Below are 72,089 nucleotides of genomic sequence, written 5' to 3'. Positions count from 1 at the left end.
CCGCCAATATGTTATTGTTGCTGTCTCCTTTTCTATTCAATTTGTGAATTTGTGAGTTTATGATTTCTTTTAAAAATAAATTTTCAATAATTTTGTGGCTAGTAGGAGGAAGTAAAAGCTACTGTGAACCTTCAATCCACCAGTTTTTAATCAAAAGCCAAGGGATCATCTTGTTCTGTTTTGTTTTTCCTTAGAAATGTAAGTAATGAAGAAAAGCTAAAGCTTACATAAATGGATTAGAGAAGGAGGCTATGAAATGAATAAATTGCTTATTTGAATTGAGGTTTTTAAAAAGCTTCTTATCACTATAATCTTATAATGAGGTAGAATGTAACTAACACTGTTTTTTGCTTGTAATACAGCAGGAACCATTCCAAGTAATTTATAATGTTAACTTACTTTTCACAAAAGTTTTCATGGTATGGGCTGCTATAATATCTCTCTCTATACAAACGAAGGAACGTAAGCCCTTGTTCTTGATTATTGTTTCTTATGGTTTATATTTAACAGGTCTATAATAAAAAATCTTTTAAATGAGGCGTTGTAACTAAGACAACAATAGCAACAAACAGAAAAAATATATATAACAGTTTAAACACAATAAATGTTTATATCTTGCTCATATCAAGACTGTAACAAATGCTGCTAAATTGAAGGCAGCTCTTCCAAGTAGTGATTCAAGGCTCAGTGTCCTTTCATTTTATGTCTCGATATGTTCAAACTGTCCTTTCAAGGTTTCTGCACTTACTACATCAAGTTGGGGGAATGGGTTAAAGACAGCGGAGAAGGGGTCCCTGAGTGGTTCAGTCATTAAGTGCCTGCCTTGGGCTCAGGTCATGATCCCAGGGCCCTGGGATGGAGCCCCCTGTCAGGCTTCCTGTTCTACAGGAAGCCTGCTTCTCCCTTTGCCCTTCCCCCTGTTTGTGTTTTCTCTCTGGCAGTCTCTGTGGGAAATAAATAAAATCTTTAAAAAAAAAAAAAAAGGGCAGTGGAAAAAGCACAACTTTTTCTTAAGTATCTGAGCCACTGATGTGACACACTTCTCTTCCGTTTATATTCTATTAGAGATGTTTTTACATGCCCACACCCAATTTTGAAGAATGCTGGAAAATGTGGTCTTGTTCTGTGTGGGAAAGAAGAGATATATTAGTTGAATTGCTAAACAAACTCTGCCACAATTTGCCTTCCAATATTCATCCATCTCTTCTTCCACATATAATTATTTTGTATATTTGTCTGCAAAGGGTTTCACTGTCACTGAGAGGCAACACTGAAGGCTCTGGAGTTAGAATTTATGGGTTTGCATCCCGGCTCCACTGTTTACATCTGTGCTGCCGATGCAGAGAGCCATAACCTCCTGTGCTCCTGGAGGCTAGTAGGGACAGTACCTATCAGGTGGTGTTGTGAGGGAAATTGAATTAACAAATGCACAATGCCTGTAAATGTTAACTCTTACTACTCACTTTTAGTAATTCTTAGTAATTCACATAGTATATTAATAGCAAGGAGCTCTTTGTCATAAGCAAAAGTAAAATTAATGGAATTGGTACTAATTCATCCTTAATACTTAGTAGGCAAGATTTGCATGGCTTAGAAAAACTCTGACAGCTTTCCAGTGAGTAGTGGTCCTTATATTTGGAAATACAAGAAAAAACAAGCACCCAAAATTATTAACAGTGAAGTTCTCAGGTACCAGGACTTTTGCTGATACTTGCATCCCATGCATTTTATAAAAATTTCAGACCAATATCCCTGATAAATATGGATGCTAAGATTCTCAACAAAATCCTAGCTAATAGGACCCAACAGCACATTAAAAAGACATTCCACCATGACCAGGTGTGATTTATTCCTGGGTTACAAGGATGGTTCAACATTCGCAAATCAATCAACGTGATAGAACAAATCAGTAAGAAAAGATAAAAGAACTACACAGTCCTCTCAATTAATGGAAAAAGTGGTTTAAAAATCCAGCTTAGACAGTCTGAAAGTCAAAATTAACTTATATGTCATAATGTGAATATTAAATTTTTGAAAAAAACGAAACTTATTATTAGAATAGTAAATCTCAAGAACATATCTTAAAGTTCTATAACAACTAAAAGTGTAATATTTATACATAATAGACCATGTTATATTTCTTCCTACACATTAAAGAAAAACTAATTCTAAAAAATAAGCATGTATTATTTTTATATTTATATTTATATTTACTAAATAGAAAACTTATTTAATATCATTCTATTGCCCTTTAATGAGGCCACAACAGGTTTTGAAGCAACAGTTTTAATTTTATTATAAGATCTTACGGATTTCAGATTTATTGATGAGCCAGTAGAAGAGACTATACTGCCAATAATCTGTACATAAGTGAGTGAGAGAGCATGTGTGTGTCTATATGGAAAACTTGAACAGATGGAGGTAGAATGTGCAAGAGTTTTGACACGATGTCTTCTTCCTTTTATTATTTATGTTCTTAAGTAAAATGCAGTGTTGATCTGGTTTAGGGAGACAATGTTGAGAATGAAAGCCTAATGATGGAATGTTTGATATAGGTTCTTTCTATATATGTATTTTTACCTTTATGTCTTCTTAATCTTTTGTACCCTAGGAAGGGAAAAAACAAAAACAAAAACAAAAACAAAACAAAACAAAACAAAAAACAGCTTGCAAATTCCTACTTAATCTTTTTACCCCTGAACTCTTCTGATGGATAACTAGAAAATCTGGGACCCGCTGGTCCATTGACTATGGGTCTCTGGATAATAAGCCCTGTCCCTGGAGAAATTTTTGATGAAGGCAGCAAGGTTGAATTCTTCCTATTTAGTTTGATTTCTAAAGTTCAGAGTTGATGAGAGATTGGCTATTCAAAGGACTAACTGAAGTATTGAATAAGAACATCCCTTCAGGACCTGAATTTTATCACAGGTGGTTTCTTGATTCACATGAATAGAAATAAGAAGTGTATACTAATTAAGCTAAACTCAATCTCTCTAGGGAAATTTTTATTTGGTTATAGAAAAGCAAAACTCAAATTTATATACATACTATTTAACAATAATTTAGAATTTTCTATTTAAAAAATTGGTCCTGTCTTTGAAAGGTTTTAATCAAGTAGTATAGCAACTGTCCAATTTTTGTGTGCCTTTCCCTCAATCCCTCCTCTTACTATTCATAGGTGTTTTCTGGATATTTCCCTCAGAATTGTTTTGCTTATATTCACCTTCCTTTTCATTCTTGTTGTCACTACATTTTTTAAAAATTTTTTTAAGTTTATTTTCAGCGTAACAGTATTCATTGTTTTTGCACCACACCCAGTGTGCAATACGTGCCCTCTTCAATACCCACCACCTGGTTCCCCCAACCTCCCACTCCCCGCCCCTTCAAAACCCTCAGATTGTTTTTCAGAGTTCATAGTCTCTCATGGTTCACCTCCCCTTCCAATTTCCCTCAACTTCCTTCTCCTCTCTAATTCCCCTTGTCCTCCATGCTATTTGTTATGCTCCACAAATAAGTGAAACCATATGATAATTGACTCTCTCTGCTTGACTTATTTCACTCAGCATAATCTCTTCCAGTCCCGTCCATGTTGCTACAAAAGTTGGGTATTCGTCCTTTCTGATGGAGGCATAATACTCCACAGTGCATATGGACCACATCTTCCTTATCCATTCATCTGTTGAAGGGCATCTTGGTTCTTTCCACAGTTTGGCGACTGTGGCCATTGCTGCTATAGACATTGGGGTACAGATGGCCCTTCTTTTCATTACATCTGTATCTTTGGGGTAAATACCCAGTAGTGCAATGGCAGGGTCATAGGGAAGTTCTATTTTTAATTTCTTGAGGAATCTCCATACTGTTCTCCAAAGTGGCTGCACCAACTTGCATTCCTACCAATAGTGGAAGAGGGTTCCCCTTTCTCCACATCCCTTCCAACACATGTTGTTTCCTGTCTTGCTAATTGTGGCCATTATAACTGCTATAAGTTGGTATCTCAATGTGGTTTTAATTTGAATCTCCCTGATGGCTAGTGATGATGAACATTTTTTCATGTGTCTGATAGCCATTTGTATGTCTTCATTGGAGAAGTGCCTGTTCATATCTTCTGCCCATTTTTTGATATAATTGTCTGTTTTGTGTGTGTTGAATTTGAGGATTTCTTTATAGATCCTGGATATCAACCTTTTGTCTGTACTGTCATTTGCAAATATCTTCTCCCATTCCGTGGGTTGCCTCTTTGTTTTGTTGACTGTTTCCTTTGCTGTGCAGAAGCTTTTGATCTTGATGAAGTCCCAAAAGTTCATAGCCATCCAAGCCTCCCTCAAAAAAATTGAAAAATCCAGAACACACCAGCTGTCCTACATCTTAAGGAACTGAAGAATCAACAACAAATCAAACCAACTCCACACATAAGAAGGGAAATAATCAAGATTAGAGATGAGATCAATGAAGTAGAAACCAGAGATACAGTAGAATGTATCAATGAAACTAGAAGCTGGTTTTGTTTTTTTCCAATTTATTTATTTTCAGAAAAACAGTATTCATTATTTTTTCACCACACCCAGTGCTCCATGCAAGCCGTGCCCTCTATAATACCCACCACCTGGTACCCCAACCTCCCACCCCCCCGCCACTTCTTTTGAAAGAATCAATAAGATCGATAAACCATTGGCCACACTAATCCAAAAGAAAAGAGAGAAAGCCCAAATTAATAAAATTATGAATGAAAAGGGAGAGATCACAATGAACACCAAGGAAGTAGAAACAATCATCAGAAGTTATTATCAACAGTTATATGCCAATAAGCTAAGCAAACTAGATGAAATGGATGCATTCCTGGAAAACTACAAACTCCCAAAATTGAACCAGGAAGAAATCGACAACCTGAATAGACCAATATCTAGTAATGAGATTGAAGCGGTGATCAAAAACCTCCCCAAAAAAAAAGAGCCCAAGACCTGACGGAATCCCTGGGGAATACTACCAAACTTTCAAAGAAGAAATAGCACCTATTCTCCTGAAGCTGTTTCAAAAAATTGAAGCAGAAGGAAAATTTCCAGACTCTTTCTATGAAGCCAGCATTACCTTGATCCCCATACCAGGCAAAGACCCTACTAAAAAGGAGAATCAGACCAATAACACTGATGAATATGGATGCTAAGATTCTCAACAAGATCCCAGGAAACAGGATCCAATAGCACATTAAAAAGATTATCCACCATGACCAGATGGGATTCATTCCTGGGCTACAAATGGTTCAACATTCGCAAATCAATCAATGTTGTCACTACTTTTGACAGTCTGATGTAGTGTTTAAGAAAGCGGACTTTGGGTTAGAGATGAATTCAAATCCAGGCTCAGTCAAATGCTGACAGTGTGTCACTAGGAAATTATCTGGTATTTCGGAAATTTAGTTCTCTTTTCTATAAAATGGGGATAGTATTAAACTTGTAGTGTTTTTGAAACTAAATGGAATGATGTGTGCAAAATAATTATGTTCAATTTTTAAACCCTTGTTATGTTAATCTTCAAAAAGTACCTTCTGATCAAGGCACTCTCCTGAATGAAAACTACATTGACTGTGGAATAAAGTCAGAATGTATTTGCCCAGAAGTAAAATGAATTTCTTCTTTGGATAGAAATTACATTTTATCCTTATTTCCAAAATTTTCTTCATTCTTAGTAAAATCAAGTATTATTTTCTTGCCTTTGCTTTGCTGTTCCTTTCTAAATGCTTTACTCCTATCTCTACTTGAAGGTACACTACAAATCCTCAAGAGCTAGCTTTGATTCTATTTTCCTCAAGTATATATTTTCTGCCAGCCCAATGTGCACTCTCCTCTGTATCTTGTAAAATTGCATATTGCTTGTGTATGTGCCTTCTTTTTACTACGAAATTAATTTTAGTCTTTCAATGCCTGGTATTATACACTTCATACAGTAGAGATAATTTAACATTTGTTAATTTCCTAGATAATTTAACTTTATGATTTATTAGATGAACAAATGAACAATTACATTAGGAAAACAAATATACCATGATAAATGTCTTTATTGGCCTATACGTTAGCTTCATAAACTTAATTACTCAAGAAAGAAAAAAATAAGACCTTGATTCATCTAAAATATTCACAGGCTTGAAGCTGTTGATTTAACCCCAGAATATCTAGAATCAGTTTTCTATCACATAGACGGACAGAACTACAGAGTCTCAGAGTATGCACATCATTCCCTTTTGGAGAATCATCAACAAGAAATCACTCCGCTTCGACTTAATCGTTTTTACTTTGGAGGAAATCCCCAGTGGATGCCGGCTGTTTTACTTATAAGTCAATATAATTATCTGAGAATTTGGTTTTTTTTTGTTTCTTTGTGTTGTGGTTTTTGTTTTGTTTTGTTTTTTTGTTGAAACATTTTTTTATTACTTTTCCTCACCGATCTTCATTTATTTAATGTCCGTCTTATGCTAGATATTGTAATACTACTCCAGGTGATCAACTTAGAAGATCAATCTATCTGAAACCTCGCTTTCCTATTTGCACTGTTGGCATGCCATTTGTAAGCCTGTCAAGGATTTTACTGACAAAGAAGAATGGGAGCATAATGAAATTTGAGTATATAACATGGGTAAAATAGAACTTCCCTATCCCTTGATGATTGTTGTTCTTATTTTAAATATAAGTAAAATGGTTTCTAATGTTTTCTTTCCATGCCATATTTTATTCTCAGCTATGCTTCTTTATGTCATCATCTTTGCTTCGGTTCCCTTTTTTTCCATCTGCTACTTATGACCCTTTATTTCTGAATTTTTCCTGGTAAGAGCATGTTATTTCCATGCTTTTCTTCTTCATCTAAATGACTCGCTGTTCTTGGCAGAATTTCTGCTTGGGAAGTTTTCAAATGATCTGCCTGAATTGAGTTTGGTCTGTGGAATCTTACCTAACTTGACTATAAACTTCTTTTTGGCAACAAATGCTAAGTACTTTATTTACATTATGGATTATTTTATTAAAATCAATTATTTTATTTTATTAAATATTATTTTATTAATTATGTTATTATCATTTTATTAAAAGTGATAAATGCAAAATTACAATCTACAAAAAATATATGAAGTAAAATTACAAGTCCCTGTCCTATCCTGGTCTCTCCTCACTTTCATTCCTTAGAAGCAAACATGTTTCTTTCATATTCTTCTTAGAATTTTTAAAATTAATGAACCATCATACATGGGTATGCCCTTCAAATAATAACAAATGGTTGCATTTCATACTTTTTCTACTGTTCTTTGCTTGTATTTCAATTTTTTAAATTTTGAATGAGTTTTTTGAGGTAAAATTAGTATAGGTGTACAACATTCTAACACATCTTTATGTACTACACAGTGATTACCAACAAAAGTATAAATACCATCCATCATTATAAAATTGACCCCTTCACATATTTTGCCCACCCCCCAACCTCCTACTCCTCAGTAACCATTAATCTGTTCTGTGTCTATAAGTTTGTTTTTGTATTGTGCTATTTGTTCATTTGCTTTTAGTTTTTCAGATTCCGCATAGAAGTATAAGTGAAATTATGCAATATTTGTATTTCTCTGTCTGACTTATTTTACTTAGCATAATACCCTCAGGATCCATTCATGTTTTCACCAATGGTAAGATTTCATGCTTCTTTACGGCTGAGTAGTATCCCATTATACATTTTTACCACATCTTCTTTATCTGTTCATTCATTAATGGAAACTTAGGTTGTTTTTAAATCTTGGTTATTGTAAATAAGGCTGTGATGAGCATAAGGATGAATATATATATTTTCAAATTCATGATTTTTGGATGATTTAGAGAAATACCCAAAAGTAGAACAGCTGGATCATATGGTAGATGGTCTCTTAATTTTTTGAGGAATCTCCATACTGTTTTCTATAGTGGCTGTACCAATTTGCATTCTGACTAACAATATACAAGGGTTCCCTTTTCTTCATATCCTCCACAACACTTGTTATTTCTTGTCTTTTGGAAAATAGCTATTTCAACAGATGTGACATGATTTCTCATTGTGGTTTGGTTTGTGTTTCCCCAATAACTAGTGAGACTGAGCATATTTTCATGTGTGTTTTGGCCATCTGTATGTTTTCTTTAGAAAAATCTATTCAGATCCTCTTCCCATTTTAAAATCAAGTTGTTTTTTACTGTTAAGTTGTGTGAGTTCTTTATTTACTTTGGATATTAACCTCTTATCAGATATATTATTTGCAAATATCTTCTCCCACTCACTAGCTTGCCTTTTTGTTCTGATTATCGTTTCCTGTTCTTCCATTTTTTAGATGTTGTCATGTAAGTTTTCCATGTCCAAGAAGGTGGGTTCAGGGTTTTCTTACGCTGCCATCTTGAAATCCAGGCTCTGCTATAAATTTTTAGAATCTATCCTTATAATAGTTTTAAATACATGTCATTACTAAGATCATTTGTTATATATAATACAGGTGGAAGAAAATAGTCCAATTTTGTCTCAAAAAATTTCTCCTGTTTATTATTATTATTATTATTATTTATTTTTTATTTCTTTTTCCAATTTATTTATTTTCAGAAAAACATTATTCATTATTTTTTCACCACACCCAGTGCTCCATGCAAGCCGTGCCCTCTATAATACCCACCACCTGGTACCCCAACCTCCCACCCCCCCGCCACTTCAAACCCCTCAGATTGTTTTTCAGAGTCCATAGTCTCTCATGGTTCACCTCCCCTTCCAATTTATCCAAATTCCCTTCTCCTCTCTAACGCCCCTTGTCCTCCATGCTATTTGTTATGCTCCACAAATAAGTGAAACCATATTATAATTGACACTCTCTGCTTGACTTATTTCACTCAGCATAATCTCTTCCAGTCCCGTCCATGTTGCTACAAAAGTTGGGTATTCATCCTTTCTGATGGAGGCATAATACTCCATAGTGTATATGGACCACATCTTCCTTATCCATTCGTCCGTTGAAGGGCATCTTGGTTCTTTCCATAGTTTGGTGACCGTGGCCATTGCTGCTATAAACATTGCGGTACAGATGGCCCTTCTTTTCACGACATCTGTGTCTTTGGGGTAAATAGCCAGTAGTGCAATGGTAGGGTCATAGGGAAGTTCTATTTTTAATTTCTTGAGGAATCTCCACACTGTTTTCCAAAGAGGCTGCACCAACCTGCATTTCCACCAACAGTGTAAGAGGGTTCCCCTTTCTCAACATCCTCTCCAACACATGTTGTTTCCTGTTCTGTTAATTTTGGCCATTCTAACTGGTGTAAGGTGATATCTCAATGTGGTTTTAATTTGAATCTCCCTGAGGACTAATGATGATGAACATTTTTTCATGTGTCTGATAGCCATTTGTATGTCTTCACTGGAGAAGTGTCTGTTCATATCTTCTGCCCATTTTTTGATGTGTTTGCCTGTTTTGTGTGTGTTGAGTTTGAGGAGTTCATTATAGATCCTGGATATCAACCTTTTGTCTGTACTGTCATTTGCAAATATCTTCTCCCATTCCGTGGGTTGCCTCTTTGTTTTGTTGACTGTTTCCTTTGCTGTGCAGAAGCTTTTGATTTTGATGAAGTCCCAGAAGTATATTTTCGCCTTTGTTTCCTTTGCCTTTGGAGACGTATCTTGAAAGAAGTTGCTGTGGCTGATATCGAAGAGATTACTGCTTACGTTCTCCTCTAGGATTAGGATCCTGTTTATTATTTAATTGTTTATAAGAGCCCCTGAACTGGCTGGAAGAGCAACGGAGTGCTCATAGCAATTCTTGTCTTCAGACAAGAATTAGACTTGTACTTTAGACAAGTACAATAGGCAAATTCTTCTTTTCTTACCGACCAATGCAAGTAAGCTAGTTTGAACTTTTGATTTACATAATTAACCTTTACTAACTAGTTAGGCACAGAAACGTTTGTTGTTTCTAAAGACTCTTTACGTGAACTGCCTATTTGAGAAAAAGGGTAAATAACTTTTTGTGTACACAAAACTTGTAAGAATCATATCACTAATGTACTTTGATAATTTAATTCCTTTCATATGGAAGACATAACAAATATGAAAGATGGCACCATTTTGTACTGAAGGGATGGCAGGATCATAAAGGGCAAAAGAGACATAAAAAAATCACCTATGCAATGACTGTCTGTATTATTGAACATAAAAAGGAGTTAAAGTTCATGTGTTTTCCAAATAATGAATATGAGGTATACTGTGTTGATATTAAGTTGTATATCTCCTCAAGTGCTGGGTTGATAACTAGCAGAAACTTCAAAAAAAAAAAAAAGAGATAGTTTTAGGACAAATTTCCCATATATGAGTATATGTTTGTAGTATGTATACACATATATATGTATATGTATACATATATAATGACTTCCTTCTTAGTTACATTATTTAGGTTTTCTATATAATTATATAAATTTTGTTCACTTCATATTTCAAGGACTGGGAAATTTGAACTAATTCTCCTATATCTAGGGTATGTTTTCTTATTTGTTAATTACAGTTTCATAAACTGCTGCTGTTAAATCCTCATTAGGAATTGTTTCTGTCAATATTGTTAGTTGACCTTCTGGTTTGTGTATCATTTTTAAACAAATACACATCATCTCATAGTATAATTATGACTTCTGCTTATTTTTTACTGGTATGTACCTATGTTATGGTTATCATTTAAAAAACCTTGTATAGATAACTTAGCTTCAGGTGTATGTCACAACAGTATGTGAAATTTTTGTGTGATTTAATAATAATATTTTAGTAGATGAATTTTTAGTAGGTGAATTAAATTCATTTACATTTATACTAATGGCAGAAATTTTGGTCTTAGTTCTGCAATATTATGTTGTTATGTTATCTATGATTATAGTTCTTTATTTCTCTATTCATATCACAGGTTCTTCTCCAGGTACTTTTTATCTCATAATTTAAACATGTATCTTTCTTCCTCTATGTTCAAGTTCTAGTTCACTGCTCATTTGCTTTCTGCTTTCTCTTGATTGCAGTGACACCTAATGTCAGAATCAGAGAGTATCTTTAGCTCAGTCCCTCACATGCTTCCCAAATGACTGAGCTCTTCATGTTATAACTTCACTCTCTCAGCAGACAGAACACTTTAGAATAACTTTTGGGCCATGAAAAACATGACAAAACTGAGATAAATTTGTTTAAAATATAAATGGATTAATACTTGAAGCTCCTTGAGTCATAATTTTCAAAAATGGTTTCTTAGGAGAATTCTCCCCTTTACAAAATTGTATATTTTTAGAAAATATCTGATACATTATATCTTCTGCCTCATTTATCCTAGCAGTGAGAGCCTCCATTTTTGATTGAACTTCATTAATAGCTTTTTTGATTTCAACTTGGTTAGATTTTAGTTCTTTTATTTCTCTAGAAAGGGCTTTTATATCTCTGGAGAGGGTTTCTCTAATATCTTCCATGCCTTTTTCAAGCCCGGCTAGAACCTTGAGAATTGTCATTTTGAACTCTAGATCTGACATATTACCAATGTCTGTATTGATTAGGTCCCTAGCCTTCGGTACTGCCTCTTGTTCTTTTTTTTGTTGTGAATTTTTCCGCCTTGTCATTTTGTCCAGCTAAGAGTATATGAAGGAGCAAGTAAAATACTAAAAGGGTGGCAACAATCCCAGGAAAATATGCTTTAACCAAATCAGAAGAGATCCCAAATCATGAAGGGGGATTTCTCCCCCCTCACGATTGGGTGAGGGATCTCCTCTGATTGGGATCTCCTTTGATTGGGATCTCCCAATCTCTTCTGATTGGGATCTCTTCTGATTTGGGGATAAAAAGAGGTTCAAAAAGAAAGAAAGAAAAAAAAGAAAAAAAGAATTAAAAAAAAGAGATTGAATTAAAAATTCAATCAAGAATTTAAAAAAGAATTAAGAAAAAAAAATTGAAGAGATTAGGATCTCTTCTGATTTGGGGATAAAAAGAGGTTCAAAAAGAAAGAAAGAAAAAAAAAGAATTAAAAAAAAAGAAAATGAATAAAGAAAAGTATAAAAAAGAAAAAAATATATATATTAGATAATCTAGTTAAAAAATGTTAAAAAAGAAAAGGGTAAAAGTTATAAAAAATTTTAGCAGAAGAAGAGAAAAAAAATGAAAAAGAAAAAAATTAAATTAACTGCAAGACTAAAAAATCACAGGCAGAAAGCCATGAGTTCCGTGGTTTGTTTTCTCCTCCTCTGGAATTCTGCTGCTCTCTCCTTGGTATTGAAACTGCACTCCTTGGTGGGTGAACTTGGTCTTGCCTGGATTTCTTGTTGATCTTCTGGGGGAGGGGCCTGGTGTAGTGATTCTCAAGTGTCTTTGTCCCAGGCGGAATTACACTGCCCTTACCAGGGGCCGGGCTGAGTGATCTGCTCGGCTTTGCTTTCAGGAGCTTTTGTTCCCTGATCGCTTTCCGTAGAGTTCTGGAGGACGGGAATACAAATGGCGGCCTCCTGGTCTCCGGCCCGGAGGAGTCGAGAGCCCAGGGCCCCGCTCCCCTGTGCGCCCTCAGCGAACAGCTCCCAGCAACTCGCGTCTGCCCAACCTCCGGCCCCGCTCCGAGTTCACCGAGCTTGCAACCGGTTCAAGGCAACTCCGAGCTGCGAGCTTACTGTCGGCTCTGTCTCTGCAGCCGGCTTTCCCATTCCAATAACCGCAAGCTCTGCGACACTCAGACACCCCCGATCCTTCTGTGACCCCGCGGGACCTGAGGTCACGCCGACCCCGTGTGGGCTTCGCCCCGGTTTAGCCTCCGGAGCGATGTCCCTCAGCGGAACAGACTTTTAAAAGTCCTGATTTTGTGCTCCGTTGCTCCGCCGCTTGCCGGGAGCCGGCCCCTCCCCCCGGGGTCTATCTTCCCGTCGCTTTGGATTCACTTCTCCACCAGTCCTACCTTCCAGAAAGTGGTTGTTTTTCTGTTTCCAGAATTGCTGTTCTTCTCTTCGATCTGCCGATGGATTTGCAGGTGTTTGCAATCTTTAGATAAGCTCTCTAGCTGATCTCCTGCTAGCTGAAGTAGTCTCAGCCTGCTACTTCTCCGCCATCTTGACTCCTCCTGATACATTATATCAATCCATCTCATTGTTATATAATTTTCTTGGTTTCTGGGCTTTGTGGGATCACATGAATAAAAGGTAAAGTAAATAAATAAGGGAACTAATATTTACTGGGTATTCATCAAACATCTTTTTTTATATATTCATTTTTATGTCTTCCAAAAAAGAGGGCAACTTGACCTTGTACTCTCTATCTTATCTCCAGTAAGTTCAGGAGAGCCTGGTCCAGAGTAGGACCACATGTACAGGAAGGAACTGTTCACTTTCTGTTATTTTCAGGCTGTCTCTCATTTAATCTTACAGAACATCTCTGTAAGATGAACATTATCATTTCTTTAATTTATATTAGTAAACAGTCTGCTATAGTTCTTTTTAAAGTCTTAACTAAAGTCCCACTTCTTTGTGTTTTTGTTTGTTTTGAGTATGTGGATCTAATATTTACAACTGGATTATAAATTGCATATTTTCCTGGTGTGTGTATTTATTCTTTTATTTACATAAAATATCTTTGGATTGTTACCTATTTTCTTTAGATAACATCTACCCATAATATGAACAGTGAAGAAGACCTTGCCCTGAGGATTCAGATGACATAGTGGATAGTTTCAGTGCGTGGAACAGATGAGTGGATCAGTTCAAGCCACTGACTCTGGAAAAAACTGAAAGTGGACAGGCAGTGGGGAAGGGTATTGTTCAGCAGGGAAGACCTCCATGAAAGCATCCCCTACGCTTGAGGCAGAGTCAATATTTGAACATAAGATGTGCTCGTGGCCTCGGTACCAGCCTTCAACAACTTTACCAGTCAAGGAAGAACTTTTCTCTCCTCTATTATCTCCACATGCCTTCCTATCCATATTCCTCCCCCAGCTTTATCCCAAAAGAAGTCAGTGGAAACATGGATATGGGAATGGAATAGGACAGTGGGTTGGAAAATCATTAAAGAATAAAACCAATCCAAGAGTCTTTTCCTCTTTGCAAGTTTCAGAGACTCAATCAGGTCAGAACTCGGGAGAGAGAGAGAGCTTTAAATTGAATTAGAGATTGAAGGATTGACATTAGCTTTGATGGAACTTTTTAATATCCTACATTGAGCTCAGTTTTAAATATCAAAAATTTCCTGAAAAGATTATGGAATCTTCCAAGATTTCCCTTAGGGCTAGAGAAGAATGATTGAAACAATAAATGTAAACACAACCGTGGGGAAGAATAAAGAAACTTTGCGCTTATACCCAAATGTCCTCATTCAAAAACTGATTACATATATACATTTTAAGATATATAATACAATATATTCTTTATCTAAAATACACATGCAGTAAAAAGTATGAATACATATGTTTGAAAAATAAATACCGAAGTCATATTGTGGTTACCGTCATGCTCACAGTGGAGAATACTATTGAGGAGGAGTGACTAAGAGGTGCCAAACATATTTGTAATATTTCATTTCCTAACCTGAGTGATAGACATGAGTGTTCATCATATTATTCTCCTTTTGTTTGCTGAAATATTTCACAACAAAATGAAGCAAAATAAAAGGAAAGTGGTTAGTTCTTTTCCTGCCCTTCCAACGCATGTGATGGAAGAGAAGAAGCATATAAACATCACTTTATCTCCTGCAAGTGCTTAGTGCTCAAGTCTTACAAAAGACAACATAACTGCACTGTTTCCCACATGAGTAGGATTTATACAGAATTGGACAAGTTTGATTTAAAGCAGTCAATTCAAGTAGCTATAACTTCCCATAGAATGTTTGTATTTACACCCAAATCAAGCTCTTACTGTTAACCCATCATCCATTTTCTGTTATGGTATTTGATAATCTCATTCTAACATCTTGAAGCTAGCTAGCTTCAAGGACCACCTGTAGGAAGATCAAGGTCTAGTCTACTGCTAGGTCTTCACGATTTTTAATTTCAGGCTTACATCTGAATCAAATTCTCCCTCCCCATCTCTCACATCTTGATATATATTCCATATCTCCCCAAAATGAGGTTCATGTCCTAATTCAGTTTTAAACTATTCTATTTGAGAAGACCTCTGAAGTGCTCTTCTTCTCATAAGTATGGCACATAGTCTACATTTTCATAGACCCTCTTAACTATACCTTCTAAATTTGGTGAGAACATATTAGTCATTTTCCCAAAGTGTAATATGAAACAAATAGAAAATTTGCTTTACTTATATAAATATTACTCTCCTGTGCAGTCTTCAATGACTCTCTACAAGAAGAATGCCTGACTCTGTAGCATAGCACACCAAACCATTCAGTAGCTGAATCTAATGACTCTTTTAGCTTAACAGCCTATTTCTTCCAAGTCACACTTTCATCTAGTCATGCTCAATTACCTGGTTTCCTACATAGAACTCAAACTTCTATTCTTCCATAGTTTTGAACATGCTGTTTTTCCATCTTTTTCAGAGACAAGTCATTTGTTATTTATGTCACTCTTTGAGAAAGTGTTCAGTACCACAAGTTTCAGAATTTAATTAATTTGATGTACATTGATTAAGTATTACTATATGCCAGTTACTGTACTAGGCTCTAAGTATGGTATGCAAATATACAGTTCTTCCTTTCAAAAAAGAGTGCAATATAGAGAAACAGACATGTAAAAATATAGTAGTGTTATAAAAGGTAACTCAGTGGTTAATAAAAAGAAAGTGATCAATTATATTGCATAATGTGCTAATTGCTAGTCTATATCTTGAGTATTACTTTTGGCAGTGAGTTCTTTCTTACCCATTTCTGTATTTTCAAAGTTGGAAATATTGTAGGGGTTTAGTAAAAGTTATTGAATGAACAGTAGTAAATTATTGTCCATTTTTCCCGACAAAATAAGTCAGTGGACCAAGGGTCCACCCATTTATTTGATGAGAAACATGATAAAAAATGAACAAAAACAACAAAAATTTGTACCTAAGTTGTTTATCTGTTTGGCATTTTTACTGTTCTGTTAAGATATTAATACAATTTGTACTCTTAGTTTTAACTTCTCTGCTCACTAGGTAGAAATATCTTATTTATCTTGAGCAAAAGTTAATAAACTACTTTTTTGGAAAAGCTCTATATAGTCCATTTGATCATGCCATTAAGAAAGCACCACTGACTTTTTTATGCAGTAATTGAGACCCCCTCCCTGCCCCTAAACTTTTGTTTTGTTTGTTTTAGTTTACTGAATGCAAACTAAAGTTTTTTATAAGCATATTTCCTAGATGTGTCTGTCAATGGAAAGGCTGAGCTTTACTTTGTCTATATAATTAAGCCCCACATCACAAATGCTGAAAATCTGAGGGGGAAATGAACTGACTACAACCAGAAACAAGCAGTTCTTTAGCAGCAGTAATAAAAATCAGCAAAGCCAATCTTATTAGGGAATGTGATATCTCCATAATATTGCCAAACAAGAATTATTACCTAAAGATTTTCTTACAAATGTTGCAATAATGGCATATCAATTTTTGTGTGTATATTTGTGTTGGGCAGTGTGAGTGTGCAGAAAAACATCTTTAAATGTTCTAGTTCCTGCTTTCACACCACAGGTTCATTTCTAGGATCCAGGTATCTGAATGGTGGTATTTCTTCAGCTTGGGATATTCCAGAAAACTTCTGACATGATTTTGTGTATCTTAAGTGCAAAGCATGAATACATTTTGTTTAGCTGACTCTCATATCTTTTTAATAACAAGGTCAGTTGATTAAATTAGGCAAAAACTAGGATAAAGTTCTAGAGGATGATATCCCCTCCTGCCTCGTGATAAGGGGTAGGAAAAAGAGAAGACCTGAAGCTCTTTTGTTCATAAATAATAATCAATCCTATGTTTGTTTATTTGTTTGTTTGTTTTAAAAGGTGGGACTGACCATTCTTCCCCTTAGGGCAGTTACCCTATTGCAATTTTGCTTTCCCTTCTAGGCTGATCTTGGTATTTGTTTTTTCCTGTTTGCTATGTGTGGAAATTTTATGGAAAAACCCAATGTGACTTATGATTGTGTTGAAACGGCTCCTGAGACCAACCAGAACCTATCTCACTGATGCATCAGAAGCACTTTTGGTGGGAGACTAAGGTTTTTCGTTATATGGACATCCAAGAACTTAAGAACACTTGATTTATTGACATGAAAGCTCATAAATATCAAATTAAAGGACTTATTGGCAAAAGAACTCAAATTAAAGGACTCAAATTAAAAGACTTATTGGCAAAAGGAGATGCACCAAAGTGAAAATGCCCAGAGGATCCAAAGATCCTAGCATATTCCATATCACTTAGAAGCAGATGAACTGAAGAATTATAGGAAGCAATCTATACATGAAAGATATCTATGAAAGCAGGATGATAACACTGATAAATATGGTTTGTTTTAGAAACGAATGTCTTGGTTAGATTTTAGTTCTTTTCTTTCTCTAGAAAGGGCTTTTATATCTCTGGAGAGGGTTTCTCTAATATCTTCCATGCCTTTTTCAAGCCCGGCTAGAACCTTGAGAATTGTCATTTTGAACTCTAGATCTGACATATTACCAATGTCTGTATTGATTAGGTCCCTAGCCTTCGGTACTGCCTCTTGTTCTTTTTTTTGTTGTGAATTTTTCCGCCTTGTCATTTTGTCCAGCTAAGAGTATGTGAAGGAGCATGTAAAATACTAAAAGGGTGGCAACATTCCCAGGAAAATATGCTTTAGCCATATCACTCGGCATCAGGGAAATACAAATCAAAACCACAATGAGATATCACCTCACACCAGTCAGAATGGCTAAAATCAACAAGTCAGGAAATGACAGATGCTGGCGAGGATGCGGAGAAAGGGGAACCCTCCTACACTGTTGGTGGGAATGCAAGCTGGTGCAACCACTCTGGAAAACAGCATGGAGGTTCCTCAAAATGTTGAAAATAGAACTGCCCTATGACCCAGCAATTGCACTACTGGAATTTATCCTAAAGATACAAACGTAGTGATCCAAAGGGGCACGTGCACCCGAATGTTTATAGCAGCAATGTCCACAATAGCCAAACTATGGAAAGAACCTAGATGTCCATCAACAGACGAATGGATCAAGAAGATGTGGTATATATACACAATGGAATACTATGCAGCCATCAAAAGAAACGAAATCTTGCCATTTGCGACAACATGGATGGAACTAGAGCGTATCATGCTTAGCGAAATAAGTCAAGTGGAGAAAGACAACTATCATATGATCTCCCTGATATGAGGAAGTGGTGATGCAACATGGGGGCTTAAGTGGGTAGGAGAAGAATCCATGAAACAAGATGGGATAGGGAGGGAGACAAACCATAAGTGACTCTTAATCTCACGAAACAAACTGTGGGTTGCTGGGGGGAGGGGGGTTGGGAGAAGGGGGGTAGGGTTATGGACATTGGGGAGGGTATGTGCTTTTGGGTAAATTGGAAGGGGAGGTGAACCATGAGAGACTATGGACTCTGAAAAACAATCTGAGGGGTTTGACATGACAGGGGGGTGGGAGGTTGGGGTACCAGGTGGTGGGTATTATAGAGGGCACAGCTTGCATGGAGCACTGGGTGTGGTGAAAAAATAATGAATACTGTTTTTCTGAAAATAAATAAATTGGAAAAAAATTTAAAAAAAAAAAAAAGAAACGAATGTCTTCTAGAATTTCACTTTCTGTGTTTTGTAATTGTATTTAATGTCATTTAAAACTCCCAATCTCCTAAAACCATATAATCTCTAAGATTTTATTCTTTCAATTGGCAGTTGTTTTTTTCTTTTTTTTTACTACATTTCCCCCCTAATATAATCTCAGATTAGTTCAGGCTTTCTTATATGTTTATCTTCTCCATGGCATTATTCTAGCCAGCTGTTAGGAGTAAATCAGAATGCAGTCTGTGAAGGTGGCAAGAAAAGAAAAGGTTTGAGGCATTTTGGAGAATAAATAATAGGTCTTAAACTATTGAGATATGGAGAACTGAAGTATATAAAGATGACTTTTAGTTTGCAACCTATAAAATCAAATGGACCAGAAGCCAAAAAAAATTAAAAGTACATAAAGATTTTGGAAACCAAAAGCATATGCCTTGGGTTTTTTCATAGTGACTTTGGAAATTTCATTTTGGACTATTCCTGTATCTGAAGAATTATTATGCAAGCTAAATTCTTGATTACCAAAAAAAATTGTTTTCATTCATCTTCAAAGGCACATGATTCAACAATGCCATAGAAACTAATTAATATATTTACAAACATTCGGGCAAATTAGATTGTTTGGCAGTCTTTGAATTCTTTTCCCATCCTCCTAGGCAAGGGGGTTAGGGTTCTCTCTAACTACTACACTGATTTTGGTTCAATTGTCCTGTCTTGCCAAACGCTGAGGGCTGATAACCATGCTTCAGATAAGGATGCCCACTATTAAAGATTTCATCAAGAAAGTGAAATGTATCAAGAAAAAGAGAAGGAACAGAAGTCATCTGTGAGGACCTGCAGGCAATTCTAATTGCAAAGCATACTAATGTATGCAAACTTCATTACAGACACACCAGGCATCTGTTGTTACTTCCAGGATAGCATAGAATCTCTCCAATAAACAAAGCTCTTGGAAAGAGTATAGGCTTCTGATTATTCTAAAATACTGCCTTTAACCACCAATAAAGATGACAGCTTTGTTCACAAAATTAAACCTATTTCTGTCTCATGCTCCCTTTCCTTCAGGAGGAAAGTGTCTGATGAATAAATTTTTCTTGGCATGTTTTCTTGCAGGAAGAAGTGAGTTTTGATTGTGTACCACACTATGGTATTGGATGACACTGGTTGAACCCTCATCTGTTCTGCATGTGGAAGGAGCATTTGACCAGGAAGTCAATATGAGTTCATATCCTGGCTTCCATATTTACCAGCCTGATGACTGTGAGTGCATGCAATTCTGTTCTCTGAATTTCAATGTCTTCATTTGTGAAGTAGAGATTTTATTGTTTACACCATCTTTCTTAGGGTTATAACATTGGGAGAATCAAATAAAATTACACATGCAAATGAGTTTTGCAAGTCACAATTACCACATATGTATTAGATATTTCATTTTTGCCTCCTAAAATCTTGGATCCTCAGATTTTAAGTTGTAGATGTGACTTGAGAGTAGAGGATGCAGAGGCTAAGATACTCAAATTAAATGTAGTTACATTAACCACATTTTTATGTGATATGTCAAAATTGTGAGTAGAAGAAGAAAAAAAAGAAAACAGAATAATCCAATCTTATTCTTGCTATCCTTTTGAACAAAAATAGGTCATGGTTTGTTCTTAGCATGGGGTATCCTTTGGGGGGCAGAACAGTCTCATAAGTATGATGCAGTTTGAATTAGAAGGGGTGGCTGAACCATGCTCTTGGTTGGTGTGTGAGAAGCCAGTTGCATCGGTTGGTTGGTTCATCCACTTGATTAGCAAACTTAATACCGGAAAGGAAGCCAGTGCCTTTACTGGGAAACCTTAAATGAAAAAGAAAGGGACTTGTCTTTTTGTTTGTCTGTCTGTCTGTTTGTTTGTTTGTTTAAATGGGACCAAGGTAAAGAATACAGGAAACAAATGTAAGCAGAAACATTGACGGAGCCGCAAACCAAGCATGAAAGGTGGACAAGCTTGAGAATGTTTAGTAAAGTGATTAAGGAACTGGTAAAATAAATTTGCTCAAACAGCCTGCAAGCTGTCATAGAGGATGGCCACCTAAAATGAGCTGTTTTGTACTGTTGGGTATTGGCATGTCTGAATTCCACAGATACAAGAGTCTGAATCAAAGGCCGTGTTCCAGTAGTTCATTTAGCAATGTGCTCCCAGAGCGTAGCTTTGAGGAATAGGGAAGTAAACAGGGAGAGAGAAAGAAATCATATACAAATGCATCATCAGGTTGTTTACCCTAAAGATGATTAGTGCATGATTTTCCTTCCACGGAGACTTGTGAAATGTATGTGTGGATTGTCTTCCCGTAGGAAGAAAAAAAAAAGAGGAAGCTTTATTCATTATCCCCTGTCCTCCATCACTCAGGGTACTCCAGGACTGTAACTCCCCCATATATGTGGGTACAGAGAGGGTGTCCACATGGTTAGAGAAATCCTGAGGGTGGGAAGCTGCAAAACTGAAATAGGGCCAAATCCAGATAAATCTAGTTGTATTTGTTTGAAGTAAGAGGAAGTTTGTGTGAACTGATCATCACAGGTATGATAGAAATAAAGGTGGGGCTGAGATGAGATGAAGTGCCATTACATGGTACAAAAGGGAAACTGTCAGAGTAAAGACACAATAATTTTTTTTTTAAAGATTTTATTTATTTATTTGACAGAGAGAAATCACAAGTAGATGGAGAGGCAGGCAGAGAGAGCGAGGGAAGCAGGCTCCCCGCTGAGCAGACAGCCCGATGCGGGACTCGATCCCAGGACCCTGAGATCATGACCCGAGCCGAAGGCAGCAGCTTAACCCACTGAGCCACCCAGGCGCCCCGACACAATAATTTTTTTAAAAAAGAAGATATTTGGGGTGCCTGGGTGGCTCAGATGTTAAGCATCTGCCTTCGGTTCAGGTCATGGTCCTGGATTCCTGAGATCGAGCCCCACATCAGGTTCCTTGCTCAGCAGAAAGCCTGTTTCTCCCTCTGCCCCTCCCCCTACTTGTGTTCCCTCTCTGGTTGTCTCTTCCTTGTCAAATAAATAAATAAAATCTTAAAAAAAAAAAAACCTTCAAAAATTTCATTTTAAGGATAAGCCAAGATGGGGTTATCACCACAAACTCTAATTAAAATTTATAATGTCACATATATGCTCTTACATTTTTACTAGATGAGTAAGGATTTTTAATTTTCTGATTTTATGAAGAGAACAGAGATCAAAAGTAGTAATTGGCCTAGCAAATGGATATGAGATTGAGGATTCAAGAGATTCAAATCCAAACTAGTGAGAATTGAATTGTCTTCAACTTAATCTGAGTCTATATTTTGGGAGAATGTGTCTCTCAGAAAGAAATCAAATTAATAGTATTATATAGTGTGTTGTATTTCTTCCACCTATTGGAGTATAGATGCAGTTTTCTAAAAATAAAACTTTTTACTTTCACTGGGTAATGTTCCTTATCTTGTATATCTTGAAGTCAGAATGGTAAGGATAAATTAACTCATATGAATAAAATTATGATTAAATAATTTTGAGGTTTCAATCACTTAAGAGAAACCATAAGATTCTAATATGCTGCTGGATGCTTCATTTAGCAATCAGGATGAATACATTAGCACTTTCTAAATTTTGTGTATTGCATATACACTTATTTGTATTAAAAGCTTCAAGGATCTATGATTAAACTTCTTCTGTCGAGTTGCTACATCTGCTACTTACCTTTCATATGTCACTATCAACTAATTTTCTTCCTCATATTAAAGCTCAGCTTGGATTTCTCAGGCTACATGATAGTGGTGTCTCCTGCTGTTGATTTCTGTGTTCACACCATTTAATCTCCTCTCCTTTTCCAAAAATGTGCGTGTCTGCCTGTGTATGTATGTGTTTTGCAAATTTCCTTATCTATATTCTCAATTCTAACTACCTAATTCCACACATAGTATAACCTTAATGCATATGCTTCTTCCAACTCTTCTCTTACTAATTTTTATCATCCACCAAGATATTTCTTCTATTTTAAATAGGTCATGAAATTTTTAGAAATTACAAGAATATTTAATGCGAAAATGTTTATTCTTAGAATATTCAGTTTCTGTTCAGGCTGTACCTTCCTCCATTCAAGAAATTACTCCTTTAAGAGCACAGAATAGTAATCTGTCCTTATCTTGTGAAAAGTGTTCTTTTATGAAAGTGTTCTTTACCTGGCTCACAGGTGAGGTGAACAGAAGTAAATGAAGCAGAATGTCAAGCTGTATTATTGGTACTAAAAATATGTCATTCTAACATGTAAAAGATTAAGTAATGATACTATGACTTCAGAAAAAAAAATATTTTCATTCTAAACAAAGATGATATCCACTAGTCACCCTTATGCCAAACCAGGGAACATTAGTAATATATCATTTAGTAGGTAGATCTATGATCATTGATATATAATCTAACCCTACACAGCCCTGTATATCAAGTAACTACCTTAATGGTATGAATAAGAAAGCCCAAGAGATTATTGGACTTATTCAGGATCTTTCCACTTAATTCTATTCTATTTAGAATGAAATCAAACTCCTTACATGTCCTTATTGATTTTACCATTGCATGCTTAGGAAATGTGCACTTTTGTCTACATGTGTCACACTTTAGGAAAAATGTGAGAAAAGTATTATGTAGATTTAATCTGTAATTAAAAATCTTGCCATGAAGAAAGCTCTAGAACCAGATGGTTTCATCCATAAATTCTATAAAACAGTTAGGGAGAAGTAATATCAATTTTACTCAAACACTTTCAGACATTAGATTAGTAGAGGAAAAGCATTATTTTCCAGCTCATTTTATGAAATCCAGTGATTTCACTCCCAGTTCCTTATTCCATGGTAATACACCCATATGAACATCAAAAAGGCAGTAAAAAGAATGCTCTCAAGAGCCTAAAACTGGAAGGAAAATTCAAGATCTCATTTAAAATAGAATAGATAATAGAATAATGGGATAGATAAATTGCAGTACATTCTTAGAGTATATGGTGATGAGAAGAAAAAAACGACAGCTACAAGCATTACCATCTACTAATGTGACAGAAATAATGTGGAGTGGGAAAAGCCAGCTGCACATTTTGTTTGACTCCATTTATGTGAAGTTTAAAAACAAGCAAAACTGGCATATATGTTTATATGTATGTATATGTTTTTATATATTTATGTCTGTATATATATGTTATTATTTCTGGTTCTTTTGGTATTCTTTTTACTTTGCCTCAAATCCTTATATTTTATCTTCTATGAAGAATACTTTTACTGCATATAGAATGCTAATTTGGCAGGTTAATATCTTTCAATATATTGAAGATATTCCATTGTCTTCCTGATTTCTTCTGCTTCTTCAGAGGTAATTAGTGTATGTTTCTTTTCCTTCAATTACTTTTCAGATTTTTCTCTGTCTTTGGGTTTCAATAAATGATGTAATTAAGACAAAATGTATAATGTTATTAAGGGAATGCTAATGTGTGCATTGTGAGTGTGAGTATATGTGGGTGTCCAAAGTGTTTTGTATGTTCTGTTTTTATTGATCCTATATGGATCAATAAACTTGAATATGTAGCCTAATTTCTTTTTTATCACTTTTGGATATTTTTTAGCTATTCAATCTTGAAAGAGTGCTTTAGACCCATTTGTTATCTCCTCTCATTTTGAGACTAACTAAACTGTGCTAGAACATTTTCTCATATTCTAGCAAAAAGCTTTTAATACCCTTGTAATGTTCTAAGTGATAAGAGCTCCAAGAACATCTTGTTCTAATATTTGGTCTTTGACCCTGGTTCCTGACCCTGGCTCCATAAATCCCTTGACATTTCCTGGGTGATAGGAATGCATTTTTTTTTTCCCCATGAGGCAACTCTTAGTGGACTCCGGGGTGTGTTTTGAATGGAAGCTGATCACCAGAAACACCAAGCTATAATTAGAAGCTTGAAACTCTCAGCCCCACCTGGTTTCTCTAGGGGGAGAAGAGGGCGCTGGAAATGGAGTTAATGATTTACCATGCCCATGTGATAAGCCTCCATAAAAATCCCAATAGTATAGGGGTTCAGAGATCTTCCAGGTCAGTGAACATATTCCCATGCTGGGAGGGTGGCACACCCTAACTCTATGGGGACAGAATCTTCTGAATTCAAGTTCCTCTCAGACCTCACACCTATGTATCTCTTTATCTGGCTATTCATCTGTATCTTTTATTATATCTTTTATCATACAATAAACTGATAAGTATGTGTTCCATTGATGTCTGTGAACTATTCTAGTAAATAATTCCAAGAGGGTGAGCATGGGAACCTTCAGTCTGTAGCCAAGTTAGATAGAAGTCGTGCACAACCTGGGTACCTACTACTTGCAACTGACAATTGAAGTGGGAGGGCGTTCAGAACAGATTGAGTTTTTAACCTGTTGTGTCTGATTCAATCCAGTTAGTGTCAGAATTAAATTGGGTTATAGGACAAGTGTCACAGAAGAGTTGCTTGGTGTGGGAAAAAGCCCCACCTCTTTGGTGCCAGAAGTGCTATGAGTGTGGTAGCTTGAAAGTCAAGGAAAAATAGAGTGTGTCTTTCCAAATCATCACAATAAAAATGAAAGCTATTTTCTTATCACGTTAGAGTTGATGAAGATTTCTTGAAATGTTATTTATATTCATCACTACTTTGAAATTATGGTATGTCTTTAATGTAGTATCAAGAATTTCATACAATACTATACCACATTATAAAAATATTTTAGGGACGCCTAGGTGGCTCAGTTAGTTAAGCATTGACTCTTGGTTTTGGCTCAGGTCATAATCTCAGGGTTATGGGATTGAGCCCTGCACTGGGCTCCACTTCAGCATGGGGTCTGCTTGAGATTCTCCTTCTCTCTCTCCTTCCCCCTCCCCCAACTCCTGTGTGCTCTCTAATAAATGTTTTTTAAAAGTATATATTTTATATTATTTTTGTATTTAATATAGTTTTTATATTTTATATACTTTATTTAATGCATTTTGAAATAGTACTATGAGATGAGTTCTGTAGGCTTCACCAGGCAGTCACAGGGTTTATCACTGAAAGGTCAGTCAGGGTCAAAACCACCCAAAGATTTGAACAGGGAAAGTTTAATATAAATAATTTCTAACTCTAATAAGATGTTATAACAGTGAAGGATTGGCTAGTAAGGAGTAAATAAAATTCTAAAAAAAAAAAATAGTAATACTCAACCACTAATTCTAGGGCTGAGATAGAGTCCCAAGGAAGAAGTGAATCTCAGAGTCCCTCCTGCACTTCATCACTAGCTCAGAGTTGAAATCTAGACTTCACTGGAAAGTACCTAGATGACACTCACAGGATGATGAAATTCACAGAGACTATAGAGTTATACAAGGGATTTCTGGGGGAATCTATTAGAAGATGATGTGTAGACTATTGACACTCCACTGTGAAGTCATTGGAGGGGTACTGGGTAAAGCCATTCATGGGTGATACCAAACCAGTAGCACTTTACTACAAAATTGTCCAAGGGGATGGTATGGAAGCATTCATGGGAGATGCTGAGCCAACGACACTCAGGCGGGTGCCAGGGAATCCATTAATGGATGGTAATGGTCACTGAACCATGCTAGTGTTGGACACTACAGAAGGCAAATGTACTATAGGATTTAAGTCTAGAAAAACTTTATGTGCTGCTGCAGGATCTTTGCTAAAGGAGCACCCAACCCAGGACAAGAAGCCTCTTTCTTTTCTTTTAATTAAAGATTTTAAGTAGGCAGAGATCACAAGTAGGCAGAGAGGCAGGCGGGGGGTGGAGGGGGGGAAGCAGGTTCCCTGCCGAGCAGAGAGCCTGATGCGGGCCTTGATCCCAGGACCCTGGGATCATGACCCGAGTTGAAGGCAGAGGCTACCCAGGTGCCCCAAGAAGCCTCTTTCTTCAAACCTTAAATGTTTTGCCACATGGCAAAAGAAAATATTTACAGTGTCTAGGTCAACAGACTAGGCACTGAAAATTGAATTGATGCAGTCTATTTGCAAATGTCTTAAAACATATTTCCATATATTTTGCCACTTGACATTTATAACATGAACTGGTAAATCTTGTTATTGTTACTTCATTAGGGCTGAAATTTAAAGAAACTCTCCCTCATTTCTTTTATTTTTTTCTTGAAATCTCATATATTATTCTGATGGTTGAGTGTTTTTCCCCAACTCAGCTTTTTAATTTCCATCACTGCATTTTAATTTGTCCTTTATTGGCTTTAATCACATCTTTTTTGTAGAACCCTCACGTTCCTTTAAATTTTATGATCTCCTTCCTTGGATTTTATATTTTGCATTTATTTTCCAAAAGTGTCCCTTGTCTCTTCTATTAAACTTTTTTCAGCAGTGTGTTTTTTTAATGAATCCTCAAGATAATTTTCCCCATCTTTTTTTCTTCACAATAATCTAATTTAAAAAGATAGATATATTTTAAAGGAAATTGTAGGTTTACAGAAAAATTGAGTATAAAGTACAAAGAGTTCACATCTACCCACCCACCCCCAGTTTTCCCTTTTATTAATATTTTGTATTTGTATGGTATGTTACCATCGATGAGCCAATATTGATTTAATTATTGTTAACCAAAATAAATAGTTTACCTTAGTGCTCACTGTGTGAATGAGGAAGAAATGTATGAAAACTGTATAAAAAATGAATCTATAAGACAGATAAATTATACCTTTTCTGAAAAGAAAAAAAATGTGGTAATGATGACTTATTTGTATATTAAAAGATGAATGGGAGGGAGTTCAATGATTGAGCCTAATAGCTTCAATTTCACTATGAAGTGACAAGGTACTCTGCTGGGAAACACACATCAAAGAGGAGGAAAGGCATATTTTGAAGGAAAGTATACATAAAATAAATAATAAATATCTATTTTCATCTTCTAAAATCTTTTCAAAAAATTTTTTTAAAATATCATTGCTCACTTAAATAAAATTGCATTTATAAAAACTCTACCAACATACCCAACTGAGGCAGAAAATTAAAATGGTACCTCGTTGAGAACTGCTAGCGTTTTCACTCTCTAGGGTTGGTTCTAACTGTGAGTAATCCTGGATCTAATTCTCAGGTGCCTAGGGAAACTTTCAGAGGTTAGATAAGCACCAAATTTCATTCACAGTAAGAGGGAGGTATGTTTGAAAAATTGTTTGACTCTTTGGAGGCCTTTGCAGGGTCCAATTTTGTTAATTTGTTCTACAACATACTGAAAAAAACAGTTCATGACATATTCAGTCTGAGTTTCTAGGGAAGACATGATCATTCTACATTTTATTCTTCTTGAATATAAGTGAGAGTCAATCTGTGAATTCTAGAATTCTAGAATATGTTCATAGCACATATTTTATAATATTTTACAATTCAATTATAATACAACTTACAGTCAGTATAAAAGTTTTTTTTTTTTTCAAAGACTAGTACTAAATTAATCATGATGTGCGCGTTTGGTATCTTTAAATTGGCATTCTTAGTGTTATCACAAATAACAATTTTGTAAATTATTCCTCCAGTGTAACTTTATTGACTTGGAAAATAGTCAAGCTACTCTCATTGGGAAAAAAATCTACCTAATTCAATTTATCAGAAATATTATTTCTTTCCTAATATATTGATCATGCATATAAAATAATAAATAATATCTCTCCAAAATAATTAAAATTATAATACAAATTAAAGTAGTTACTCTTATAAATACTAAAATTACCAGTGTTTCTTAATTTTACCTGCTTTCTTTCTGACTTTAATGAAGTCTCTGGTCTGCTTGTCGGAAATTCTGAAATAAATTAAACTTAATACATGGTTTTTTAAAAATTTTAATTCCTCCTAACATTTGTCATTATTTTTAAATCTCTTACCTGGAAAGGTCCATCAAAGTATTTATTAGACATATTGTCAAGGAAAAAATTCAAAGAAAACAACAAAAAGACATACAGTAACCTAAGTTTGGAAAGAGTGTTTAAGATATATGTACACACAAAAACTGGTATTTTAAATCAATATGATAAATAGAGATTAGTTTTCACAAGTCAGGAATAAGCTTCAATGGCTTCATCAGATATGGAGGAGATGGGATGGGAACAAAAGTAGAAAGAAATAAAAGTCAAAGGACCTCTTTAAGATGTTGGATTTTCCAGTTCTGTTTCATTAGTCATGTACTAGATAACAAACCTAGATATACTGCTCATTTCCATTAAAATCAGCCAGGAATTCCTTACCTCCAAGGCAATGTTCACAATCAGGGGACATTCGGCAATGACTATGACATTCTTGGTTGTCACAGCTAGGAGTAGGGGAGTGCTACTAACATCCAGTGTGCAGAAGCTGGCATGATATTAAACATCTTACAATGACCAGGACAGAGCACCGTAACAAAGCAGTATCCAGACCAAAATATCAGTTGTGCTGATGTTGAAGAAACACTGCTCTAGGGCCAAATGGGAACATTTGTTCTTTACAGCCCTCAGGCTCTTTTACAGAAATCCTCTTCCCATCCCCTTGGTACAGCCAAGGGTACAGCTGTACCCTTGATGTCCATTTTAGCTTGATTTCACCTGTAAACAAATGGAATGAGGCAAAATGATGATGGGTGTTGAGGAGAGCGACAGCAACTATATAATCACAACACACTCCCTTGAGATGTTACTAAAGATAATTTTTAATATCTTTATGTGGGAAATATATTTCCAAAATGTAATGTTTCCAGCATTTGAAGTATATCACATTTGTGTCTGCTTCATGACATATTTTGGCCTAATAATATGTTTTCTCTGCATGATGATACTTTTCAATTTATTTTCTGACTTGAGGTACATTTTTTCTCTTCTTGGTTCAGGATAGATAATTTGTTAAATGCTAATTTTCCATCTACATATCTGGAAAAAGCATTTTGACCCTAAAATTTCTGGCCCCTGTATTCCAGGACAAATGATAGCAATTCCTTCCTGTTTATAAAGAGCTATAAAATATGAATTAAACCACCAAAGTGTCATTAGTGCTAAGATGATTTATCAGGCTCTGTTAAGAGCATTACTGAAGCAAGAGCAGAGGGATGCATTATGGGGATTTATTTATTTCCCAGCTGTGATGCAGAGCTCTTATCAGAATAAAATCATGTCTTTTTAGATGCAGTGTAGATATAGCACAAATAATCACAAAGCCCACAAAATAGGCTAGCTTGCTTATAGAAGGTATCTGATATTCCTGGAATAGATTGGGTTATTATACCAGCTTGAACACGAGCTGTTGGGCTAATTTCTTACTTGAAGTAAGGATTAATTTTATTATTGATTTAACCTATATTTGTAGTATTGGCTTGAAACCAAATTAAACTTTATAGTTATACTACTGTCAATTTTTACCTTATATTTAGCTAGATTTTTCATGTTTTTTTTTTAAAGAAGTTACACACAGTCACAAATATATATGTCAGCTATCTACCATCTTGAAATTGAGTAAAAAGCTGCATAGCATAGTCATGAAGTGACAGGATTTCTCTGTCAAACAAATTGACATTTGATTTTCTGCCCCACAACTAAATAGTTGGGTAACCTTAGGGAAATGTTCTTATTTTCCAGGTATAGCACATAATAGCAGTCAATGATATTATAGCTGATCATGTTTTGTGTTTTTCCCATAACTAAAGGATTTATTTGTATAATTAAACATAAGTTGTTCAAATTATTTATGTTTTCAGATTTTTCATTCTTCATCTTTCTCCTTCCTCTTTCTCTTCTTTGGTGTTTTCCTCCTCCCCACTCTCTCTACACACACTGACATAGGTAAAGTTTTTATACACATATGAGTATTACATTTTGACCTGGTAATAACTTGATGAGGATTAAATGAGACAGTGGATGCAAAATGTTAATTCTTTGTCTCAGATATAATGATAATTCAATGATTTTCAGTCATTATTATTTCTACATGCCAAACATATTATACTGAAATTATGTTTTAGATAACTTACTATAAATAACTCACTTAAGAATAGCACACATATCTTATTAGTAGTAATCTTCATTCCTCTAAGGCTCATATGTGGTTCTTAAAAATTATATCATAGAAGCTTAGATTTTAAGTCATCTTTGGTGTCATTTAGTCTCATCTACTTTTTAAGATGAGGGAACTGAGAGCTAAAGATTTTTCAGAATATGCCAGAGTTATCTTTGAAGCAATCTCTGTTTATATTTGATCAAAGTGATCTACTCCTCTTTCACTGAGAAGTCAAGAGGGATTGTCTCCCTTGGGATGCTTTTGGAGGAAAAATTGGAAACAACAGTTTGGAATTACATAGTTAAAATGAAATGATACAATACAATGAGGAGCATGTTCATTTCCACACTTGCCCAAACTTTTAAATGAATAATAAAGTGCTTAGAGAAGTTTTATAATATCTCAATCATTTGCAAGAAACAAGCTGTCCTTTATTTGCTCTCTTTCAATTTGATGTGTATTTTCCCTTCAATTTAAAATAGATTTGCATAAGTTGACTAACTAGTAAAAGCAATGCTGACTGAGAAAAAGACTGCCTACTGCAAAGACTGAGTAATCATAATTTAGAGTTTTAGTGGGTAATGAAAATTAAGATAAATCCGGACTGGTTTTAAGACAAATTAAAACATGGCTTAGTTGACAGTTTCTAATTTGCAATCTAAATGTTTCTTCATGATTTATGTCTTCCCAAATGTAAATATGCTCATCTATTTTATTTATTTAAAATGGTTATAATTATTTATATAATGAAAAATTTGCTCATTGTTACAGCCAATCATTTACATACACTCTTGCGGAAATAGGAACTTAAAACCAGCATTTTGTTGTTCTACATGCTTGTATCTCATACCTTGTGTAGGTAAAATATATCTACAAATACATCATTTTAATTACTGTCTTAGTAATCTTTATAATAATTTCTAAATTAGTGTGTGAATGTTTGATGTTGGAAAATGGGGACTAGGTACACAGACCAACCTTCCTGCAGAAACAAGACATTTATTATAGATATATCTCGGAAGTTTGTGTTGATACCATAACGGTTACATGTTGGGACAAGTGATGAGATGATCTTTGCAGATGTAATTAAGTTAAGGATTTTGAGGGTCATCTGGGTGACCCAGTCAATTAAGTGTCAGACTCTTGATATTGGTTCAGGTCATGATCTTACAGTCATGGGGTTGAGTCCCACATAGAGCTATGTGCTCTGCGTGGAGTCTGCTTGAGATTCTCTCTCCTTCTTCCTCTCTCTCTCCCTTGCTTAAGAGCACCTAGCATTGCCAGAAGCTGGAAGAGGTAAGAACAGAATGCCCTCTCAAATCTTTGGAAGGAACATGGCTGGGCTGCTGCCTTGATTTCAAACTTACGGCTTCCAGAACTGTGGGAGAAGAAGTGTCTGTTATTTTAAGCCACTAAGTCTGTGGCAATTTGTTACGGCAGCCCTACGCAGCTAAACAACACTGAATAACCTGAATTATTAATCTTGAGAGTGGACTAGTAAATGCTTTGGATGACAGAGTATGCAATGAGTATATATACATCATAAAACTCAAAGTAATGGGACAATGAGGTAACGAAGCTCCCTGGTTTTGTGTATGGACAGTCTGTTGAAGTAAATAGCTCACTTACACCTTCCTTATGCCCAGTGCAATGGATTGATTTAACTTCCTCCTGGTCACAAAGGAGCATAGCTGTGGAGTTGCTTGAAAACACAGAGAAGCTCTTAAAATAGATTAGAAATGTGTTAGAGCAGGTGGTAGTAGGTGAGCCACAAAGAATGCTGTTTCCTTCACAGCAGACATATTTGTGAGGAACCAGTTTTGATGTATTTGTACCCCCTTTCATTTCCCTATATTCTTGGCACATTATAAATACTTCTCATGAAGTTAAACTTCCTTAATCAGATGACAAGATGGATGGCGTTGGTCAGTTTGTCAATTCCTTTCCTTGGTTCCTGACAGCACACAGTGGCAGAGGATGAATGCAAACTTTGTTTCCTCCCTCAACAAGCAGCAGCATTTTCCTTGTTAGTCTTCCTCTTGCTGGAAACTCACCCCTCATTCCCTGTGCCTCCATTCACTTAAAGCAGAATTGGATCAGACTCACCTCAAATGTTATGATTTTCTTTCTCATTTGCTACATATCTGATTATATTCTTCTCATACCAGAAAGAGCCATAGCATGTTTGTAAGGTTTTACATCTTTTTAAATTTAATGTTATAGACTCAGCAAGTTGTGTTGACATTTTAGTGACATCATAAACTAATTTATATTATAATCTAAGATAGCATGCTGTTTTTGGAATATTTTCTTAGTTTGTCATCTTATAGATGTAGCAATTAATCAAACAATAATTATTCATGATGCTTAGAAGATTGAGAAAAATTGCTTTTAATTTGTAATGACTTGGCATCCTGTGACTTATGTTACCATTAAAGGGTTTATACCCAAACAAAATTGAGTACATTTCCTAATATCCATTTCACATTTCCCATCCTCCAGCTACATTGCAAATCAGCAGGCACCACAGTGCATACTGTATTTTTATTGATTCAAATTATGAATCTATGGCCTTTCATTTTTTTAAAAAAGATTTTATTTATTTGACAGAGAGAGACACAGCGAGAGAGGGAACACAAGCAGCAGGCAGAGATAGAGGGAGAAGCAGGTTCCCTGCTGAGCAGGGATCCTGATGCGGGGCTCCATCCCAGCTCCCTAGGTTCATTACCCGAGCCAAAGGCAGATGCTTAACCCACCGAGCCACCTAGGTGCCCCTCTGTGTTCTTCCAAAAGATGCTTTGCCAGACTAGTTTTTGCTCTGTCAACTGGCTGCCTCTTTTTTTTTTTTTTTTTTTTTTTAAGTGAGGATTCTCAAGAAATGCATCTACCAAGGGAAAGAAGGCTGCTGTAACTTTGTGAGGCAAACTGGCAAACATGGCGGCTGATCTATATCTTCTGTTTATACACATGGTAAAAATCACTACCTTGTCTTTGTTTTTCTTTTTCACAAAAATAATACCTCCAATATTGGTTGACTGTACATTAACAACATGGAAGACTGAAATAGTCAACTGGTCTAATTTAAGTATTACTAGAAAGAATGTTGTATAGTGTTGCAGAACATTAGCTTTCGTGTTGTAAAGATCTTGGTTTATATCCTGGATGTGCCACTTAGTAGCTTTATGTTCTCAATCCAAGTTATTTAAATTTTGAGGTAGAGTTTTTTCATCTGCAAAATGGGGGATAATTCCACTGATGTTATGCTATTAGCTTAGGTAGGAGTTAAGTGGTTATAAACACAATGCTCTGTTCCGTTCCTATAAGTGCTCAGTTAGTGCTAGTTAGTGATGTTTAGTTTGATAATCCAGACATATGTCATATCGGAATATTTTAGCTTTTGAATATATATAATCATAAAACTGAAAGTAATAGGACTTCAAAGGATCTGATAGCTAAGATAACTGACATTCAGAGTGGTTAAATGGCATGCTTAGCATCACACACCTGATTAGAGGCAATATTGAGACAAGAATGAAGATTCTCAACCTTTTGGAAAATGTATTCTCCTAAAAACTTTGTTGGCTTATCCTGAATGCCCTCTTTCCATCCAAGTTTGCCAAATTTAGCAAATAAAAAGACAAAGTACTCAGCTAAATTTGAATTTCATATAGACATCATCAAATAATTTTTTAGTTTGACTATGCTCCCTACAATATTTAGGACATACTGAATATAAAAGTATGTCATAAAAAGAATTGTAAATGCTATGCAATACTAAATAATACTATAATATACAATACTAAACGAATTGAACATTTCCAATCTTTACAGTGCATTTGCACTGAAAATGATTTCTTGTCTGCCTGAAATTCAGATTGAACTGAGCATCCTGTATTTCTTCTGGCAATCTAATTTTGATCACCAGTGTTTTATAAGCAGCTTTAAGTTATATTCATTTTGTCTATTCCTGGCAATCCTAGTTCACTTTGCAGCCATCTAAATTGTCTTCAAAACAGGTGTGGACCAAGCACAACCATAAATTGTGATAGATCTTCATAAACCCTGTATGAAAACCAATCTCATACTTCTCTGCTATTTTCTCATTCTCACCACCAAAGAGTTGTTCCTTCTCCTTCTTGATACGTTTTCCATGGTCAGAATCTAAGTGTTTGTAGTAGGCTGCACAAGGTTGTCTTATATATGTAAGTACAGATATATTGGGACTTTATTATCTAAATGGTTGTATATGGGAAAATCTGAATTATTACCTAAATGGTTGTATATGGAAAAATCCAGGTTAGGAAACACTATTGGTTAGCTTGAAAGACATAAGTCCAAATGATCCCTTTTATTTTGGACCTCACTGTTTTCCTGGAACTCACTTCAATGTACCATTCTTCTTACCAAACTCAAGTATGGAAAGCCTGAAGTGGGTACAGCCAATTGATCATTAACCAGACCAGGTGGAAGCAGTTTGCTGTCAAAAAACTTGCCTCCATATCCCTCTAGGATGCTTATGACTCTAGTATGTCATCCTCAAAGTCTGAATGCCTCCTACAATCAAAGTTCACCAGAGGAGAGAACCCTTGGGAATGTTTTGCCACATCAACTATTGTAGACTGATAGCCAGCTTGCACTGCTTTGAAGGCTCTTCAAATAGTACCTGAACTTCCCCTTACTCTGAAGGTTTAATTCAAGGACTCTTAGGACAAATTGCTTTCTTGTATTAAATGAGAAATTTTACTTACTAAGAGAGAAGGAGCTGAGTAGGGAGCCATTAGTAGGAAGGTTCACACAACTACGTTAATAGAGTTGTTTGTCTCAGAGTTTCCACAGCCCTTTTCATTTGTTTCACATGGTCACAGAGCTTATAAAAAGTGAAGAGAAAAATGAATGCGTTTGCACTCAGAATTGTTCTTTTCATTCAAAAAAAGGATTAGTTTTATCCACACATTACCATAACAGTCACTGCTCAGCCTTAGCATCTAAGCAAATGCATTGTAAGTTATGAACTTGCATCTTATCATATATGTGAACCCTTTGACAATCCTACACTCTCTCATGCAAAAACAATAAACTCCACAAGGCAGCTGTTACTCCGCTGAATTCCAGAAATTCTGACTTCCTATGATTGTATTAGGCAAAATGCTTGTGATTTAAGGTTAAATAGCATAAACATTGTACTGAGAAACAATGTGAGTATAGAGATATGAAATGGAGATTCTGAGTCTAGATGCCTGGATTCTAGTTGTACCACAAAATAATTGTATCTACTTGATCAAGTCTCTAATCTACTTAGAGACTATTTCTTCACTTATAAGTAGAGATTGTAGGTTACTAATATTATTATGCGAGGGCCGCCTGGGTGACTCAGTCACTAAAACATCCGACTCTTGATTTCAGCTAAAATCATGACCTTAGGGTTGTGGGATCAATCGACCCCCAGGTGTCATGCTCTGTGCTCAGCGGGGGATCTGCTTGAGAGTCTCTCCCTCTGCCTCTCCCTCATTCATGTATGCACATGCACTTTCTCTCTCGGTCAAATCAATCAATTAAAAAATAATATTATTATACTAGCCTCAGAGAATGTGGGGCAATCATTCTTCATGCTTCTCTATCTTGTTTTGTATCATAGTTTGCATAAAATCGGTCACAAATTATGTTGCATACTATTAAAATATATTCTGACTTTTTTTTGCCACCTTTACTGCTGTTATTCTGATACAAGCACCCTTACGTCATGTGTTCTTGCATTAGGATTTTCACTGGTTTCCCTTCTTACACCCTTACCTACACCCCCTTTCAAAATAATCCTTTAAAAATATGAATCAAATCATGTCATTCTTATGCTCACCCTCCAGCAGTTTCCCACCTCATTCAAAGTAAAAGCCAATCCTTACAATGGTCTAGCAACAAAACTTGTCTTGTGCTGGTCCTCTGTTGGTCCCTGAGCCTTTATTTCCTTCCACACCCTCTCTATTATTTTCTTCAGCAGCCGAGCCATTCTCCAACCTCGGGCCTTTTGGCCTGCCTCTCCTTTGCCTGAGATGTTCTTCTCATAGAATTCCCCATGGCTCTCACCTTTTTGAAGTCTCTGCTCAGTTCTCCTCTTCTTGTGAGGCCACTTCTAGGTACCCTATTAAACAGTGCAACTCTCTATGCCCTATACTCCTTATTCCCTTATCTGATTTATTTTCTCCCTGATATCTATCACCTTCTATCCCACAATATGATTATCTAGGTTTTTCTGTTTGTTTATTTGTTTGTTTGTTTTGTTTAAGTAGGATCCACACCCAGCATGGAGCCTGACATAGGACTTAAACTCACAAGACAAGACATAAAATCTAGTTATTTTATTTTTTGTTTGTTTTTGTTTTTTTTTCCAATTTATTTATTTTCAGAAAAACAGTATTCATTATTTTTTCATCACACCCAGTGCTCCATGCAAGCTGTGCCCTCTATAATACCCACCACCTGGTACCCCAACCTCCCACCCCCCTGCCACGTCAAACCCCTCAGATTGTTTTTCAGAGTCCATAGTCTCTCATGGTTCACCTCCCCTTCCAATTTACCCAAAAGCACATACCCTCCCCAATGTCCATAACCCTACTCCCCTTCTCCCAACCCCCCTCCCACCAGCAACCCACAGTTTGTTTCGTGAGATTAAGAGTCACTTATGGTTTGTCTCCCTCCCTATCCCATCTTGTTTCATGGATTCTTCTCCTACCCACTTAAGCCCCCATGTTGCATCACCACTTCCTCATATCAGGGAGATCATATGATAGTTGTCTTTCTCCGCTTGACTTATTTCGCTAAGCATGATACGCTCTAGTTCCATCCATGTTGTTGCAAATGGCAAGATTTCGTTTCTTTTGATGGCTGCATAGTATTCCATTGTGTATATATACCACTTCTTCTTTATCTAGGTTCTTTCCATAGTTTGGCTATTGTGGACATTGCTGCTATAAACATTCGGGTGCACGTGCCTCTTTGGATCACTACGTTTGTATCTTTAGGGTAATTTCCCAGTAGTGCAATTGCTGGGTCATAGGGCAGTTCTATTTTCAACATTTTGAGGAACCTCCATGCTGTTTTCCAGAGTGGTTGCACCAGCTTGCATTCCCACCAACAGTTATTTTATTTTTAAAAAATTATCTCTCTCCCCACAGGAGAATTAAGTCTTCACAAGATAATAATTGGTGTTTATTTTCTTTATTGCTCACTATTCATTCCCAAAGACTAGGAGAGTACCCGGCACGTTGTAGGTGCAGAACAAATCTACATTGAGGGAAACAGTAAAGGGATAAAGGAACATACAAAAAATGAACAAAATGCACATGACATCTTATATATTGTCATATTTCATTCTCTCAATAATGCTAGAAGAAGATACTATTATTAGTTCTTTTGTGGAGTTAATGAGGAAACAAGCTAAGCAGTTTGACCTCACAAATTTACTCTAAGAATGTAGCTGTCAGGCTTCAAAGTCCATGTCTGTTATCCTTCTACTATACTGTCTTCACTATATGATACTACATGATAGAATAGTTTGAAAAGGAAAAAGCACTATCCTACATGTGTAGTAACGTATAATAACAAGAAGAAGGATTCTTTTTTTTTTCTGCTCTGAGAAATAAAAAATAAAACAAGTTAATTTATTTTGTCTTTTAACCATCTTTATTCAAAATTGGATATGTGGCTATATAAGTACGTCATACACACGTAGTTACCCCATATGTAATTTTCTACTTCTCTTCCTATGGTAACTCTTAAACTTTTATTTCTGGCATTTCAAAACTTTAGATGCAAGAAGAGAATAAACAAGAAAAGTGTATGAACTTTTCTCATCTTCTTTGTAATAATCCTCACGGGTTGTGCGTTTTTCATGGGAATCACATATATTCTCTGTCTTTCCTATATTATAAAATGTTCTAAGTTTGGAACAGACACAGGTTTGAGCAAGAATGACTTTTTAGGAGGCACTATGACACAATTCAATATCACACTTAACTCAGTCATTTACTGCTTTCATAATTTTTGCTTAACTACATTTGAACCATAATATTGTTTAGTTAATATTTGTATTTAAATAGACTCATTATTTGTATTTAAATTCATAAATACCTAAGCAATAAAATATTGGATTTGGGGTGATGTACAAGTTATTTTTTTGCTAATATACCTTAAATAAACAAAATTAAAATTTTTACAAAGTCTATCCACATGCCAATGGAAATGACCAAGCTTTCCACACACAAGGCATGTATTTCATATATGTTTGTCTCATTTTATAAAACACTGACAGAATTCAATTGAATAAACTTTGAGGAGACATTGGAAAGATTCATCTAACTGAGATACCTGCATGGTGGTTGTCTATACCACACAGCCTAAGGTAGAGGTGAAAAAATAAATTTTGAGTAAATGTCAAAAAGGTTGAGTAGTAAAAAACAATATTCTGTTGAGGCAAAAGAGTTCTTTTAAAATTGAACTTATGGTATACAAAAAGTATTTTAATCAGGGTTCACTAGAGAAATTGAAGAATATATGTATTTATTTATTATGAACAATTGGCTTGTGTCATTGTGGACACTAAGAAGTCCCATCACCTATGGTCTGAAAACTGGAAACCCAGAAAAGCTGGTGGTGTTACTCAGTCCAGGTCTGAAGCCTGAGAACCAGAGAAGTTGATGGCATAAATCCCAGTTCAAAGGCTGGAGAAGAGGAGATGAGGTATCTCAGCCTAAGCAGTGAGATAGGAAAAAAAAAAAAAAGGAAAAAAGGGGCAAATTCCTCCTCCTGCCTTTTTCAGTGCAGGGGCTCAATAGACGGCTGTTGCCTACGTACACTGGAGAGTGCACTGATTCAAATACCTGTTCCATCCAGAAATACTCTAATAGACATTCCAGAAATAATGTTTAATCTGGGGTCAGTTTGGGGCCAGTTGAACATAAAAGTAACCATGACAAGGAGACAGTTGAAAAGTTAAAAATAATAATTATTGATTATGATTTTCTTAGGAAAAAATTTAGCATTCAAAAAACCATCCAAATGCCTTCATAGAATTTCAGCCTTCTTTACGTACTTCTTCATTCAGTCACACCAGGTACAACTCACCTTTTGTACCTTGTTAAAAATGGATCTACATTCTGAACTTTTAAAAAAAATTCCTTTTTCCTCCAATATTTTTCACACACATGTCATTATTAAATTTTCTCTTTGATATTTGGCTTTTGAATCCCTCCTATTCACAGACTGTCAGTTCCTTTTGAATTTCACCTTCCAACCTTACTAACACAGACCTGCATATTAATAAAATTCTTATTGCTTAATACCTTGTTTTTCTAGTACAACATACTTGTCAATCCGCCCTGGGTAAAATACGCCTTTGAACTTCAGCCTTCCATTTCTGAGTTGCCAGCATTACTGGAGGAAAGCCTTACTGTTTGGTTTCAAAACAAATTGAAATGGTGATTCAATTTTCTTTACACAGACCAGCAATCTTTTCACTTGATCAGTATCAAATTCTTTACAGTGACTGTCAATATTTTCAATCCTTGTTAGAATTATAGATGACCCCAACTTCCATGAAGACCCTAATTTAAAAATTTGACAGAATGTCAGTGTCAGGAGTAGATGTCATCAAGGAAGAATAATTGAGAGATAGATAATGGTTTACTCTTTTTGGAATATAGTTGGCTAAGTTGTTCAAATCAGTTCTTCCATAAAAAGAAATTGGAAAAACATGTGGATAAGACATGAGGGGAAAAAAGCATCAAAAACCTCCTTAGCAAGAGTGACAGAGTGATAAAATGAGCACTGAGTTCACCTGCATGTGACTACAAGGTAAAAAAGGAAAAAAGGACCGAAATGTAACCACAAGACAACTCTCTCTTGAATCTGCAGCTTAAATTATATGGTTCAAAAATTCTGAAGCCATAAATGCACTTTGAAGTGGTTTAAGAACATTAATGAGTTTCCATGGCTACCTCTCAGTGTGAGGTTGTGCATCAGGAGGGATATATGGAAACCTTCTGGCAATGTTTTATGTCTTGAGTTGAGGGGTGGTTGTTTTCTTTAAAATAATCATTTAAAGTACACATGCATTTTTTAAAAAAATATCATCATAAAAATGTGTTCTGGATTATTTTCTTTTTTATTGAGAGATACAGAATGGTTGTTTTGTTTTGGAGAGTTTTGAAAGGAAGAGATGTCAGTGAAAAGAAGTTTCAGGAAGGCTGCACAGGTGAATAAATTAGTATGTCAGCAATTGATAATAATGATCTTGCTTTTGTAGAAGAAGGGTGCCTGCTTCCGTTGTATAAAGGTTTCAAAGAAAGACATATTGGGGGGACAACTTGTCAAGGGTTAAGGCAAACAGTGTAGAATTGGGAATACAGTTTGTGTGTGTGTGTGTGTGTGTGTGTGTGTGTTTTAAGTCCAAGAGAAAGATTTCTATGAAGACTAACAGTTGAGGATTGCATGATTGAAGGAGGTTAAAGGGTTAGATGGTAGAATCGCTAAGGATCGGCACCCCCATGGTCTTCATCAATCTTCCCTTCAAGCCTTCCCTAATACAACTAAAATCTAAACTAATAAAATATTTTTAAAGATTTTGCTTATTTATCTGAGAGACAATGAGTGAGAGAGAGCAAGCACAAGCCAGGGAGGAGCAAAGGGAGAGGAAGAAGTAGACTCCTGGTTGAGCAGGGAGCCTGATGCCATGCAGTGCAATGCAGGGTTTGATCCTGTGAATCCAGGATGATGGCCTGAGCCAAAGATTGAGCCAAAGGAAGATGACTAACCAGCTGAGCCACCCAGGTGCCCTGATAAAACATCTTCTAAGCCACTCATACCATGACTTCCCAATAAATTGCCAACCTGATGACTATTATTTAGAAATTCTAGAGCTGCCCCAGGGGCTGCAAAATATTCCAGAAAATTTATTATCAAGGTCAGAGAGGGGAAAAGATGGAGACGAAAGGTAGGTACCAAGATTGTGATTCATTTTAGTACTGGATTTGTCTTTGAACTCCTTAATGCACTTTTCTGCTATGTAAAGTTGTGTTATAGTATAGCAAAATCACATTTATTCATGGACAATATTGTTACCTATATTTTTAAACAAATGAGCGCCCATACAGTATGTATTAATAGAGAATTGAAATGTAAATAAAGTTAATTAAATAAGTTAATAAAGTTAATTAAATAAGAACAGAAAATGTTGGAAAGGGAATTTTAAAAAATGAGCCTGTAATCCTGACCTTTATATTAATTAGCTATGGCTTTAGACTTAGACTCTCTGGAGTTAGTATCTTCTCTGAGATCATATCAGGATGCTGGTCTGGATCCATGGATTTCAAAAGAACTTTTAAATCTGAGGGTTTTGCTTGTCTTTGTTTTATTTTTTGAAACTTCAGGAGATTAGAGTGTATTTGACAGTATTATAAGTACCCAATTCCCACTTCAGATAGAACAGATATATTTTCATTTGTTTATGGTTCTTGGTAAGATTTCAACTGAGCAAAAATTTCAGAACCTAAGAAACTAAGAGACTTGCTGATCTCAAGTATCTCTTTCTGAAATTTTAAGAAATATTTTCAACTTTTAAAGTGGAAGAGTGTCAGTGAATCTCAGAGAATATTCTTGTTCAGGATGGAATTCAAATAATTAATTACATTTGTTTAAAATGTGTAAGTGTGCTTTTACCTTTTAAACAAAAAGCCCTAACTTCAGTCACATGTGTATATATTTTTTATTTCTTCTATACTTGCAATAAAATATGAAATATGACTTTTTTAATTAACATGTATTAACATCCCTCCCTTCCCCTACAGTCTGCTGTCTTATTTCTCAAATTCCTCATGTCAATGAAATCATATGATAATTATCTTTCTCTGATTGACTTATTTTGTTTAGCATAATACCATCTAGTTCCATCCATGTCATTGCAAATGGCAAAATTTCATTTTTGATGGCTGCATAATACTCCATTGTATATGTATACAACATCTTTTTTACCAATCCACCCGTTGATGGATATCTAGACTTTTTCCATAGTACAACAGATGATTTTTTAATATTGACTTTCTATAAAAGACCTCTACAGACTTTATTAAACATTGTTTTGGAATCCTGAGAAACATTTTTCTCAAGTAAAATATGTGTTAAACCTCTTTTCATAGTGACAGAGCTCTAAACCAATTATTTAACAAATTCTATTTCATAGTTTAGTCAATAATGTCATTTTAGGAGGAAAGTTGTTTATGTTCTGTGTTCTGTTCTCTTATTTGATTTCCTAATTTTATAGCAGTGATTATTTTTATACTTTGAAATATATGAAAGAACTTAAGTTCCTGAAGGGAAAAAAAATAGAATTCCAAGATGCATCTCCTCACTAGGGAGGAATGAAGTGAGAGTCAGGAGGTAGAAAATGAATTTGACATGAACAATGAAATAAAAATGAAGGATTGGTTTCATAGGGCTTATACATCTTAATTAGGAGGGAAAAAATTGTACAGAATTCAAAGCTAAGCTAAGCTAAGCTAAGCTAAGACTATGGACTCCAGGAAGCAAATTGAGGTTTTTAGAAGGGAGGCGTTGGAAGGATGGGAGAGTCTGGTGATGGGTATTAAGGAGGGCACGGACTGCAGGGAGCACTGGGTGTTATATGTAAACAATGAATCATGGGACACAACGTCAAAACTAATGATGTACTGCATGGTGACTAACAGAACCCAGTTAAAAAAAAGAGCCAAAGCTAAAGCAAACTCTGGTTCTGAAAACTTGTTAAAATGTACTCATATTTTTCAAATTTTCTAAAGGTTTTCCTATGTATCTATCTATCTACACACTCACACATACACACACACACACACACACACAGATACACACACGTGCACACCATAGGAAGATCTCTATACACATATGCACATTGGTAGTCACTCTCGCACACATTATTCTATGCAAGGGCACATAGATGCTATCTATTCACAGTGTGGAAGGAACAGGAAGGACAATATCATGCTGTAAGCGGAAAGCAGCAGTGATGACTATAGCCGGAGACGTGATTCAGAGGTGCAGGATGCAGGTACTTGTTTGGAACAGCCCAACCTTTAGTTCTATGAGGAACATCAAAGCTAGAAAAGAGGGAGCTGAGTTGTCCTTTTTGAAAATGAATGCTTTTTGCTTCCTGTCACATTGACCTGATAGTACCTCAGTCTTGCTGAGCCCCACTAGGAAGTTTAGTTGCTTGAAGTCAGGATAATGTGTGCTGGGCAGGTAAGTGGGGCTTCAGTATAGATCTGGGTATGACTCACTCTAGTCCCAGGGATTGTGCTTAAAGAGCTGGGCAGTTTCTTTGTTTGGGGTCCTTGTCTCCTGGCACAGATACTTTATAGTTCTTTAATGGTACTTAAAATGACCTTCTTGTGTTCCCTGTATTTGTCATGTCTTTTGGCCATTTATTATTGAAAATGTTTTCATCATTGTTACTGTTGAACATTTTGGTTCACACACACCTCACCAGATGTGGCAAAAAGTTTAGACAAAATGCAATTATTAAGCTTTAAATTTCTGTTTTCCCCAAAATTTCTTAAAATACATTTATTGAAAATAAATATCTGAAAGTCAAGGGCTGTGAATAAACCCTTCCAACAAATAGATAAAAATCACTCTCATTCATAAAAAACTGATTAACCAGGGCTGCTCTTAGAATCATTCTAGCAAGGTAAATTTTTCACAGGTATACATATGTATTGGAATATATATATGCTGGTAATTGGCACTACCACCCAAAAAGGGAGTTGTTTTTGCCATTAAGTATGTTAGGAAACATTATTTTCATGCAATATATGCAAAGGGACAAAAAAGGGATACAATAAAATTTCTTATGAAAGTGACCAAATTATTAACTAAATCTCTTTTAAAAAATCATTTTAAGTAAATAGTCATAGGAGTTAGAGAAAAGCAAGAACATTAATATAGTGAGGGATACACTGCATATGATTGAGAAAACTGGAACTGATTTTAATTTTACACATTTCCATTAGATGTCTGTAGTATCTGTCAGACTGTCAGAAAAGATATTTATCTATTCAGTAGTTGTGCAGAGAATAGATATCTAGTCTGCATTCCTGAACTACTAATGAGACCAAGTTTCATTTCACCCCACTGAAATCAACCTTGATTTTTTTTTGGGGGGGGTTAATCCAAGACTTCCATGGCAGTTTCTAACAAAAACAAATTTAAAATCAACCTCAAGAATATCTTTTACTGACACTCTAGTGCTTGTTGTTCTTACTTTAAATTTTTAAGACTTTTTTGGTAATGTGGTGGACAGATAGAGATAATTATGAGTAACAGGCTTTTGTTTTTCCTTGTTAATTAACTGAGAAAGCTTTACAGAATCCTGCCTTTAGATTCTGCCTCCTTCAGACTAAGAAATAAATGCCTTATGGGAAAATACAAAACAATAATTGACATCTGGACAATATTTTAAAAACTTTTTCTTGTTTGTCTTTCTTTCTTCAGTATAAGCCATATAGAACTTTCACGACTGCAAGAACTTTATATAGACCTCTTACTGTTTTTCAACTTTCAAACATCCAGAAGTTTGCACAAACAATAGAACAATGCTTGGAAAAATATTTTAATGCATGCTTGCTCTTATGGTGTGTCCATTAGTGAAAGTCATCGACTGAATTATAAAACACTGTCTGAGAAGCAGCCTGACATGAAAAACAGTGCAGACTTTGAGAACAATTCATTAGTTGTTATATCCTGGATCTTCCCATTAGGGGTTGAGTGATTTTAGGCAAGTCACTTGCTGTCGCTGAACTTCCACTTCTTCGCTAGAAAATTGAGATTAGAAATAAGACACTGTCAGTAATTGGATATATGAGGCAGGTTACCAGAAAGAAAGGGATGATATGCTCACAAAGTTGAAGGTGGTTTAATGAAGGGACAATTTCTAGAACTTTGGGCCGGGGAATCAATAGGGAATGGTGAAGCACCAGGCGTAGCAGCAGCAATAAGCCTAAAAGGGCCAGAGACTGTGTGAGAAGGCCCCTGGACAGAACCTGTGGGCTTTGGTAGAGTAACACAGCTTCTGCTAGACCACGGTGAGGTAGACAGGAAGCAGGAAGTCTACCCTGTGCCCTCCTACAGTGCTCTAATTTCTGTCTTGTTTCTTCCATTGGCTGAAGGCAACAGGGAGTTGCAGACAAAATAACCTGAACCATGCAGTTGATGATGTCCTGGGGCCCAGCATACCCAAGAGAAATACACCCTATGGGTGACATGCATTGAGAATAGGCATCACATTTACTAGCACGTGGTAAATATCCACTCTATAACAGGAAGGATGGAAAAATCTACTAACTCTTCTATCTTTGTTGCAGTGAAAATTGGTCTTCAAATCTTTAATAAATTTCACACATGTACATTGGTCTTTTATGGTATTTTTCCCCCTTCAGTGAAAATCAAGATAAGGGGCAACCATTTCATGGTTAATGCATTTGAGTTAATGCAGAGATTTAAAACAAAACAAAACAAAACAAAACTGCAAGACTCAGAACAGAAAATAACATCAGCAGAGCCAAGAAGTCAGAGCCAGAGAAGGACTCGGGAGCTCAAGACCTTTGGGGATTTAGATAAAGTTTTGGAAGAACACTGTTTGGGTTTTATGCAAAAAAAAAAGAAAAGAAAAGAAAAAAGAAAAAAAAAGAAAAGAAAGTTTGCTGAGGCAACCTCAGCCAAGTCATTAGAAGCAAGAAGAACATACTCGACATTTGGATTAAAAACAAATGATAGCCATCATAAATATACATTTGGGGGCACTAAATTATTCTACAGTTTGTTGGAAGATTGAAAAAGTAAGTGCTGTCTCAGCATCTGTAGTGACCCACAGACCGCGCCATCTGTCGCTGCCATGCAAAGTTAGCAAAAGTAGGGAACAAAATTGATTAGAATCCTAGAGTATGGCAAATGGGCAAAGGACATCGAAGTTTTGCTTGTAAAACAACAGCAGGATTCCAGGTCAGAGGGAAGGGAAGAGCAAACAGGACCAGCTGCAGAATAGAGTAACCAGAGAGAATGAATCAAGTCTGAGATCTGAACTCACAGGGCAACAGGAGCAGGCAGGAGAATGGGATGCATATATCCTAGGGCAAGTTGCACGTAAGTGGCCCGTGTTCTGCGACAGGCATGGCATTGTCAAGAATATGAAGCACCTGAGATTTCACCTCATTTAGAAGCTACAAAGTAGGGAGCAAGAACTTTCTGGATGCTGGCAGAAGACATAAGACTTCTGGGTCAGGAACAAAGGACTTCGTTAGTCACCATCCAGCCAGCAACGTGAGTATCAGCATATTTGTGTCAGTGTCCTTTGACCTCAAGTCTCATGGGGTGATATGAATGGGTCTAGTGGATGTATGCACTGTAGTGGTGTTGAACTTGGGAAACACAGACCTCTTATTTTGGGCAGAAGCATGCTCAGCCTTTGCTTCAGAGGGTGGTACTCTGTCTCTAGCCATTTGTCAGACAAACGTCTATGAAAAGACCATTCACAACAAAGGACAGTTACCACCTCACTAATATGACATGCAGAAATGCAAGAGATCTGTGTCCCAGCTTCCACGGCCTGTAGTCAATCATAGATGTGTAAATCCAACAGTGGCATGTATTTGAACATGGGTGTGTGTCACAGATCATAATCCCTCTCATAAACCCGACATAGGTAGACATTATTATCAACACAAGGTATGAAAAACAATTTTCTATAATAATTTGTTTTTGCTCTTATAGCATTTAAATATTATACTTTATAGATGCAAAATGAAAGAGAAGACTTAAAAAAAAAACCTTAGCAGTTGAGAAGGAATGAATGATTTATTACCAGCTGACTACTTCTACCTCAGTTAAGGGAGGAAGAAATGCCCAGGAAGCATTCTGGGGGAAATTATGACGTCTGTAACTGTAAGACTTTGGACACAAATCCCAATACAGTGACAATTGTGTTAATTTCAGATGCTGTCTCCTTTACTTTAACCCTATCCAATCTTCCTAAGGCCAGTGCTCCATTCTAAATTGGTGCCAAGCCAAGTCCTGTTTTATCACACCAGACCTTCAGAGCAAGGCCCTCGGAAGCCGAAGGAATCCAAGAGTACTCACAGAATGAACTAAATGAAGAAAGCCCTGAGATGATGATGCTTATGAACACACAGACTTTATTCCAAGTGTTACCAACTTTCAGGCTGCTCCTTGGGGTTGAGCATCCCCCTGGTTCTCACACTGGTTTTTAAAAATCACATGACTTTTCAGCTCCTAAAAATCAGGAGAATGTGGGGTGCCTGGGTGGTTCAGGCAGGTAAGCATCTGACACTTGATTCAGCTCAGGTCTTGATCTCAGGGTTGTGAGTTCAAGACCCACACTAGGCTCCAGTCTGGGTGTGGAGCCCACTTTAAAAAGACAAAACAGAAAAAGCTCAGGAGAATACACCCAATTAACCAATTTAATAATTAAAAACAACAACAACAACAAACCTCTTGTGTACTTGGTTTACATGTTTAGATGGCAAAATTTATGGTTACACAGTCTGGTAAAACTTGTGATTTTTTTTTTTTTTTTTTTTTTTGCTTGGTGATAGAACCCATCACTCTCTACTGTCCCTTAAACACTGAGGCTTAAGGTCAGTTAGCATTTTTTTCACACTTAGGCTTTTTTCTTATAGCTACACAGCATAGTAGAAATTTCTTCTCTAATTTAACTTACCAACATAGTCCTTCTAGACATCTGAGTTTATGAACTCTGCTTTATCCTCTTTTCTCTTCACTTTGAAAAGCAATCACTGGTCCTACAACTAGTAGTGGCTTTTACCCTGACCTATATACTTAGGATTGGGCCAAAACATGACTTCGTGTTAGAGAATGAAATGAGCTCCTACAGGCCTCTACCTTCCAGTGATAGAACTTAGGCTCTGGGGGCCCCTGGGTGACTTAGTCACTTAAGCGAGTGCCTCCAGATTTCTGCTCAGGTCATGATCTCAGGGTCATTTGATGGAGCCTTGTATGGGACTCTGCACTAGGCATGGATCCTGCTTAAGATTCTCTCTTTCCTTCTCCTTCTGCCTCTCCCCCCAACCCTCTAAAAAAAAAAATAGAACTTAGGCTCTGCATTGATTTTAGACTGGACACACTTGGATCTGCACTTCTGGTGAAGAAGCCAACAGTCATAATGACAGTATTTTTGGATTTTCATCTTTTTTCAAGAGATAAGTACTTTTCTCACAAAGAAGAAATACTCCCTCTGGCTCAGAATCACTGTTTAACTATTGAATGAAAATGTTAAGAATCCTTCTGACATGTTCTTTGTCTTATATTCCTCTGTTTTTTTCCACACTTTAGATGTAGTAACAGCCATGGTTCTATCATTGTCGTTCTGCTGTGTCGATAGAGTGAGTGGGAAGCTTGGGATAGAGCCTGGACTAGCTTCACTAGCTGTCCACCCACGTCACATCTGTCCTTGGCCTTGAGCCTGTGAGCCAATTTGAGGCACATTATACCAATGCTTTTACTCTTAGTTCATGAAATGCTTGGCCACATCAACATGCCTTGTTATAACCTCCCAGTGACGTGTTGATGCTATTTGGCTGATTATGTCTTTGCTACAGAATTTAAATTTAAACTAGAACAATAATACAATAATTACAAAATGAAATCAGCAGTATTTACATCAGAGTAGTTGCCTGTCAAGATGAGACAAGGAAGAAAGCTGTATTTTTATGACTACATTATGCCAGTTTGGGGAATTTTAAAAATAATCCTTAGATACAGGGAAATGTCAAGATAATTCAGGGCATGTGGATCAGGTGTAAAATCAAACTTTAATTTTAAAATCAAATAATTATTATTATTTTTTCTTTATCCAAGTTTAACAAACAACAGATTTTAAGGGCTAAAGCCCATGTTGGATGGATGGGGGTGTAGTGGGGGAGTCAGAACCAACACTCAAGACCAGAAGGTGGCAGCAGTGAGCTAGGATTAGTAAATTTCTTGGCACCTCTCTTCTAGAAAGGGTAGTGGCTCAGCCAAGAGGGAGGGGTTTGGCCAGAGCCAAAAATATAGACCTCTAGCCATGTTTGGGAAGCCCTGAAAATCAGGGAGTTTTGTGTTCCAAACTAAAAGTATTAAGACTCATGAAGGGGCAGTGACTTTAGATTGAGCATCCAAGGGCCGGGAAGTCAGATGGAAGATGACACACTAAATCATTATGTTAATAGAACATATGGTTGGTGGCTGACTTTTAAACCTCATACTAGGTCTGCTGGTTTTTAAATGCCTAGATATCTCTCTATATTGTATCTTTGGAAGACGGAGCCATGATTGATCATTAATAAGCAATATAAAACAATCTTTTCTTAAAATTCATGGATCAAAATTCTAAATATTTTAAAATATCCAAGATAAAAATTTGTTAATATCTTCCTGATCTGTACAGAAAGATGCTATCAGAAACCATATGCAGCATTTAGGGGAGGGAAAATGAAGAACAATTGGTGATATTCTTCTAAAGAGTACAAACATAGGAAAATTAAATTTATATAATGGCATAGAAAAAAATCAATTTACTATGTCCCAACATGACAAACATCATATTGTCCTAAGAAACAACTGAATATATCTCCTATCACCTGAAAAGTGTTTCTGAAGTTGAAAATTGAAATAAAAACAATTTCTATATATTGTCTATTACAAACTCTATTATAAACTATTACAAACATGAGAAAAGCTTAATTGTACAATAAGAAATAATTCAAGAAACTTCTTCAAAATGCAAGTTGTCTAAAGGAAATATTTGAACAGGAACACAAACATTTGCATGCAACAGAGATTTACCTTAGAAAATAAATTGTTTACTAAATAAGTCATTTGTTTTTCTATGTTTCTATTATAATTTTTAGTGCAATCCTTTGTCCACAGCAGATGGCAAATATATGCTTGATTATATGACTGTGTTAAAATCAAACACAAACAGAAACCAGATTTGAAAATTCCTTGGGCAGACAATAGCTTAATATATTTTTTTCTGTAAAACAGCCGGTGCAAACTTAACCTGAGTCACTTCTTGCTTATGCATCTGAAAATCATAAGCAAAGCTTAAATTTTTCTCCAAAATTGATATGAGGTAAAATTAACCAGTTCCCTTTCATTAATAAAAAAAAAAAGAAAAACTTAATATTTGTAACCAATCAGCAGTCACCACCTCCATGCTATGTACCCTGTTTTATAACAATCACTTCAGAGACTCATCCCATGTTTTGGTTTGAGTGCTCCTGGCCTGCAAAGTGTCTTTTTGGTGTGTGCACAATAAACTCTTACTAGTGCCTCAGAAATTCATTAATTTTACTTTTCTCTCTCTCTCTCTCTCTCTGTTTTTTCACATGAGTTTTGCAAATTTGGCAATTACCGGTGCTATCACAGCCTTTCCCTGGATTATCCTCCCCTAATGCAGATGTAATGCGATTGGGTTCAGAGAACTTTAAATGGGTTCAGTTATATAGTAAGAACTTTACCAGAATTCTATGTACTGTGAAATACATTATGTGAGTTAATCTTCTTTCTGAAGTAGATATTATTATTCTTTGGTTTTATTCTTTTGGTTTTAAGATATTGAGATTTACCAAAGTTAAGCAATTACCCTAATGAAAGGAAGACGAGACCTTGATTGTGTGGATTTACAGGAGGTAAACCAAAAAGAAAATTAAACTGCTCAACTTTGGAAAAAGAGAGCATGGAGAGGAGAAAGAGAGAGACCATCATTTTTGAGAAATTATACATTCCTGATGCTCTTTCAAATCCAATAAGAACCTGCTGAAATTTTTGCCTGCGAGTTCGTGCCTCTTTGTTTTTTAAATTCTGCTGGAGGCAGAGCCTGAAACATGGCACAGGTAGTTTATTTGAAAGTGATTCCAGGAAGCAGAAGTAAAGAGAAGAGTGAGACCAGGAAGGGAAAAGGCTGATAAGGGTGAGTTGTGACCTGGGTGCCACTGTTAGCAAATGGCATTGACTTCTTCTGGGGACCTTCTGAGAAATCATACAGTATATACTTTATAGTTTTTTTCTCAAATTATCCAGCAAGTCGTTTTTCCTTTAGGGTAGGGATTTCCTTAGGGGCCCAATCCCCTGAACTTCTGGGTTATACCTTTGACCTCTGGGCGGTTGACCTGACTTGATGATGGAGAAAGAGCTTAGGCAATAAAGCAGATTCCTTGTGACCCGGAAGTAATAAGCTGGCATGTACGTGCCACAGACCGTGACAGCTATGCTAAGATCCGATGGACTGAGGAGGTAAGAAGGGGGCACTGCAAGCATCTGCTGTACGCTACAGTTTCACTTTTCTTCCTGACACTGATTTCCATGAGATTTTATTCATTGAAAACATAAGGTCTTAAGTAGGAGAACCACACAAATGAAACATTAGGTCTCATGACTATTTGCAATTTTCAAATAATATCTTTCTGTGATAATTTGCATTTTGTGCTAGTTAAGCATACAACCGGGAAATCATATGCTTTTGAAGAAAAGGGTGAGCTAATAAATGTAATATGCTCACCCTTTCACTTTAAGAATAAAGCATCTTGATACTTGACATTTAAAGAATTATCAGGGATAAGGTCCTTGGATAGAATTTGTTCAGTGTGGAAAATATTCTGATATTAGTTAAATATAGAGAGGGAAATACTCTGAATTAACAAGACTGCCGTTGTATCTATAACATTTCTTAACTCTTAAAAACATTGGCAAGCAGGGGCACCTGAGTGGTTCAGTTGGTTAAGCATCTGCCTTTGGCTCAGGTCGTGATTTTGGGCTCCTGGGATCCAGGCCACATCAGCCTCCCTGCTCAGTAGGAAGCCTGCTTCTCCCTCTCCTTCTGCCTACAGGTCCCCCTGCTTATACACTCTCTGTCTCTGTGTCAAATAAATAAATAAAATACTAAAAAAAATAAAACAACAACTGGTAGGCAGAACTTCTTGGTGATTCTTATTTTAATAGTATGAGTTTGAATTAGTACAGCAAGTGATATGCATAGTCATTTCAAAATATTTGGAAATTGTTTATGTTCAGTAGGCTAATAAAATTCCCTTATTATATTGGAATATTAATATTTATAAATTCTTTATGATATTTAATATTTTAAGAAGGGGCACACATATAAATTAATGGATCTGAATAGCAGGACACTGTTTTACTTTGCCTTCTGCCTTGGTGAAGAGACCTGCAATAGTGGAAGTCATATATTATGTGAGCTAAATGGATTTTTCCTAGAACCATGTATTGCTTTTTGACAATTCATTTCACAACATCACCACCATGTATTTCCAAATTGAGTCATAAGGGTTTCTCAACAGCATACATTTTTAACCAGCTGAGCCACCCAGGAGCCCCTCAACAGCATACATTTTTATGGGAGTTTTGCCACTTCGGTTCTACGCTGTAGTGTTAGCATCTTCTTTTTTTTTTTTAATATTTTATTTATTTATTTCACAGAGAGAGAGAGCACAAGTAGGCAGAGAAGCAGGGAGAGAGGAGGAAGCAGGCAGACGGGGTGGGGGGAGTAGGCTCCCTGCTGAGCAAGGAGCCAGACGTGGGGCTCGATCCCAGGACCCTGGGATCATGACCTGAGCTGAAGGCAGAGGCTTAAACCACTGAGCCACCCAGGTACCCCATTAGCTTCTCTTTTTAAATCATCAGTAACTCTATCCCTGCTTTTAAAACATCAGCACTACTTCAATAACATTAGAGTCCAAATAAATTGGTAATAATAACTCTTGCTTTGGTATCATGTAGATGTTTGATTCTGTTTCCAAAATGTTATGTTTTCTCTATTCAACTAACTATCACAATATACTTTTGGGTTAGATAAAGTTGTAATTCTTTAGTTAGTCAAATATATATGTCTGTGTGTCTAACATATTTCATAATGTTTATAGCAGTTTTCATTATTATAAAATCTTAGGTCAGTTTGAAATTAAGTTTGTAAAGAATATAAACAGTAAGTAGAAAAAGCAAAATATTTAGATTTTTATTTTCCATTTTTAATTTATTTTTTAGTTTTTATTTTTTTAAATATTTTATTTATTTATTTGTCAGACGTTGATCACAAGTAGGCAGAGAGGCAGGCAGAGAGAGAGAGAGGAGGAAGCAGGCTCCCTGCTGAGCAGACAGCCCGATGCAGGTCTTGATCCCAGGACCCTGGGATCATGACCTGAGCCGAAGGCAGAGGCTTTAACCCACTGAGCCACCCAGGCGCCCCAAAATATTTAGATTTTTAAATATCAGCATAAAAACCCACGAAAGTAAGTACACATTAAAATTAGAGATAAAATGAAAAGATATTAAGGTTAAAGACAAGAGCAACTGAGGGAGAAACCAAGGGAATTACTAGAAAAGCACGTAGAAAAAAAAATGATAGAGCAGTAAAAGAGCTAGTATTATATTTGTGCCCACAACAAAATACATTTCACCAATGAAAATAAATAATGAAACTGAAAACAACTGTATTTTTATTCAGTTATATTTGATTTATTCAATGGCCAATAATTTATATTATACACCAAATGAAGCACTGTTTTCTAACATTGTATCACTTAAAATGAATATTTTCCCAATTTGAAGGGCATGTATGGGATGAACTGATTAAAATACAGGCTACATGATGTACACGAAACACACTTTGTGGAAGCCAGTTAACATCAGGTAATATTAAGATAGCATGGTGGGATGTGGAGATGACGATTATCCAAGCCAGACCAAACAGAATAATACTAATAGGTAAGAATATTTACGTCCAAATAGAGTTCATCCCCCAGAGCAGTTAAATCTGAGATGATTGCCATCAAACTTAAAAAATTTATTTGGGATAGACTGACACAGTGTAATGTATATAAAGTTGGTTTTTGTTTAAGTTTACTTTAAATGGCTTCCAAATAGCTTGAAAATAAGTAGCAATAACAGTCCCATGTAACTGTTGAATTAACAGAAACATGGCATATGTATTTGATGCCCAAGAAAGGGAATACAAAGAGTAATTTTGAATATGGTCCTTTAAAATTTACTGATGACTTTCAATTGTGGTTGTTGAGTGACAACTGGGCTAATCATTGGTGGCAACTCAGCTGAGCAAGTTTCAGGTGTTTGTTTTTTAAGATTTTATTTATTTATTTGACAGAGTTCACAGGTAGGCAGAGAGGCAGGGAGTGGGGGGAAGCCGACTCCCCACTGAGCAGGAAGCCTGATGCAGGGTTCAATCTTAGGACCCCGAGATCATGACCTGAGCTGAAGGCAGAGGCTTAACCCACTGAGCCACCCAGACACCCCTGTTTCAGGTATTTGGTAGTCACAGATGTTTGTTTATCGAAAAATGGCTAATATACATATTTTTAGGCATGGGGTAGATCAGCTCTTTTATTTTAGACATAAGTTGATAGGAAAAAAAAGAAGATATGGCGTGTACAGAGAAAGGTACTGGGAGGTATAGGAGCTGCTAGTGTGTAAGGCTGTCTGTCATATTTGCAGGCCATCATGGGAGAAACATATAATGGAGAATTTTGAAAGGAGGAAGATTGATGTCAGTACCAACCACAATTTATTTCAGAAGGGGAAATTCAATTTGCAATGCCTCAGAAGTATAAGAGGGTTATGTGTGGAAATTATGACTCATCATTTTTTTTAAGGTTTTATTTATTTGAGAGAATGAGACAGAGAGGAGAGCAGGGGGAGGGGCAGAAGGAGAGGGAGAGGGACAAGCAGACTCCCTGCTGAGTGCAGAGCCTGACATGGGGCTTGATCCCAGGACTCTGAGATCATGACCTGAGCTGAAATTGGACACCTAGCCAACTGAGCCACCCAGGTGCCTCATGACTCTCTCTTAAATAGAAAAATACAAGTAGATAAGATAGAGACTAAAAATGATTATTAAAACCACAGGATAGAGTATTTCAATATCATATAGTACATTATTTACCTAAAATTGTGAGTGGTGAAACAGTCAAATTTCTGGGTTAAGAAAATGATTCTTGGGGCACCTGGGTGGTTCAGTTGGTTAAGCGACTGCCTCAGGCTCAGGTCATGATCCTGGAGTTCCAGAATCAAGTCCTGCATCGGGCTCCCCTATGAGCAGAGGGGTCTGCTTCTCCCTCCGACCCTCCCCTCTCACTCATTCTCTCTCTCAAGTAAAAAAAAAAATCTTTTAAGAAAAAAAAGAAAGAAAACGATTATTTTATTGTGTACAAAAACATAATAGCATAAGGCATTTATTAAGAGTATGTGCATATGTGATTTCATTTTAAACAGAGGCAATAGAAAGTTTATTTTCCTCTCTAAATATTTTCAAAGAGATAGTTGGCCCACTGCATGGGGTACACACAGGTGTGGGGGAACTACAATCTAAATATTGTAAATGTAAGAAACCATGCAATGCTGAAAGATAGGTAAAGATTGGAGAGATGGATAAAATACATATTTTAGATTTTGTTTGATTTTAATAGGGTTTGGAGGATTAAAGAGGCCATACATAAAAGATTAAAACACTCATAATAAAGATCTTGTCTTTATATTTTGAAAATATCGTTTGATTATAAAACTGTGTGCCAATTTAAGAACATATTCACTTATATCTTTTATGTGAAATACTGCATTTCTTTCTTAGTAATGTTTCTCTTATGTTGTCAGGGTCATTAAAAGCATATTCCAAAAATGTTGACACTGATAATGATACCTATCATTTGTTTTGTGCTTATTTAGTCTAGATTCTGTTTTGATTTTTTTCTTTTCCTTTATATCATTTGGCCTCTAGAGAACACATACAAAACATTTACTGAAGCGTGAAGAGATTAAACAATTGCTTTTAAAATGTTCAGCTAATAAATTGTGGTTCAGGAGTCCAGCCTGGGGTACCTGGCAGACTCAGTGAAGCAAGTGACTCTTGATCTCAGGGTTGTGAGTTTGAGCCCCATGTTGGATGTAGAGATTTAAAAAAAAAAAAAAAAGAAAGTGTAGAGACCTATACCAGATACACTAGCTTACTCTAATTTCTACATTACCTGCTTTGAGTTTGAACAACTTATTAAGACCTCTCTTAATGTCCCTCAATATAATTTATAATAAATTACAGAAAATTTTACATACATAGCTGTTATTGATCAAATGTTTCTTATTTGCTATGTATGGACATACCTCAGAGATATTGTGGGTTCAGGTCAAGACAACATCAGTAAGGTGAATATCACAATAAAGCAGGCAATTTTTTTGTTTCCTAGTGCATATAAAATTTGTTTACACAAATTTTAAATTTGTGGTCTATTAAGTATGCAGTAGCATTACCCCTAAAAAATGTACATGCGTTAATTTAAAAATACTATTGCTGGAGCACCTTGGTGGCTCAGTCATTTGGGCATCCAACTCTTGATTTCAGCTTGGGTCATGACTCAAGTCCTGGGTCAGTGTAGAGCCTGCTTGAGATTCTCTTTCTTCCTCTTGCTCTCCCAACTCTCCTCCCCCCCACTCTCTCCTTTTCTATATAAAAAACAAACAACAACAAAAAAAAACAAAAACCAGAACACTTTATTGCTAAAAAATGCTAACCATCATCTGAGCGTTCAACAAGTCATAATCTTTTTGCTGGTGGAGGGCCTTGTCTTGATGTTGATGGCTCCTGACTAATCAGGATGGTGGTTATTGAAGGTTGGGGTGGCTGTGGCAATTTTTTTTCTTTTCTTTGTTTTGTTTTGTTTTTGTTTTTGTTTTCAAATTTGAGTATAGTTGACACATGTTATATTAGTTTCAGGTGAACAATTTGGTGATTTGACAGGTTTACATACTATGCTATGTTCACCACAGTGTAGCTACCACCTGTCCCATTACATCACTATTACAATATCATTGTATTTCTTATGCTCTGCTTTTTATTCCTGTGACCTACTCATTCCATAACTAGAAGCCTGTATCTTCCACTCCTCTTCACCTATTTTGCTCACCGCCAAACCCAGTCCTCTCTGCCAAACATCAGAGAGGATGTCTGTATTTATGGGACAATTTCTTAAAATAAGATAGCAATAAAGTTCATGCATTGATTGACTATTCACTTCACCAACAATTTCTCTGTAGAATTTTGGCATTTTAGCCACAGTAGAACCTCTTTTAAAGTTGGTGTCAACCCTTCCAAACCCTGCCACTACGTTATCAAGTTTTTGTAATATTCTAAATGCTTTGTTGTCACCTCAGTAATCTTCACAGTATCTTCACCAGGAGTAAGTTTCATCTCAAGAAACCATTTTCCTCACTCAGCCATTTAAAAGAATTCTTTATCCACTCAAGTTTCATCATGTCATTGTAGCAATTCAGTGACATCTTTAGGCTCCACTTCTAATTCTAGTTCTCTTATTATTTTCACCATATCTTAGTTACTTCCTCCACTGGAGTCTTGAACTCTGGAAGTTATTCATGAGGGCTGAAATCAACTTTTTCCAAACTCTTGTTAATGTTGATCTTTTGACCTCTTCCTATGAATCATGGATTCTTTTTTTTTTTTTTTTTGTCTGTCTGTTTGTTTGTTTGTTTTGTTTTAGGTAGACTCCATGGTTAGCATGGAGCCCAAAGTGGGGCTCTCATGACCCTGAGATCAAGACCTGAGCTGAGATAAAGGGTCAGATTGCTTAATTGGCTGAGCCATGAAGGCATCCCTGAATCATGAATTTTCTTAATGGCATCTAGAATGGTTAATCTTTTCAACTGACTTTGCCCAGGTGTATTAGAAGAATCACTATATATTGCAAAAATGGCCTTACAAAATGTGTTTCTTAAATAAGACTTGAATGTCAAAATCATCCTTGATCCATGGGCTACAGGATGGATTTTGTGTTAGCAGCATGAAAACAACATTAATCTTCTTGTATATCTCCATCAGAGCTCTTGGGTGACTGTGTGCATTGTCAATGAGCAGTTATAGTTTAAAAAGAACCTTTTCTTCTGAGCCATAGTTCTCAAAGTAGGCTTAAAAAATTCAGTAAACCATGTTATAAACAGATGTACTTACATTGTCAGGTAATCTAGACTTTATTGTTCCATTTATAGAGTGCAAGCAGAATAGATTTAGCATAATTCTTTAGAACTCTAGGAATTTTGGTCTGGTCAATAAGCATTGGCTTCAACTTCAAATCACCAGCTACATTAACCCCTAACTAGAGAGTAAGGCTGTCCTTTGAAGCTTTGAAGCCAGACATTGACTTCTCTGTAGCTATGATGGCATATTCTTCCAACAGAAGACTGTTTTGTCTTCCTTGAAAATCTATTGTTTTGTGTAGCCACCTTCATTAATTATCTTAGCTAGATCTTCTGGATAACTTACTACAAACTTCTACATTAGCACCTGCTACTTGACCTTGCACCTGTTATGGAAACGGCTTCTTTCTTTAAATCCCATACACCAAGCCCTGCCAGCTTTAAATTTCTCTTATGTGGTTTCGTTACCTCTCTCAGCCCTCGTAGACTTGAAGACAGTTAAAGCCTGGGTTAGGCTTTGGCTTAAAGGAATATTGTGGCTAGTTTGTTATTCTGTCCACACCACTAAAACTTTCTCCATATCAGCAATGTGGACATTTCACTTTCTTACATTCACGTGTTCAGTGGAGTAGCACTTTTAATTTTCTTCAAGAACTTTTCCTTTGCACTCACAACTTTCTAACTCATGCAAAAGATGTAGCTTTGAGCCCATTTCAGCTTCCAACATGCATTTCTCACTAAGCTTAACATTTCTAGGTTTTGATTTAGAGTGAGAGATATGAGACTCTTCCTTTAACTTGAACACTCAGAGATCCTTGTTGAATTCCTAATTGGTCTAATTTCAATAGTGCTGTCTCAGGGAATAGGGAGGCAGAAAGGGAGGGAGAGAGATGGGGAAACAGCTGTTAGTGAGTGGAGCAGTCAGAATACACATTTGCCGATTAAGTTTGCCATGTTATATGGGTGTGGTTCGTGGCACACCAAAACAATTACAAGAGTAATAAGAAAGATCACTTACCACAAATCACCATAGCAAATGAAAAAGTTTGAAATCTTGCAAGAATTACCAAGAATTGAGACGTAAAGTGAGTAAATGCTGTTGGGCAAATGGCACCGATAGACTTGCTCATTTTGGGGTTGCCAAAAACCTTCACTTTGTAACAAACACAGTATTTGTGAAGCACAACAAGGTGAGGTATGTCTATACTGTATAAGCTCCTTATATTTTTTTTTACCTCATATAACTCTTCTAGATATAAAAATGTCCCAAGAAAGACAATGAATTCATCAACCGTACTGGGCAAGCCTGATTTATCAGCACCTTGAACATGGAAGAGTTAGGAAAACATCAAAGCTAAAGTGTGGATATGATTCAGCCCAAACCATTTATCTGTTTGTTAGAAAATTGAGAGAGGGTGATCATGCCAGGAGTGTAATATTATATTGCATTTGGATCACTTTTGTACAATTTTCATAATTACTCCTCAATTAGGAAGATTATCTGTGGGAGACCATATTTCTTAAGTATTGTGATAAAATAAAGCACACACATAAAATACAAAAGCTTTCAGTACTAGCCATTGAAGTACTACTTTCCATATTTTAAAAGCTTTCACATGCTTTTAAGTATTTAATTTGAATATTCTCAATTTTGACATAAGATACCTGTGGAAATTTGTAAGGAACAATGTGATTTATTTTTTATTTTGTAGGTTTTGCTTTACACACTTTTTGTATTAATTACACACTTCCATAGGAAAAGACCAAATCACAGACATTCTGATTTAAACTTCAATTTCTAGTTAGCTAAGGCATATTTGAATAGAGCCTAATGGTCTACAGCAAAGATTGCTTCTATTGTCCTATGTTATGTAGACAAATAAATCACTAACTTATCAGTTATGACAGTTTTCAGATAAAAATTCCAAACAGTTTTGGGGCATCTGGTGGCTCAGTTCATTAAGCAACTGCCTTCGCTCAGGTTACGATCCCCTCGTCTGGGATCGAGTCCCGTATGGGGATCCCTGCTCAGTAGGGATCCTGCTTATCCCTCTCCCTCTGCCATTGCCCCTGCTTGTGCTCTTCTGCTGTCTCTGTCAAATAGATATCGGGGAGGGTATGTGCTATGGTGAGTGCTGTGAATTGTGTAAGACTGATGATTCACAGACCTGGACCCCTGAAGCAAATAATACATTATATGTTAAAAAAAAGAATGGTTTAAAAAAATCCAGTTTTTATAGTTTTACTTACTTACCTGATACTAAACATAAGTAGAAACCTTTTTATTACTTGATGCAATCGGGGTAGAGGCTATAAATGAGTAATTGAAAACACATAATATTTAAAGCAGAGAATCATTTAAAGATGTCTAAGATTTAGATATTTTATTCTAATTTAAATGAATAACTGTATATATCTACCAGTATTTTGATTTTGGCCTGAGGCCTTTTATTTGAATATGAATATTTCAACTGGAAATTGTCTGATCTTTTCTGCCCTACCTACACCTCAAGTGCAACTAATTTGGTTTACTTAATTTTTTTAAGATTTTATTTATTCATTTGAAAAAGGGAGAAAAAGAGAGCAGAGGGTGTGTAGAAGTAAAGCGTTTTTCTAGATTTTACTTTTTTTGCCCTCTGCTCATCTTTTAAAATCATCTTCCTCGTAGAGAGGGAGGTAAACCATAAGAGACTCTATGGAAAAGGAACTGAGGGTTGCCGGAGGAGATGGAGGGGATGTGGGTGAGGGATGAGCTAAAGGGATTATGTCGATTAAGGAGGGCACATGTGATGAGCCCTGGGTGTTGTAGGTAAGTGATGAGTCACTGAATTCTACTCCTGAATCCAATATTACACTATATGGTAACTAACTAGACTTGGAATAAAAATGTGGAGAATAAATAAATAAATAAATAAAATCATCTTTCTCACATAAGTCAATAATTTTTTTAAAAGATTTTATTTATTTATTTGACAGAGAGAAATCACAAGTAGGCAGAGAGGCAGGCAGAGAGAGAGAGAGGGAAGCAGGCTCCCTGCTGAGCAGAGAGCCCGATGCGGGACTCGATCCCAGGACTCTGAGATCATGACCTGAGCCGAAGGCAGCGGCTTAACCCACTGAGCCACCCAGGGGCCCCAATTCAATAGTATTTTAAAACCAAATTACTTTTTATCAGTTTTTTCTAAAGAATTTCACTTGGTTTTCATAGAAATAATAACTCACTTTTTGTACACACATTTAACTTACTTGTGTACTATTTATTTGGATTATTTAATAAGTTAATACAAAAAATAATCAATACTACTTGGCAGGTAGTGAGCCTAAGAGAACTGAGGAGAGCCAATCAGCTGCTCTCTTTTGGACGGGAGGTTTTCGGAAGAGAATAGGAAGTAGCTATTAATCTCCACAGTTACATAGGAGAGAGTAGGTTAGGAAGTTTTTGGTGCAATAGTCTACGGTATTAGATGGGATCTGTATGTGGAGATGATTCAGAAAATTCTATACTCTATGCCTGGATAATTGCAGGAGACTTCAAGCTGGCTTCCCCATATCTCCTTTGGTGAAGCCTTAGTCTCATCCACTCTGCAGCCAGTATGCGCCTGTTAAAGTGAAAGTCAGATCATGCCACTCGGCTCTCTCAAGACCCTTCAGTGGTTTCTGTCTCACTCAGCAACGAAAACTATAGTCCTTAAACTAACCTATGACATTTGACAAGATTTATTTCTTTTCACCTCTCTAGCATCGTCTCACCATTGTTCAGTCTTCTCTAGCTTCACTCACCTACTTGTCCTCATGTGTGAACATAGGCTCCTGCCTTAAGACCTTTGTTCTGGCTGTAGTCTGCTAGGAATGTTTTTCCTCAGATATCCACAGAGCTCACAAATCTCACCCTTTCATTTCCTTCAAGTTTTAGGTAAAGGGACAGCTTGTCACTGAAAAACTGTCCTTGGATACTCTACCTAAAAGTATACCCCTCTTCCCATTCTAAAATTATTCCTAGCTCTTCCCTATTCAATTTTACTTTTCAGCACTTAATATAATCTATAACATACTATATACTTTATTGAATTTTTTGCTCATTGTCTGTCTGTCTTTGGTCCATTATGGAGGTATTAATCAATATTCTATTTTTTAATTGAAGACTTTCAGATAAAAATTCCAGACCAATAGATTTTTATAGTTTTACTTAATTACCTGAACTTATACATAGTTGTGTATTTTTTTAACTGCTTTTTCCTAACATCTGGAATAATGTATGGGACATGGAACATACACAATAATATTAGTGGAATGAATGAACAAATGAATTTCATATAACTTTATTAATGTGCCCATAAGTTGTATAAGGTATATGAATTAATTAATAATGAAAGGCAAACACATAATGGAAATTCATGCTCTTCAGATAGATTCTGGAAAGCAGAATAAAAGACACTATTCACTATAAATCTATTGTTATACTTCAAGTAGGCCTTTCCCTCTATTAATTTCTGTCTTCTCAAAGATTTCCTTTCTTTTATTCTGACCAAAAGGAAAAATTGTACCCTAGATGTTATGGGGAAAAAATGGTCTTGGGGTGGGCATAGTTGCCAGTTTTGCAGTTAATACATTGAGTGTGGCTCAGGAAGCCTCTGGTCCACTTTGAGATTCTCAGTTGTTCTTTGTGAAATGAATAAACTAGGTAGATTAAATGATCCCAGTTTTTACCATTTTTTCTTGTTTACTGAGACAAGTATAGTGATTTGCAGCAAGAAGGCAGCATTGTGGGCAAGCAGGTGAGTAACACTGTGGGACTTACTTTTTAAACAGATCACTTGTGGATGCTTGGGTGACTCAGTTGGATAAGTGTCTGCCTTTGGCTCAGGTCATAACCCCAGGGTCCTGGGATCGAGTCCCCACATCGGGCTCCTTGTCCAGCAGGGAGCCTGCTTCTCCCTCTGATGTTCCCTCTGGATCATCCCCTAGATGTTCCCCCTGCTTGTGCTCTCTTTCTCTATGATAAAGAAATTTTAAAAATCTCAAAAAGTAAAAAATAAAAAGATCACTCTAGCTACTCTGAAAAGATTAGACTGAAGGAAACTAGAATAGAGCAGATGGATGGTTAAGAAGCTACTGCAGTTGTCCAAGTGAATGGTGATGGTAGCTGGGATTCAATAGATGGAAATAGATCTTAATGACATAGTCAGCCTTAAGCAATATGTTGACATAGAGCTGACAAGACTTACCAATAAACTAGATGTGAGGTATGAGGGAAAGAAACGTCTGAGAAATTGCCATATACTGAGAGAATAATAGTAGTAATGATCATGTTCATAATCACACACATAGACCAATAGAACACGAAGTCTGAATGGTGGAAACGTACAACAGCTTCAGTTGCCAGCATGAAGACATTCCAGGTAAGGCGAGAAAAGGCATTGTGGAAGAGAGGTCACCTACGATGAATTTAAGAATGCAAAATATACATATTATGAAGTTGCAAGTAAATGGAGAGGAATAAGAAGGTTAGTGTTCTAAGTATAAATCAAAGCACTAGCAAAATTTTGGAGTCAGGAACTCATGTTCCTGTATTAGTGTGCTCAGGCTGCCATAACAAAATATCACAGACTGAGAGGCTTAAACAACAGAAGTTTATTTCTCAGAATTCTGGAGGCTGGGAAGTCCATGATCAAGGTGCCAGCAAGGTACGTTTCACTCTTAAGTTTTTTTACTCCTAACCTGCAGCTAACAGCCTTCTCACTGTGTATCCCATGACCTCCCTGAGCATGCATGGGAAGAGAGAGAGCTCTCTGGAATCTCTTGCTCTTTTATAAGGAAACCAGTTCTATTGGATTAGGGCCCATCCTTATGATCTCACTTAACCTAATCACCTTGTTAAAGGCGCTATCTCCAACGTAATCACATGGGGGTTGGGCTTTAACAGATAGATTTGGATTGGGGCACACAATTCAGTCCATAGCAGTTCCCTTCACACTTTGTGGGCTGCAGTTTCAATAAATTCAGGCTTATTGGATATTTCTCACTCACTATGTTTAATGAGATAGAGCTCAGGGCCCCAGGACTATCACACTGCACAAATCCAGTAAATACCATTCTCTTTACATTACTATGACAGTGACACCTCTAGAACAGATTGCATGTGTCTGAAGTGGCCTTGCTGGAGAGGGATAGGACACCATCACAATAACTGACATACTTCTGACAATAACTCAAATACTTCTAACAAGATATGCAAATATTTTGTTGACATATTCAGCTCAACTTAACCAAAGGAAATAAATCTGTGTGACCAAGGGCTGGTTTAGTCATAAGATATTATTAAGCATAGCTACAACTACAGAGATTTCAGACTAGAGTATGAAAAAAAACAAAAATCACTTATTTGTGGAGCATAACAAATAGCATGGAGGACAAGGGGCGTTAGAGAGGAATAGGGAATTTGGGTAAATTGGAAGGGGAGGTGAACCATGAGAGACTATGGACTCTGAAAAACAATCTGAGGGGTTTGAAGTGGCGGGGGGGTGGGAGGTTGGGGTATCGGGTGGTGGGTATTATAGAGGGCACGGCTTGCATGGAGCACTGGGTGTGGTGAAAAAATAATGAATACTGTTTTTCTGAAAATAAATAAATTGAAAAAAAAATAAAAGTAAACATAGTATAAAAAGGCAAAAAAAATAAATAAAAGTAAACATAGTATAAAAAGGCAAAAAAAAAAAAAAACCCAAAAAACAATAAAAACAACAAAAAAAAAACCCACAGTATCCTTTTCTGGTCTTAGTCTCTCAGTTCTCTAAATTAGGTGCTAAAATCTCAAGGTACTGGTGTTTTTGACTATTTTTCCCAAGGTAGTCCTGCTGAAATATACCTCGTCTTATCTGTCAAGTCCCTTATATCACTCTTAGGGAACGAATTTCAGAGTACTCTTTTTTTCCAGTTGTAATAAACCCATACACTTTTTTTTCCCCATGTGGCTAGGTGCTTTGTATAAAGCTCATGCTAAGTTACACCACAGTAGACATTCTGCCAGCACACTTAGGTTATTCGCTATTTATTCTTTCAAATAAATGAGAATTAAAAATAAGAACATAACAAGACAAAACACAGAACATAAAAAGTCCATCGAGCATATCGAAAAACCCAGGAAGCTCAGCTCTTCTGTACTGACTCTCTTTGACCTTTGGGATAAGCATCCTGGGGTTAGCTCCAGGCTGGTCTTATAAACCAAAATTCCCCACTGACAGCATTAAGCAAACCTAAGATACAGCTAGTTGGAAAACAGAATAAACAGTGGCTTTCCTCAAAGGTCCAAAGTAATCTATAGCCCAGGACATAGCACAATCCATAGCATATACAAACTAAATAACGATTTTGACAATAATGGTTAAAATAACAAAGAATGACTTGCAGTTGTTGCAAAAATTCTACCTGAGTTCTTTCCCTCATGGGCTAAAACCTGTTTTATAAACTCAACCTCTTTTAAGATCTCACCTCTCTCATCTCTTTCTTTTCTTTCTTTCTTTCTCCCTTTCCTTTTTTGCTTTTTAAAAATAATATTCTGTGTTAGTTTTACTGCTCATACTTTGTATTATGTTTAAGATTTATTTTCTATAATTTTTACCCATTTTTAGAACTGTGAAATATGGTAAAGATAAAATAATGTATCAATACACATATATAGCTGAAAAGTTAATAACAAAAAATGACTTCCCCAATGCTAGGATAGAGAATAAGTACGTGACTTGTAGCATAGAATACCCTGAATGCCCCTTTCTGCATACATCTTCTTCCATTTCTGAAGAGAGACCACAATCCTGAATCATGTGCTAATCATTCCTCATAGTTTTATAACTATGTGTTTATTTTAGACAATATATTGTTTAGTTTGCATAAACATATGTTCATTTGAATACTATCTACATACTTCTTTTGTTCTTGTTCAATATATTGTTTAGTTGAGGAAACTTATGTAATAGAAATTGTACTATGTATACTTCTGAGTCTACCTTCTTTGGCTCAATATCGTGTTCTTGAGATTCATCCATGTTGATATGTATGGCTTTCAATAGTTTTCAGTAATTTATGAAGCCATTGTATTATTCTACTACATTTTTTCCCAGATCTCTTTAACAAGAGGAAGCTGTAGTCAAGACTGGACTTCAGACTTTGACAATGAGGGATCAGAAAGAAACTGGTTTGATCTTGGTACATTTCCACTGGACCTGGGCTGTTGTTATACAACAAGAAATGTTAATATTGTATAGAAGATATGCTAAATCCATTTAATCCTATTTCTGTTGGCCCACAGAGTCCTCAGTCTTATACCACAGGATAAGACAGACAGTAAGGAACCGTTCCATCTCCAAGTGTTGCAAAACAGTGTCTCCTCCCCTGAAACACAGTGGCAATAGTAGTGGTCATCATAGGGACAGGGCAACCATGCTCAATGAGGAAGAGCTCTCATTGTCAGCAAAAGCTATGGTCTGGTGACATGACATGAGGAAAAGTGGGATAATTAGTGTACGTTTCTGAGTTTCCATTACCAGAACCCAGAAAAATTCATAGAAATGGCTGGTAGTAACACTAAAGGAAGTTATGACGTATTTAGGAAACCCACACACTTTTATTTGCTGTCCACTAGACTATTCTCCAGCTACAAACAAACAAACAAAAACAGAAACAGCACTAGGTATTCTGAACTTAATCTTCCACCGGTAGAAGGCTTCAAGATGACTGACAAATTGAGAAAGCCTGAAATGCTGACACACTGAAGGTAGGAAAGTCTCGATTTAGAGTACAAGTGCTCATCCCAAAGTTTGCTCCATAGACATTTAGATGCAAGAGAAAAGATCTTGGAGCTTTTAGTAACATAAACCAGGCCTCAAGCAAATAAATTCTATTTGCTATCACTGAGCAGCTTATTTTGAACTTGAAGCAAAATAAATATTTTATCAGGAAAGTTGAAATCTTATTTTTGCTGATCCCCATAACTTTCTGAATTACATCTTAAATTCAACTTTATATTCACTTTAGTGTTAACCCAAAATGTTAGTGTTAACTAGTAACATCAGAAATAGTTTTCTGCTACATTTGGTAACAATCCCAAAATCTTTTTGTATAACTTTCTACCAATTTAGAAAACACAGCAAATAACACAATGGCAATTCTTAAACATTTCTAAGTAAATTCCATTTCAAACAGGTTTCAAGGCTTCTAAATAGCTTGCAGAAATGGAAAATCTAATGCCTACCCCCATTCTCTTGTATTCTGTGATGGTATACACGTTTAACACATAGAATAATAAAAAATATTTACTTAATTCTAAAAATATTCTAAATAATAATCAATTTCCTAATAAAAATTTATCTGCAACAAAACTGAATTCAAAAGCAACTTAACCCCTAAAATGACAAGTATATTATACTTCCAATTAATATTCTCAACTTTGGCTGTACACTTACTAATTAAATGGTGATGGTCTCTAAAATCCCTCATCCTTTTTGTCAAAAAGACTGTTCATTCAAAATCATGCAAAAGTTAGCCCCTTAGTTGCCTAGGGAACTGCAAGATCCAATAGCAATTTCAAACTAAAATTGAAAGAAAACCCCTTCCCTGTTTTATTTAGCAGCGTGCGTTGGATGGAGGATGTGAGTAGAGTTCCTTTAGCAGATTTTCTCAAATATCAAAGAAAGAAACAATATATATGAACTCTCTAGAACTCTATATAAATCAGGTCCTATTCAGTGATGAAATTAATTTTTTATTATTTCACCAACACAGGAGAAGTTTTAAACATAAATCAACTTCCCAAGACATTTCCTTTTTCTTTTTTTTTTTTGCAAAATTTTTCTTCCAGCATTTAATATTAAAAAATGTAGCATTACTCTTTGCCAGAAACTCAACAAAACAGTGTCTTTCCATAAGTCATAAAGATTTACAACAAGATATCTGTGTGCAACCTGGATAACTGACAAAAGATGGGTATTGCAAAGAATGTGCCTCAGAAGCTTGTCTACACAGTCATTACTAGCATTTTTTTCTGGCTGCCTTGCTTGGCCCACAAACCCTGTGAGTGTCTCCAGTGCCTGTGGGTCTGCAATCTCCTTGTCTCACTCACTGACTTAAACCCCATCCATAAGACTTTGTGGGGGGACCTCACTTCTCTGGATGCCGCTGCACGTCCCTGTAGGTTCATTTCCTGCCTTGATTCCTATCCACTAGCTTTTGTGGAGTTGTAATTTTTAAATGGACTTAGAAAGATGAAAAAGGTAAGAGAGTTTCAGGAAAAAAAAGCTGGTTGCTTTAAAATTCAGCATTCTTAGGGTGCCTGGGTGGCTCAGTGAGTTAAGCCTCTGCCTTTGGCTCAGGTCATGATCCCAGGGTCCTGGGATTGAGCCCTGCAGCAAGCTCCCTGCTCAGTGGGGAGACTGTTTTCCCCTGCCTCTCTGCTGACTTGTGATCTCTCTCTTTCTCTGTCAAATAAATAAATAAAATAAAATTTAAAAATCTTTTAAAAAAATCAGCATTCTTACATTGGAAAGACACTAAACCTTGTGTTCTTTAAAATGAAGCAAACTGTAGGAGGGTGGGGAAGAACAGGGAGAAGCATATTTTTAAATCAATTTTTGGGAAGATGCTTCCACAAATCCTTGCCTTTATATAGCAGAGTGGGCTACTGCTTATGATTTTGGTCAAATGTCATCATTCTTGTATTCCTCCAAGATTCTAGTATTATCTGCCTTTCAATCCATACTTGTGGTATGAATGTTTTAAAGATTCTTTTCAGTGTTTCCATGGTCTTTCAATAGGAAGACTGAGGGCAACACCTGAGGAGCTGTTCACCAGAGACACAGGGATGTGCTTTTCCTCCCTTGCTCCATCCATTACCTAATGATGCCTACCCTAGACTACTGAGTAATAGGAAGCTGCATCCAAGATAGACCAGCCAAGAGCCAGTAGCAAGACCCAGATACGTGAGTGAGGGAGCCGGCCCCATCAGTGAGCCCAAGTAAGATCAGCGGATCTTTCCAGTTGATTCAGAGAATCATGGCCAAAAAAATGTCACTTTAAGTGCCTTGAGTTTTATAGTGGTTCTTTATACAGCAATTTATAACTGAAGTATACCACTAAATGGTAACCAAAATTCCTTTTACTTATCTGTATTTGTCCCCACATATAAACACCTGGAAGGCAGAGACCTTGGATTGCTCACTACGGAAAAACCAGTTCCTAGATCATAGTCTGACATGTAGCACCTATCCTATCAATATCTGATAAATAAACATATAGAAATATTGGTTCCACAATGAAACATGCTAAAAAGGAAGCAGTTCTGATGATCGTTCTAAGTTTTTGTTCTATAGTCTATAATAAAAAGAGACATTAATGCTTATCTCAAAGGCTGATTGTATTAAGTGAGATAACATCTGGAAGCTCCTTACATACAATTTATCACATAATCTGCTTTAATAAATAACAATTGTGGTGATGTGATGATAAAGCCATAAACTGGGAAATAAAGTGGTGAAATAATTTAATAATTTATAATACATCTGTAAATGAAAGGCAAACCTTACTGAAAAGGATTCCTGTTATGGAATATTAAAAAAAAATAAGGCTGTGACTCAGGAATACATGTGAAATTATCACCTCAAAGTGTTAAGGCATGACTAAATAGCTTTTCCCAATAATAGCCCTGCAGTCATCCTCTCTTCTGCTAACTTCCATAAGAAGTTGCATGCATTTGAGAGCAATGACCTACCGTGGAGCATAACAAATCTACCTGAGCCACATGAAGACAGTTTCAAGAGCTTGGAATGACTAGTAAAGCTCTCTATCCAACAGTGACAATGAGCTATGGACATTATAGAAAAGTGTATTTTGAAAATATGTAATTTAAGGATGTGATTATCTGTTAATATCTACCTCATTGTACCTAATAGTATTAGGTAGACTTAGAGATTAAGTGGCACAAAACACAAAGCACTTTAAAGCTTGGCACATGGAGGGAATTCTCATTATTTTCCATGACTTTTCCAATATTAAGGTATTAGGGCATGAGACTAACAGGGCTCAAACAAAATTAAGGGAAAATTCCATTGGCAATAGCTAGAGTTAATTAGATACTGGGTATTTAATGGCGATAATTTTCATGAAAGTTATTTTGATGGTTTTGGGTAGTTCTAAATAGGATTTGTATTCATTTGCCGGTCATTTTTCTTTTCAGAAAGTAAAGAAAAGCCTTTGCATTTTGGTTTCCTGTTGTTCTGACATTTTCATGACCAAAATACCTGCTGTGTAATGTCCTGTAGAACACATTTAACTTTGACATATTTGTGAAGCATTAGCTATAAGCCGTTTTAGCATATTGTGCAGAGAAGAATTTTTTTTTCAAGATTTTATTTAAGAAATCAAATTCTCAAATACAATTTCAATAGCTAGTTAAATATATCTAATATGTGAGGGAAAATCTAACACTCATTGTACCTACATAAATAGGGAAATTATGAAGAAATATATCATTGTTCTTTTTTACTTTTAGCATTTCCTTTAAAACACTTGTTTTGGGTAAAGTAAAGCTCAGTTTGAATGTGACAACTCATGACACTTCCTTAGAAATCATATGCATTATTAATTGTTAAAATAAACTGCCAGAACTTCTAGTGATTTCATAATAAATGTGCATTTTACAGAGAAGCTATAGGTGTAGATTTGTTCCATCCGGATTTCTGGGGGTCTAGGAGTTTCCTTTTTTATTTTTTTCTTTTAAATTTTATTTATATATATTTTTTTGACAGAGAGAGAGAGACACAGCAAGAGAGGGAACACAAGCAGGGGGAGTAGGAGAGGGAGAAGAGGCTTCCCACGGAGCAGGGAGCCCAAGGAGGGGCTTAATCCCAGGACCCTGGGATCATGACCTGACCTGAAGGCAGACACTTGACAACTGAGCTACCCAGGTGCCCCTCTAGGAGTTTCCTAAGAAAATATCTGTGTGTCAAGAGCTGAGATGGGTCTGACATTTTACTCTACATGACAACTACAAGTTAGTCTGCCACAAATCCATAGATGCTATAGAAGACACAAGACTCTTGCTTCAGAAAACAACCAAAACACAGTAATGAACAGGTTTTGTTCATTACTCTTAACAAAGAGAATACCAGCATTTCTATCAGTTACTCAAATTCCAATGCCCATAGGGTAATAAGAAGAGGATCAGGTGCCATAGGCATACATAGGTTGCATTACAGAATTTAGGAACCCCAAGTCTTTTATAATGGA

The sequence above is a fragment of the Neovison vison genome, chromosome 11 (assembly GCF_020171115.1).
Source record: "Neovison vison isolate M4711 chromosome 11, ASM_NN_V1, whole genome shotgun sequence".
Classification (NCBI taxonomy): Eukaryota; Metazoa; Chordata; class Mammalia; order Carnivora; family Mustelidae; genus Neogale; species Neogale vison.
This window is presented reverse-complemented; position numbering follows the sequence as displayed.